This window comes from Furipterus horrens, unplaced genomic scaffold (assembly GCF_987537825.1).
Source record: "Furipterus horrens unplaced genomic scaffold, mFurHor1.1.pri manual_scaffold_2, whole genome shotgun sequence".
In the NCBI taxonomy this organism is placed as follows: Eukaryota; Metazoa; Chordata; class Mammalia; order Chiroptera; family Furipteridae; genus Furipterus; species Furipterus horrens.
Window position 1 is genome coordinate 66,944,163 of NW_028327172.1, and position 72,089 is coordinate 67,016,251.

Sequence of the window (72,089 nt, forward strand, 5' to 3'; positions counted from 1 at the left end):
TTGTTCCAATCATCTCCAGAGGTTGCTCCATTATTTGCCACTTACCATGGTACTGACTGAGGTAGGTCATTTTACTCTGTTTCTGTATAATTTTAGAATTGCTTACCCTGGCTGGTTTGGCTCAGTGGATTGAGCGTCGGCCTGCGAGCTAAGTGTCACTGGTTCGATCTTCCAGTCAGGGCACATCAGAGAAGGAAAACTCTGACACCAAAAAACCTCCGCTGCCTTGCGGCATACCTCTTCAGGGGAAAGGCTAAGGGAGTAAACCCCGACAGAAAATCCGGAGCCGGAGTCCCTAAGGCGGTTTGACGTTGTAGTCAACACTGGCAACTCCTGCGGCGCACTTGAAGCCAAGCTGTATTGACTCAGTCTTTCCCTTGGACCCTTCAGCTGCGAAGAGAGGGGGGGTCTGCTGCATGGGCAACAGCAGACCCTCCATATCACCCTGCCCAGGCTCTGTAGCTTCAGCTTCACTGGAGAGGACACTCCAGCGTCATCGCAAGATGTCGATTCAACACGGGAGGAGACAGATACCGTGTCACTCCCGAGTCGGACTGCACAACCATTCTCGGCGGTGCAGATAGATTCTTAAGAAGCTACACCATCGTCTCTCGAGACGGACGGCTGCCGACGACTCTAAATAATAGAAAACTAGGAAGAAATGGCTTAAAGCAATTAATTTTAATTTTTCTTTCATAAATAAGAATTTTAGAGCGTATCAGCCCAGAGATGCTATGATAGCACCCTGATGTATCAGGAAGCTGATTTCATTGTTGTTCTCTATCATTTGCAAAAGGTAATATAACTCTCTGTGTTTAAAATTGGGTTTCAGGAGTTCCAACCATAATCCAGAGGGCCAAGGGACAAGTGTCCCTGTAAGTTTTCTTTAAAAGTCCACCTGTAAGCATCATCCAGTGATTTCTGCATTTATCTCACTGGAAGAACTGTATCATTTGACTATCTTCTGGTGGAAAGGAGGTGAAGAAATATCATTCTTTAAATGTACTGCTCTAAAATAAATTAAGATTGTTATTAAGGAGGAAATAGTAACTGAGCATTGAGTATGCAAATTATAGAGAATGCCATAGAGTCTCTAAAATATTCAATAATATGCTCTATTGCTTATAAATTGCAAAAAAGCTTTTAAATATTCCTATGTATAATTTCCAAGACATTTCTGTAATCACATCCACTAATTATCTTTCAGTGATTAATGAACATTTAAACAAATATTAACTAACTCCCGGTGGATGCCAATTGTTAAGGCCAGAGACCCCATGTTGCCTGCCCCATAACTTACCACCTGTAGCCAGGGGCCACTGTGTCCTTAGAAACTATGGCATGCAGTCACACAGGACCTGAGCCACAACCAGTGCTGAAATAAAGAGGGTCTGTGTCACTGGCCATGCACCCGATTATAAGGTTCCCCATAAAGAAAGGTGACTAAGGCATGGCCACCACTTCCTGCTGAGAGCTAATTACACCCCCATTGCCTCTTCCCCTCTCTCTTAATCATTTACCATAAGTCTCCTGACAGCCATCCCTAATCAGGGGACATTGTTCTTTCACAAACACTCATACTCTGGACTCTGGAACTGACCAGCAGGCTGACCCATCCCTCTGAGAGTTTGCTCCAACCCTTAGAAATCTCTCTATTCTTTCCCTTGGGGCTGCGGTTCACTCGGACTCAGCCACCTGCTTGAACATCCCTCAATAAAGACTTTGAACTAGTCTGCTCAACTCCTCCCTTCTTCCAGGCACAAACCTAACACCAATTAGCAGACTAATCCAAATGGGCTTTCTCCATTAAAGGTCCTCTTCCCTGTATCCAGTGTATCAGCCATAAAATTTTCCCTAAATTTACAACTCTTTCATTCCAATGTATAAATCTGGTAAACAAATCTGCTCCCTAGTATACTGATAATTAAAATCTTACTACTGTTGTAGGAAACCAGTTCAAATTCTACCTCGTATAATCAATCCTTCTATAATCTGTCAAAATTCATTCTTCATCCTTCTGTGCTCTCTAGAATAAACTATTCAATCTTTCTTCTTTTAAAATTTTGTTTTGTCTTAAAATTAGTTGTTTTTGTGTCTTGTCTCCCTTACTGTATTTTGAACTCCTTGGCTCAAATTCAATATCTTACTAATCTTTGTATCTTTCCCAATGTGTCAGAGTAAATTCTCCATAAATATTTGTCAATAGTTTATTTTTGAAATTCATAGTTACCTTCTGTCATCACTAGATGGCAAGTCTGCACTTTTGGTGTGTGAGACTAATTGAATTTACTTCCCTGGGTCTTAGGAGATAATTGCTATAGATGATGATTAGTAGTTCAATATAACAAAGAGAGAATATATGTCACATTTGACTGCCAGTGATGTCCTACTTAGGTATAGTGCAAAAATTGGAAACAGCTACAGACATGACTGGATGATGGAACTGAGGTATTATGATACTTCCACAATATTTATGGTCATTGCATATGCATTAAAAAGCACAACCAAGCATTTCACGTGCTTAAAACATTTTCTCACGTCTTGCTTTGTCCACCTGTGCCACCTGGGTCTAAGACAGAACCTGGCATGCAATGAGAATTTAATAAGGATCACTAAATATTAAGTAAAATTTTTTAAAGAGAAAATTTTTAACAATTAATGGAATTTCTTTCTTGATTCAAGGCCAGACCTCATTAAACTATTAAGAAATTTTAAATCACTAGCAACAAAAGTACTTATTGAGGTAAAATTGGCACTTTATGTTTCCCTTTACTTATTAATATGATATATTTACCAGTTAAAATTATTTATGACTTTTGCATTGAATTTAGAAGTTTAATGAAGTCTTCACTTTAAAATTTATATTTCAGATTTTGATTCCCTTGACTTGTCTTAGAGCATTATACTACAGATACGGTATTAGAGCTTTCAAACATATGTGTTATCTGTCCTACTTGAGTCTGATGTAATGTATAATAAACATGTGACTCTAGCAAAAATATATATATATATTTATGATAGAAAATACATCTAAGTTGAATCTTAGCTCTTCAGTAAATATGCACTTTTTAAAACTCAAAATATCACTAAAGTAAAATATTCTCACAAGCATTATCCAATGTAATCTTGAAAATATTGTGTTATTATTTTTACATATATGTGGGATAAGTGAGGCCTGAAAAGTCACATAACATTTCCATTTTTTTCCATTTCAGTGAGCATATAGGCAGTAATCTTGTATGATAGAGTTTATAATTTCCACTAATATTACCTCTACGTTTACCCAAGTTAAATTAGTTATGAGACCAAATTTTGTAAAGTGATATTTAGTTTTTACAGTTTCAATAATCAATATGTCTATAATTCATTGACAGTTTAAATAACCCAAAGAAGTTCCTTTAATATAAGGTGATTGTCCAAATGCATATATTCTTTGATATAATTCTTTAAAAAAACATAATTACATATGCATAATATACTGTCTCAAGAGATTTATTTAATAACATTTTGAATAGTTCTATAGGAGAGTTGTGTTATTTATTCAGCTTTTATAATTTAATTTGGTTTATTTTTAAATTATATAATCATATTCTTAGCAAATAATTTTATCTTAAAATTAAAGGCTAGATTTTTTTTCTCATACTTCCCAATGGATGTATAAGATCATAATTGTGTAACTATAGAAAGATTCTCTTTATGGTACCTGAAGTTAACTCATTTTAGAATTTTAATGATGTTTTTAATACTGTTGTTACCTTTGATATACATAAAAGATTAATAATCAGCCAAATATTTAAGAAAAAATTTTATGAAAATTAATTAACCCTGAAAAATAAGGCTATTTTCCAAAATAGAAATAATAAGAAATGACAATTTAAAAATATAAAACAGAGGGAAGCAAAACAAGTACAATCATATGAGAAAGGAGACCAGGGAAGTCCTTAGGTGAAGACCCTGAGGGAAAGAACTGTGGGTACCCAGAACATTTGAGGCAAGTGAAGCACACGTTCAAAGACTTTGACGTCAGTTTGTGCTGACCTACACAAACTAACTTACCAAGTTTAGAACACCATAGGTGAACGGATTTGGGAGTGAAATATCAAGGACTTTTGAACATGTTAGATTTAAGATGCCGAGGAAGGATTCTAAGTGGAGAGATCAGGAAGGCACTTAAGTGGGCACTTAATTTTATGCCCACTTTTTCTGTCTTTATAGTTCAATTATTTGTCTAATCACTATCTAGATATACATCTCTATTTGATCAAAAGGAGTGAAATCAGAAGAGAGGACTTCCAGCCAAGATGGAGGCATAGATAGAAACACTGCATCTCCATCACAACTAAGAAGGTATATACAACAATTTCAAAATTAAAAAAAAAAAAGACAGAAAGTCAAAACTACAGGGAAGTTTAGCAAAGAAACAAAGAAGAAATATTCAGCCAGAAAGGTAGGAGGTGCAGAGCTGGGATTGAGAAAATGAGGTGCAGAGCAGCAGCTATGGGGGCAGTGCTTAGCAGGGGCAGTGCTTGGCAGTGGCAGTAGGTAACACAACTGGCAGTGTGGTTAGGAGCATGGCTAGTGGCACAGTGACTGAAGCTGTGACACAAAGCACAGTCATACATCTTAAATCAGAGAAGCTAACCCAGAGCCGAACCAGACTGCTCAGCACACAGTTCCAGTGCTGGGGAAAATAAGGCCACATTGCTTCTGACTGTGAAAGCCAGTGGGGGTTGGGGTGGAGGAAGAAACTGCCGGTCTCTCAATGGAGGCAGCTTGTTTAGTACAGGAAGGAGGAGGAGTGCCTGGAAAAGGGATGAGCAAGAGGCCTTGTTCCCTCTCAGACCCCACCTCCGCATACAGTGCCACAGCATGTGAAACGGGTCACCAGCACTGACGAATACCTAAGGCTCTGCCCCTTTACAACACAGAAGTAAACACAGAAAGCTGTTAACATGAGGAGACAGAAGTATGGCCCAAAACCGGAGGCAGATCAAGGTTCCAGTGGCAGAACTAAGCGATGAGGAGATAGTGAACCTAACAGACCAAGAGATAACCAACCTAACAGATGCAGAGTTCAAAGTTCTGGTGATAAAGATGCTCACTGATTTGACAGAAAGAAATTAATCATGATAGGGAAGATGTGAAGGCTAAACTAAGTAAATTAAGGAAAATCCACATGGAACTAGAGATAAAAGAAAGGAAACCAGAGTTCAGATCAATGAGCTGGAACATAAGGAAGAAATAAACAGTCAAACAGTACAAAATGAGGAAACAGGAATTTTTTAAAATGAGGAGAAGCTTAGAAGCCTCTGGGATAGCTTTAAATGTGCCAACATCCAAATCTTTGGAGTGCCAGAAGAAGAGGAGTAGCATGAAATTGAAAGCTTATGTGAAAAAATAATGAAGGAAAATGTCCCTAATTTGGGGAAGGAAATGGAAATTTGGGTCCAGGAAGCACAGAGTCCCAAACAAACTAGACCCAGGAAGAACCACACTAATACACATCATAATCAAAATGCCAAAGGTTAAAGATAAAGAGAGAATCTTAAAAGCAGCAAGAGAAAAGAAGGACATTACCTACAAAAGTGTACCTATAAGACTGTCAGCTGATTTCTCAAAAGAAACTTTGCAGGCAAGAAGAGACTGGCAGGAAATATTCAAAGTGATGAGAGGAAAAGACCTACAACCAAGATTACTCTATCCAGCAAAGCTATCATTTAGAATGGAAGGGCAGATGAAGTGCTTCCCAGACAAGGTAAAGGTGAAGGAGTTCATTTTCACTAAGCCATTATTATATGAAATGTTAAAGGGACTTACTAGAGATAAAGAAGATCAAAACTATGAACATTAAAATGATAACAAAATCAAAACTATCAACAACAGAAGCTAAAAAATAAAAACAAAAACAAACTAAGTAGACAACCAGAGTGGGAACAGAATCATAGGTAGGGAGAGCATATGGAGAAGTGTCATCTGGGAGGGGAAAGAGGGGAGAAGGAGAAAAACGGTGCAGGAATTAAGAAGCATAGTAGGATAGTGCAGAATAGACAGGGGGATGTAGGGAAGAGCTTATACGTACCACCCATGGACATGGACTGAGGAGGGTGGGACCGCTAGAGGGAGGGGGGTTCTGGGTGGAGGGAAGCAAAGGGAAAATAAATTGGGACAACTGTAACAGCATAATCAATAAAACATTAAAAGAAGGAGTGGAATCATTAATTAGGATATTAGTTATATATAACATTAAATACATAGAAAACTTTCCCTAAATTCTCTCTATATAGTTGATTACCACTCCCTCATGTACCTGCTATGCACCATAAAACCCTTGTTTTGGACTTCTGGCCAGGATGGAGGTGTAGACAGACATGCTGCATCTCCCTCCAAAACTAGGAAAGTATACAACTACCTCAAGGCTAGAAAAAACCAGAAGTTCCAGAGAGTCAAAATACATGGAGGTCCAGCAAACAAAGATATAGAGGAGAGATACTCATCCAGACGGGTAGCAGGGCTGGAGCTGGGGTGGAGAGGATGCGGTGTGGTGGCGGCAGCAGTGGTGGCAGCGGCGGCAGCAGTGTTGGCAGCAGTGGCAGCAGTGGCAGGCCAGCAGAAAGTGCAGTCACAGGTTTTAGAAGGTTGGGAAGACACCTGGGGAGCATTCCCAGCTCCTCACCAAACCGCACGGCTCAGGGTCCAAGCACCAGGGAAAGCCAAGCCTCATTGCTTCTGATTGTGCAGACCGGTGGGGTTTGGGGTGGAGGCAGAACCTGCCGGTCTCATCAGAGTCCGCTTGTTTAAAGGGCTCCTACAGTCCTAGAACATCTGCAGACCCACCCACTCTGGGAATGACAGCCAAGGCAGCTGCTAAAGGGGCACTGGTCTGGTGCAGAGGTGGGAGAAGTGCCTCAAAAAGGAGAGAGTGCAGGGCAGATGGCATTGTTCCCTCTCAAACCCCTCCCCCACATATGGCACACAACATTGTGAAACAGGTCACCCTGTACTGACAAATCACTTACAATGTAACAGGAGCGACAGCTCTACCCAGAACGTGGAAGCAAACAAACACAGGAGCCTGTCAAGATGAGGAGACAGAGAAGTGTGGCCCAAAAGGGGAAAGGAATCAAGGTTCCAGTAGGAGAACTACACAACGAGGAGATAGCAAATCTAACAGATGAGGAGATAGACAACCTAACAGATACAGAATTCAAAACACTGGTGATAAAGATGCTCACAGGCTTGACAGATATGCTTGACTATGGCAAATGCATGAAAGAGAAAGTGAAGGCTATGCTAAGTGAAATGAAGGAAAGTCCACACAAAACCAATCGTGAAGGGAAGGAAACCAGGGTTCAAATCAATGATTTGGAACATAAAGAAAAAAATAACAAACAGTGCAGAATGAGGAAGCAGGAATTGAAAAAAATGAGGAAAACTTCCCAAATTTTGCGAAAGAGACGGACATACAGGTCCAGAATGCACAGAGGGTCCTAGGCAAGCTGGACCCAGAGGGGACCACACCAGGACGCATCATGACTGAGATGCCAAAGGTAAAAGATAAAGACAGAGTCCTGGGGGCAGCAAGAGAGAGGTGGAGAGTTGCCTACAGGGGGTTGCCTATAGGACTAACAGCTGATTTCTCAAAAGAACTTTGCAGGCAGGAATGGACTGGCAAGCAGTATTCAATGTGAAGAACAGCAACCTACAACCAGAATTACTCTGTCCAGCAAGGCTATCATTTGGAATGGAAGGGCAGATGAAGGGCTTCCCAGACAAGGTGAGCTAAAGGAGCTCATCATCACCAAGCCATTATTATATGAAATGTCAAAGGGACTTACTTAAGAAGAAGAGGATCAAAACTATGAAAACTAAAATGACAACAAACTGACAACTATCAACAACTGAACCTAAAAAATAAAAACAAAATCCGACTAAGCAAACCAGAATAGGAACAGAATCATAGGTATGGGGATCATTTGGAGAGTTATCACCTGGGAGGGGGGAGGGTAAGAATGGGGAAATGGTGCAGGGACTAAGAAGCATAGTCGCTTGGTATTGAATAGATAGGGGGCTGTTAAGAATAATATGGGAAAGGGTGAAGCCAAAAAACTTATATGCACAACCCATGGTCATGAACTGAGGGGAGTGGGATTGCTGGAAGGAAATGGGGTACTGGGCAGAGGGGAGCAAAGGGAGAAAAATTGGAACTACTGTAACAACATAATCAATAAAATATACTTTAAAAAAAAAACCCTTTGCTTTGGCTCACATACACACATGTGCACAACTGAAGTCTGTCCTAAAAGTGCCTACTTATGTAATATGAAAAGCAGAGACATTTATTGAAGAAGATAGAAGATACAAGAAACATTGTACACAGGAAAATAACACCTCATTTCCCTTCAGAGTAGGCACCTTGGGACTTCACAGTTCTCCCAGTCACCAGCAGCTGCCTCATTGTATTTTCCAGAATCTCTCTGATGGTCTGAAATCTCTTCCCTTTGAAGGTGATTTCAGTTTGGGGAAAAGCCAGAAGTCACAGAGCACCAAATCTGGTCTGCAGGGGGCTGAGTCATCTGGGTAATTTGATGTTTTGCCAAAAAACTCTACATGATATGTGATGCAAGAGCAGGCGCACTGTGACGATAAAACTGTCAATCACAAGTTGCTCATAGCTGCAGCCTTCTGCATCATCTAAAGTTTCCATGGGAAAATGTTCAAGCTTAACACAAAATTGATGCAAATTTGTTGCTCTACTCACTTGGTCATTTTCAATGCAAGGGCCACACAGTACACATGCTCACTCAACAGCATCAACCGCCCCCACTGACTAGTACAGAGATGTCATCATTGTTTATGTATGCACATTCCAGTCCACTCTCCTTGGCTGCCAGGTGACATTGATGTCTTGCATATCATTCTTGTTATGTTAACAATGGCTGGACATTTTCTAAACAGAACCCACTTAAGGACACTTTTTTTTTCATTGCTTTTTAAAGTGAAGGGGAGAGAGAGAGAGAGAGAGAGAGACATGGATGTGAGAAATAGCAGTCAGTTGCTTCCTGTATGCTCTCCGACTGGGAATTAAACTGCAACCAGGGTATGTGCCCTGAATGGGAATAAAACTCAAACTGTTCAGGTCACAGGACAGCACTCCACACTGTCCAGGGCAATTAGCAAATAGTTCTGAACATATATTTTGTGTCAGCCATCATTCTAGGTGTTGAAATGCAGATGAAATAACACAAAGTTCCTGATTTAAAGCATGTATTCATTAGTGAATTTTTAAGTATCTAGGCAAAAACTAGAATATATTTTTATCTTACACTATATGTAGTATATTACAAATGAAATATATAATAAAAACTAATACAGGAGCTGAACATGAAAATATATTAGGCAACTAATTCTGAGTTGGAAAACCTAATTATAAAAGCAGAGAAAGACACCATTATTCAAAAAAAGTATTTGGTTTAAAGCATAAAAATTGACACCATTTTTACATTTGAAATAACTTGTAAAGGACAGATTATAAAAGGCAAATTACTGCAATGTCTTCTGAAATACTTCTTCAGTTTCTATGGTATAGACTAAGAGTCTGTGAATAATAATTGCTGTTAAAATATTAAATATAGAAAACTTAAAAAGAAAAGATGTGGGTGCAAGTTTGTTATTATGATTATATTTATCTGCAATTAAATAGAAAAAGAAAATATGCTTATTTACAAAAGCAAAGCTAGAATCAATTGAATGTTAAAACTTAGCTCTTTGATTCCCTGATATTAATATTCTCACTTTTTAAATCATTACTATGTCTTTAGATCAAAGAGACTTAACCTAAGGTTTGTCTTGTAGATGTTGCACTGAAACTGAAATTTAGTTCATTCATAAAATTGTATTTTACAGTTTGGTCTCAGTTATTACAGTGATCATCATCAAATACTCCATATTATAATTTAAAATAATGTTTTTGTCATTTCACCCTTAAAATGTATTTTTCTTCTTCTTATGAATAGTCATTTCTGCACAGAAAGATACAATTTACTCCTTTAAAATATTCAAAATATATTTACGACTAAAAATGGCACAGCATTATTTATTTTGCTCACTCAAAATATAAAAGTACTTTTATTATTAAGACATATTAAAGATAAAAGAATGCTGATAAGGATTAAACTGTCTAATATCCACACACATACCTGTAAGAGTATAAATTAGTCTTCTAAAAATTATTTTCTCAACTTTCTCTCTCTCCTTTCACACACATACATACACAAATGGCATGGAAAACCTACCTTCCTGGAGTATTGAAAAGAAGAGACCTTGAAATTACAATTATTTAAAAAGACTTGAAGATTACATATATATATGGGGGGTGGCTAAAACACCAATCCAGGGATACAATCTGGAATTGCCATTATTGATAAAATCAATTTATTTGATAAAATTTGAAAAGCAATGTCTTCTGCTCCTCAAAAAATATTTTTACCTTTGAACTCATCTGTGTTTATAAGGGAAAACACCCTTTTAATACCTATTACACATACTTTAATTTTTTCTACTATTTATTTCTCACCAGAGATAATTTAATTCACAGAAACTTTAGTGCCTCACTAAGTACCTTTCAAAATACAATTTTTGATCATCTTTCAATGTCTATATGAAATAGGCTGAATACAATGGTTCGTCTATGTGCCCAGGATTGGCCTAGGAATATGGGACAAAGAACACTCCCTGCCCACAGGAAACTGGTATCTAATATTTTAAATTTAAGGAGAAAGGATTTTTATCTTTAATCAGAATTGAATGTAATTATTTATTTTTACAACAGCATTTTTAAGTTAATCAACCATGAGAATTTATTACTACTTCCTGACATTTCCTTCACTATATAATGCCACAGTTTTTCACAATAAGGATGTGATGAAAACAATCTTCAAAAATCTAATCCATTTATTTTCTTCAAACAGACCCTTTTAAGGCAAAAGCAGAGTAAGCCACAATTACTTTATATTAATTGATAAATTAATTAGTAAATCTTGAGTTACTTTTCTTTGTTGGGGGAAAGGAGATACAGTTGTCAGCATTTGTGATCTATTTTATTTCTATGTAAATTTTCAACAAAGATCGATAAGTCTGAGCTGGCCCTCTATAAGACTGACATACCAAATAAGGAAAATATATCATTTCAAGTGAGCCATGAACCTAGCTCAACAATTACAAAGAACATAAAAATTAAAGTCATTTGTAATTTAAAATAATACTTTGTATACAGCCTTTGTTGCACCTTCCTATAAACTACCTCCAAAATATCACCAGAGGAAGGTAACTATTATTAATAAACTATTTTATATTAAGGTTACATTTAAACATGGTTGTTCATAATTACTACATGTATCTGTGAGTCATTATTATAACTTATTCTACTTGGTACTGGTAATAATTTACCATTCAGTATAGAAAATGAAACCTTTTTTTTCTGAACATAGTTTGATAAAAAATTTACTTTAATAAAACGTTTAAGTTTTGTGGCCAGTTCTAGAAATGTATGATCATTTAAACAAGATTTAACTATAGATATGACCAGTTTGAGATTTAAAAAATTTAAAGAATACACTTGCAATTATAACCAAATATAACAAGAATAAGGGGTCATAATTAGCACACCAGCACTCTCCGCCCCCCACCCCCAGGTGCCTTTTCTTTCTTCCTTTTTTGCTTCTCTCTTTCACCTAAGCTCTAAGGGCCCTTCTTTCTTCTGTAACTTGTTTCCTGAGCTCATTTATTATTGGCTCACTCATTCTACCTCTATGACTTTTTAAATAAACTTTCTCTTATAGTTCGAGTTTTGGCTTTGAATTTCTTTCTCAGTCAGAACTCAAATACCAGGTCTCACTCCACCAGTCTAACATTTGATGCCATTTTGCTACCAACAATATGGCAATTTGCTTAATTGATGTTGTATTTGATTTGCAGATACAACTTTTGGGGATTATGTGTAATCTTTGAATTTAGTGTAATTTAAATAAAAATATGAACAGAGTCCATATATTTTTAAGACACAATGTATCTTCATTCATCTTCATAGCATTCTGTAAGTGGATAACATTATATTACTGTGTATTCTTACTTTACATAATTTCAATATAACTCACTTTTGCTTTTCCTGAGTTCCTTAAGATACTTTTCTAATCTTCCTTTCAAGTGGGAAATACAGGTTAAATATACAAGTATTTCCCAACTAATATAAATCAAAGTATCTCTTTGACTTTAACAACTAGGGTTAATTAGCTTGATTGATTAATTCAGGGTGCTGATGTGTTGATATTTATATGCACATATATCCATTAAGTTTATATATAAGATAAAATGATTCTGAGTGGCTAAACTTCTCATATATTTAATGAAAGAATAAAAGAGGAGAGTATTACTTAAATCTATCATTACCGCTAAAAAAATGAATCAAAATATTATAATTGTTTTTGAAAGTTTTCATGTATATTATTTCATTTTTTTTCAATATTTTGATCTTTATAATACCTCTTATTCAAGGCAATTCAGTATTGCTCTCCCTCTGGGTTGAAGAAACTGAAATAGAGACTTTAAGTAATTTGTTCAAGGTCACATTATTTGAGGAGTGAACACTTACTCTATGGTCTATAAAGTCCCCATCATCACCATCATTTTTAGAAGTGGCCATCATAGTTGTTGCTTAAGCTCTTAGTCTTTTATCTAACAAAAAAAGAGCTTAAGACCTAATTTTGGAAGATAAATAGAGTAAAAGAAAATAGTCCAAATACTTACAACTATTGTTGATGTATTTCAGAATAACAAGAAAACTGCCAAGAGGAAATAGGCATTTAATTTTAATTTTAATAAAATTAAACTTAAGTTTTGAGAAAAAGGAATTGCTTTCACACTTAAAATGAAAATAACCCAATAACTATTTTAATCTATCTATTGCACAAAATGAATAATGGAAAAATATTTAGTTAAATAAATATTGTAGTCTTAAAATTCTTCTGTTAAAACACTTTTCATTTACAAAATATAATCAAGAATCTTCTCCATTGAGATCAGTGACATGTTACAAAGCTCACATAATTTAAATGTCTGACATTTTTTTATTGAGATATAATGTGTTATCAAAGTATCCTTCCTGTGAAGTAACAATAGTTGACACTCCCAATTAAAAATGTGTCCTTTCTATTAATTTGTCACCTGATTTTATGAGTTTCCTAGCATGAGGTAAAATTAGCCAGAATATCACTCTAATAATGTAATCTTAATATTTCAGGTATTAAATACAGTTTTGGTTACAATTATTTAAATTGTTCTTACCAGTTTTCTACCATGCTGTGGACAATGTATGATAATAAAGTGAATTTCTAACCAGAATTAAACAATGGAAAACTTGCAAAACAATCATCACTTACCTTGTAGCTGTGTCATCAGATGCATTTGTGTTGCTATGCCTATATATCACCTCATTTTCAAATGCCCTTTCTTGCTTTTTGCCCTTTAGGTAGTTTTTTATTTGTTATTTATTTATTTATTTATTTTTTTGCAACCAAAAACACTTTGGAAGATTCTTCCTACTTGCTGTGTATTGTTTTGGAAATCAGTATGCATAATGGAAGTGACAATGCATTAGAAGTATCTATTGCAGGGTAAAGAACTGGGAGGTTTATTCTGTAAAAGCTAGACAGATAAATACATATATCAACCACACTTGACTTTTCCCCATATTCTTGCCTTCTCAATGTTTGTTTCTTTTTTCTTTTCTTTTGTCTGTAACCCAGAATCTAAATGATCATCTGTTGGCTGCTATCAACAAAACAAAATTAATGACAAAGAAGCAAGTTTCATTATTTACAAGTCAAGATCTGTTCTTTAAAAACAGGGAAAAAATCAATCACTATACTCCAACCCGAGGCTTAGTCAAATATAATACCCATGTAAAATATCTCATGTTTTCCAGTTATTTAATTGATCTATGACTCTATGAAATTCATGTTGTGTTGTTTTTAATATTTAAGTTAATCTAAGTAGTTAACAGAGAGAATTAGCTAAGACGTTATCACCACTATCACAAGTTTCCCTTTGAGTCAAATAGCAAGTTTGTGGTTAAAAACTAAAGTATTTAATGACTCTCATATTTTATAACCTTTATTTAACCTTCTCATAATAATTGCATGCAGCAAAAGATAATCTAATAATATTCAGTTGCTTTGGGGATAAGTGTTCTACAAACTGTTAGTTTATATACACTATTATTCTATTTTCAATGAAAGAAAATTATTTACTAAAAAATGTGTATCTTCCAAGATTCCAATCTTCTAAGATGGATACTTCTATAAATTATCTACTACTGTGCACAGAGATTGCTAATATCTTCTCTCTCTCTCTCTCTCTCCCTCTCTCTCTCTCTCATCTCTCTTCTTTCCTCCCTCCCTCCTTCTCCCCCCTCCTCTCTCCTATTTCTCTCTTCTCACTCTCCCATTTTCATTGCTCAGCCTTTACATTTTGGTATATTTTTAAATCTGTTCTGGAATTCACTCTCTTCTCTAATGGCATAGTTATTCTGCATGCTTATGATCTCCAAATCTTTATCTCAAGCCTTGAATTTATTTAAACTCTAGATACATATATCTAAGTGCTGGACACCATCACTTCTATATCTAATAAACATTTAAAATCCTAAAGTTACTCATTTAAAAAGATACTCTTAAACTCCCTAACTCTTTCTACCTCTAATATTGCTCTTGTAAGCAACCAGTGTTTTAATCCACAAAGTTGGTCCAAATAAAAGCCTAGAGATAATGAATCATTCACTCCCATTTAACATAATTTCCAAGTGCTAATACATCAAAATTTCCAAATAGAAATTTTTAAATCATCACTCGGGGATATATTTATTGATTATTTTTTTTCTGAGAGCGATGAAGGGGGAGAGGAAAAGAGAGGAGAGGAGAGGAGAGAAGAAGAGAGGAGAGGAGAGAGGAGGAGAGAAGAGAGAATTGATCAGGTGCCTCCCATATGGACCCAGACCAAGGATTAAGCCCTCAAACTTCTGGTGTACAGGATGATGATCCATCCAATTTAGCCACCTGGCCAGGTCAAAAAATAGAAATTTTCATTGGTTTACCTCAAACATCAATTTATTTAAGCCACTTATCTTTAAATAAAAGAAAATTCAATAATATAAATTAAAAATCAAAGATACAAAACATTAAACATACTTGTATTTGGAAAGAATTAAGTATTTTTTAATTGAAGAAGTCTCAACATAATGCCTTTTAACCCAACAAATGCTTTATTTTTCAACTATATTTTATTAATTATGTTGTTACAGTAGTCCCAATTTCTTCCCCTTTGCTCCCCTCTTCCCAGTATATCCCTTCCCTCCAGTAATCCCAACCCCCTTAGTTCAGGTCCATGAGTTGTGCATATAAGTTCTTTGGCTTCACACTTTCCTATATTATTCTTAACATCACCCTGTCTATTTTGTACCGACCAATTATGCTTTTTAATCCCTGCACCATTTCCCCCCCTCCCCCCTCCCAGGTGATAACCCTCCAAATGATCCCCATACCTATGATTTTGTTCCTATTCTGGTTTGCTTAGTTGGATTTCGTTTTTATTTTTTAGGTTCAGTTGTTGATAGTGGTGAGTTTGTTGTCACTTTAGTTTTCATAGTTTTGATCCTCTTCTTCTTAAGTAAGTCCCTTTGACATTTCATATAATAATGGCTTGGTGATGATGAGCTCCTTTAGCTTCACCTTGTCTGAGAAGTGCTTCATCTTGTCTGGGAAGCCCTTCATCTGCCTTTCCATTCCAAATGATAGCTTTGCTGAATATAGTAAACTTGGTTGTAGGTTGCTTTTCTTCACATTGAATATTGCTTGCCAGTCCATTCCTGCCTGCAAAGTTTCTTTTGAGAAATCAGCTGACAATCCTATAGGCAACCCCCTGTAGGCAATTCTCTGCCTCTCTCTTGCTGCCCCCAGGACTCTGTCTTTATCTTTCACCTTTGGCATCTCAGTCATGATGCGTCCTGGTGTGGTCCCCTCTGGGTCCAGCTTGCCTGGGACCCTCTGTGCATTCCGGACCTGTATGTCCATCTCTTTAGGAAAATTTGGGAAATTTTCCTCATTTTTTTCAATTCTTGCTTCCTCATTCTGCACTGGTTGACTGTATTTTTCTTCCTTATGTTCCAAATCATTGATTTGAACCCCAGTTTCCTTCACTTCAGCATCGGTTTTGTGTGGATTTTCCTTCATTTCACTGAGCATAGCCTTCACTTCTTCTCTTATGTGTTTGCCATACTCAAGCATATCTGTCAAGCCTGTGAGCATCTTTACCACAGTGTTTTGAATTCTGTGTCTGTTAGGTTGGCTATCTCCTCATCTGTTAGGTTGGCTATCTCCTCGTCACTTAGTTCTCCCTCTGGGACCTTGATCCATCTCCCCTTTTGGGCCATATTTCTCTGTCTCCTCATTGTGACAGGCTCCTGCGTTTGTTTGTCTCTGCATCCCAGGTAGAGCTGTCGCTCCTGTTACATTGTAAGGGGCAGAGCCTTAGGGATTCGTTAGTAGAGGGTGACCTGTTTCACCGCGTTGTGGTGCTGTATGTGGTGGAGGGGTCCGAGAGAGAACAATGCCGCCTGCTCAGCACTCGCCCTGCCTCCAGGTGCCTCTCCGACTTCTGCAGTGGATCGGTGCCCCTATAGCTACTACCCTGGCTGTTTTTCCCAGAGTGGGTGGGTCCCCAGACATTCTCGGACAGTGGAGGCCCTGCAAACAAGTGGACTCTGCTGAGACCAGCAGTTTCTGCCTTCACCCAACTTCCACTGGTCTGCACAGTCAGAAGCAATGAGGCTTGATTTTCCCTGGTGCTGGGACTATGAGCTGCAAGGTCCGGTGAGGATCTAGGAACGCTCCCCAGGTGTCCCTCCTGACTTTTTAAAATGTACGACTGTACTTTCTGCTGGCCCACTGCTGCTGCCACCATCACACCGCGTCCTCTCTGCCCTGGCTCCACACCTCCTACCTGTCTAGATAAGTATTTCTTCTTTGTATCTTTGTTTGCTGGACTTCCATGTAGTTTGATTTTCTGGAACTTCTGGTTGTTTCTAATTTTGAGGTAGTTGTACTCCTTCTTAGTTGTGGAGGGAGATGCAGCATGTCTGTCTACGCCTCCATCCTGGCCGGAAGTCTCTTAACTCAATAAATTCTTTTTAAATGCTCATTAATTGTGTATGAAATTAGCTGCCTGGATCTCTAATAAGACATGACTAGTTATATTTTAGTAAAATATACATATAAAATATTACTTTCTTTTTAACTACTATTTTGTAATCAGAGTGTTCCATATTCTAAACAATCTTTTTATACTAAATTTATCAGTGCTTCTTGATTTCTCTGTAGAACTATTCTTCTATTCACAACTAGTTATTGCTACTGTTTCTGCAAAAGCTGTAACTATACAGAAACTTCATTTCTTTAATGTGACCTTTTCTCTTTTCTTTGCTTTTGGTTAAAACTGGCCTCATCCAGCACCCTGACTCACCTGCTTCCTTCTCCCTTGCATGTCCACTCCCTTAATCATTAAGCCTTTAGGACAATGAGGTTCGGCTTTGTAGGAACAAAGCTTCGGATATGTTAACCACAGAGACAGCATTTCAGTAAAATAAGAGATAACATCTAGTTTCAGCTCCAAAATGACCCATGGACCACATCCTTGCAAAACCATAGCTGACTTCAGGACTAGCTGCATTAATCAGTTATACTTACCTTAGCACTGACCAGTCAACCAATCAGTAGAGACTACAACCTTACCATATCACAAATTCTTTTAACCTTTATATAACCCATCCCCTAGAAGCCATTGGGGAGATTATGCTACCTGTGACTCCAAACCTTGTACCACTTCCTCACCTAATAAACCTTTACTTTCTTTGCTGCAAGCTCCTTTTTCTGTCTCACTGAGTTTTTGTACATGCAAACAGACTCTTTTAGTCCTGTAACAAGTCAAACAAATTCCTTAGCAAAGTAACTGCAATTTTATTTGCTTCCTTCTCGATTACCCCATCTGTCATTGTTCAGAACAGAAAACAGAACTTTATAGAGGTAAAATATTGGACTTAAGGTGAGCTTCATATATGTTTTGTGAGGACTAATTTTAATTTCAATGTATTCAAGCTGATCAAATCAACAAATAGATGCTTTGTTTTATGTTTCAGTGCAGGCTTTCTTATGTTATTTAAGAGTTTGGAGGATTAATTATTTTAATCAAAAGTAAGAGGTAATAAAAGAGAAAGTTGCTTTGAACAAGGTTGTGAATCTCATTGCACAAAAGTTTTATTTGTAATGCATAATCAATTAATTGTAGATAAAGCCAATAACTGAAGCAACCATTGCTTTAAATATCCTATAGTGCTTGCCAACATAGTTTGAAGATAAAGAATACGATTACTTTGGTTTAAGGCCTATAAGTAATTGAATAAAATTTTTTAATGTATCTGGCTTTATACTTAGCACTTTTAAAAAATACTCATTCTCATTTAATATAACTGCTAGGTGCTAGTACATCAAAGCTACCAAATAGGAATTTTTAGTATTTTACCTCTGCTTAACATTTCATCCGTCTTCCTAATAGGCTTAGAGAGACTCATACCTGGAATAGAGCATGATGAGAAAAGGGGAAAAAAAGCTAGCCCTGTTAAAGGAAAAAACTGCTAATAATATATACAAACACCTAAAACCTATCATGCTGAATTGTGGTATGTGCCTGTGTATTGATTAAAATATTTTATGAGCTATATTGAGATAATAGAAAGGGAAAGGTTGTACTTATATGATATACAATATAATATTAAATTACCCTACATAAATGAGTTACATTTCAAAAGAAGGCTGTTCAAAACTATTGTGAGCACAAGTGGGAATAAATTTTAATTTGAACAAAATCTGGTTTTATATTACAGATAGAAAACTGGTACATAGACTATTCTCATTTCTCTTTCAATGCCCAGAGAATGTCCATAACCTGAGAGGCTCAGTGTCAAAGAAGTATGGAAAACAGAAAACAGTCTTTTCCTCTGCTTTCATAGTCTCCATCTCTAACATATTTATGTATAATCGTGAATTTCCTGGGAAAAATAAGAAAGAACACAGATTAAAATAGTGTCCTAAATATGGCACCCCTGGAGAACCTCAAGCTTTTAAATGTCAGGTAAGGGTATCTTAGGCAAAACTATTTCTAGAAGTGATAGGTGGTAACTTAGCAGTGTTATAATGTATTATATTTCCTTACAACAAAAAATACTTATGTCTTTAGATAATTTAAAAAGTAGATTAGGCAAAAAATATTGAAGTTAACTGAATGAAAAATAACCCTTTAGAATATTTTTCTTGTCTCTTCATAGCTTTGTTCTTTTACTCTGCCTTAATTAAAAATATTCTCTACATAAATCTTTCCTACGTGATAAGGAAGCTACTTCATACAATGTGTTAATGAGGGAGAAAAAGAGAGAGAGAGCAATTGAGAAAAAAATCATTCTGTATGTTGGCTTATGCATAATTAATAGTTTAGAACAGTTATAAAAGACATGAAGACTTTTTCTATTTCTAAAGATATATAGATCATCCCTGCTCTAGGTGGTGGTATGTTTAAACAAGCCAGCTTTTAATTGTTTAAATTTAAAACATTAGAATTCACAACTGAGATATTTAATGATTAGTGTATCTGCACGTATTCAATATGTATGAAGTTGACACACATAATATATGCATAGCCTTGCTAAGGATCATTTCCACATATCTTAATAAATAAAGTAGTATGTCAAGTCAATTTATGGCAACAGAAAGCTTTTGTATAATGACTATATTACATAATCATGCTTATTCTTAACATTACCATGAGTATAAGTCATTTGCATTCTTCATCACTAGATCTATTGCTCGTTTAACACATTAACAATTTTTTAATATTTTTCAGTGTCTTAACATGTTTCATGAATAATATTGAAGACTCATTTCATACTGAAGTCTAATTTGTTTTCATATTGAAGTCTAATTTTACTCATAATAAAACTGAATTAATATTACATTTTATATGTTACATAATTTTGGTATCTGTCAAAAGCCATTAATAAAGGGATGAAATACAGATATCTACAGTCCATAACAATCCAATTTCCTTTAATGCCTTCTTTCTTCCTTACACTTGTATAGCTTATCACAATTACAACTATATTATATATTGCCATTTCCTCTCCCTATATCTCAATTATTTGAGAGCTAATAACCTTTAGCCTCAGAATAAAAATAAAGGTATAAATAGAAGAGATATGTAAAATACATATTTCACACCTAAAATTATGCTTATCTTTGTAAAAGAATGGAATGTGTGTGTATGTCAGGTAGGGTTCATCAATGAGCAATGAGTAAGTGGGATGGCACAGCAAAAAAAAATAAGATCATAGAGGAGAAGATAAAAACATATTAAAAGTGCTGCCATGATTTTGAATTGAGGGATTTGATTAATAGAATCAGTTCTATTGATAGAAATGCCAATTCAAGGACAAAATAAATAGATTTCCAGTAGTTCAAGAGCAGTTGAGGCAGCATCCATGTAGAGATATTTGAGGCATAGATATACACTGGCTATGTTTATGTTGATTTGTTTATGCTTGAAATACAATTTGGGATGCATGCCTCTACATCACAGGGGATCTTGGAAGTACATGAGATTTGCAAGTGAGAGAGCCTAGAGAGGGACACAATGGCACTGTAGAAGAAAGAGGCCTAAAAAGAATGGCCAGATTAAAACATAGCCAGAATAACACAGGACCTTGGAATAAAGGGAAGGGTTAATGGAGGTTCAGAGCAAGCACTTAAATTTGTTCAAATGAAGCTGTCTGAATTATTATAGATTCTATAATCTATTAAAAATCATGACTATATTCATGAATAACATACATATTTACTGTGTTTATTATATGAAATACACACTGACATAATTGGGAATACGTTGATAAGAACTAATGTTCCAGTAAAATAAATGGGTCAATAAATATATAAGTAATTTTAAACACTGATCTTTGAACTTATTTAATATAAATATATAGCATAACATAGTTATTTCTAACAATGTATTTTAGCAGAAAAAAACGTAATGTCAACAATAAATGCAGTTACCTTTATGGAGCAGTAGTAGTATGAAAAGCTTTATGATTAAAAAATAATTAGGCCAGATTGCCCTTAAAGGGCTTTCCATTGTACCTAGAATCCACAACCCTTACCATGATCTTCCCCTTTCTACCTTTGTACGCTTCCTCAACCACATTTTAGTCACCTGGATTTTCTTTCTACTTTTGGAGCATATTATGTTTATATTCACCTGAACTTCTTTGAACTTGATGATTTTTCTCTGCCTGAAAAGACCTTTTCTAGTCCTTTACATAGTTGATTTCTCTAGGTTATCAGTTGTCACCTATCATACTTCCTCATGGGTTGTTATGCCCTTCTACTGCCTACTTATTTCCTGCATAGCACATATTACAATTATTAATTATTTATTCATATATTTATTTGACTTTATAATTCTAATGTATTTACTTGCTTGCCTACTTATATTCTAAGTTCTAGTAGAATGGAGAAATGATGTACCTTGTCTGTCTTATTAATGCTGGTCAATCAATATTTGGTGACTGAATGAATTAATAAATGAGTGAATAAGAAGTTTTGTATTTATAAATTAGCAGAGCATTGAGGGGCTTACATTTTAAGTTCTTATCCTAAATATCATGATGTTGTCTGTGCATCATTCCACAGTATAGAATGTTCAGCTATATTTAACCATTCAGTAGTGTTTGAAAATTGATATGTTTTTCATTTTCTGATAAAACTAATGGCATCTTGGCACATAGTAATTTGTCTAAAGCTTAAAATTCTTATAACAAAGCTCTAAAAGTATACTTACTGAATTAAAGGTTTTGACGAAGTATATTCTCTAGATCCATAGTGTCAAATTATATCTGAAAAATTAAAACAACCTGCACTTATATCAGTGAAATATGAAAATGACCACTTTACTACGGGTACCAATATCAGAAATGTTCTCATTTACAATATTTCCTAATTGCAAATAATATCTCAAAAATAATCTGTTATTTTATATTTGTTCTTTTAATGTTAGTGAGGTGAGATTGATTATTTAAGTCATTAGCAACCATTTTTATTTCATAATATTTATTTACTAGTTTATTATTAATTCAAACTTTTTATTTAAAAAATAGCATCTCTGAATAGTAGAGAGCCCTGAAGAAACTTTGTCTTAAAAAAATAAGCTGGAACTTCCGGCCAAGATGGTGGCTTAGACAGACACACGCGATCTCCCTCTACAACTAGAAAGGAATATAACTACCTCAAAACAAAAGATAACTAGAAATTCCAGAAAATAAAACTACACGAAAGCCCAACGTACGAAGTTATAAACCAGCGCGCTCATAGGGCAGGTAAGAGCGAAAGTGGGCGGTGCTGTTTGTGGTGGCACCAGGGACAGCGGCAGGGCGAGCAGTCCCGGCTGTAGTCGAGCCCCAGTAGCTCCCAACCCCAATGCTGGGAAAAGCGGCCCCTGCATTGCCTCGGACGGTGAGGCCCAGAGGGCGGGAGGACGGATCCTGGTCTCCCAGCAGAGGATAATGGCAGGAATCCATCTTGAACCCCTGACCCCACACAAAGCACCACAGCGCCGCAAAATAGGTTTCGGATCGCTGCCGGTTGCTGGGTTGTGAAGATTACACAGGCACTGCCCCCTATAGCCGGCCCAAGAAAACAAAACGCAAATCTGTCAAAATGAGGCAGACAACTATAGAAATCCCGGTGGCACAGCTCACCAGGGAACAGATGAAGAATCTGACAGATGAACAAATAAGAAACCTGTCAGAGGCTCAGTTCAGGGCCATTGTTATTAGGTGGCTTACAGAATTAACAAAAGATTTTGAAAAAGATGAGAAAGGATTGAAAACCACTCATACTGAAAAAAACAAAAACATATATGAGAGAAATGGTGAGGAAATAAAATCCAGACTTCAAATCAACAAACTGGAACATAGAGAAGGAACAAATAGTCAACCAGTATGGAGAGAGGAAACAGGATGCAAGAAAAGTGAGAAGAGGATCAGAAACCTCTGGGACAGCTATAAGTGATCGAATATAAGGATTATAGGATTGCCAGAGGGTGAAAAAGAAGAACTAGAAATTGAAAAATTAAGTGAAAATGTAATAAAGCAAAATTTCCCAAACTTGGGGAAGGAAATAGACTTACAGGTCCAGGAAGCACAGAGAGTTCCAGAAAAACTAGACCCAGGGAGAATCACTCCAAGACACATTATAATCAAAATGTCAAAAATTAAAGATAAAGAGAGAACCTTAAAAGCAGCAAGAGAGAAGAAAAGAATCATGTACAAAGGGGTCCCAATTAGACTATCAGCTGACTTCTCAAGGGAGACCCTGCAGGCAAGAAGGGACTGGCAAGAAATATTCAAAGTAATGAAAAGCAAAAACCTACAACCACAAATACTTTATCCAGTGAAATTGTCATTCAGAATAGAAGGGCAGAGAAAGTGCTTCCAGGACAAAATAAAACTGAAAGAGTTCATTAGATCCAAACCACTATTATATGAGATGTTAAAGGGACTGGTTTAGGAGAAGGAGGATCAAAACTGTGAAATCTAAAATGAAAACTGCATCACAAGAACCAACAATAGAAGCTAGGGAATTGAAACAAAGGCAAACTAAGTAGGCTACGAGAGTGGAAAAAGAACTATGGGTATGAGGAACATATTGGGGGGAGGTCAGCAGGGAGGGGTAAGAGGGTAAGAGAGGGAGATCGTACAGGAATTAAGAAGCATAGTAGGAGGGAGTGGAGTAGTCAGGAAGAGGCTGAGAAGAACTAATGCACAACCAATGGACATGGACTAAAAGGAGGGGACAACTGGAGGGAGGGGGACCACTGGGTGGAGGGGAGCAGAAGGAAGGGAAATTGGGACAACTGTAACAGTATAATCAATAAAACATTTAAAAAAATAAGCTGGATAAATAGCAATTAAATTAGTAAATCGTATTCCACTTCACATATTTGTCACAATGTAATAAAAACATCTGTGAGAGATTCCAATGGACAAAACACCCCACCCTGCCCTTAAAGTGAAGGTATATTCTGTGCAGAGAATGACATATAGTAGAGATCCTGAAGAAAACTTAACAGAGCAAGGAAATGGGTGAATGGTAGAGCACTGTTTCAGGTCAAGAATGTTTTAAGGGAAAAGATCTGAAGCATAGAACCAGGAATCTGACATGGACAGAGTTGACCAGGGCTGGAATGCAGGACAGCAGCCACAGAGGAATTTTAGAGGGTGTGTAAACTGAGATCTTGAATGGTACTGTATGCTATGCAATGGTGTTTGCACTTGATCTTAACGGCAGTTTGGGAACTACAGAAGAGGCTTAGGGAGAGCAGTGGGCTCACTCTGGCTAACAAAAGGACAAGAATACAAGCAGAATAAATGTCTTAAGTGGCCTGAGGAAGATATTAGAGTAATAGTTGTAGTTGAAATGTTTGTAAGAGGTAACAAATGACATCCAGATTTCTGCCTTAATCTTCCCTTTGGGTAAATACCTATGCTATAAAAGGCAGAGTGCAGAGAATGATGAAGCAAATTCTGCATTTCATTGATGGGGATGTAGGTGAGGAAGAGGCATGAATGAATAGGAAAAGGAGGAGCATATGGCTATGATGGGTCCTATACTTGGCACTTCTGTTTGATTTATATTGAGGGTCACCATATCAAAATACACAGCAGACTATAAGCCATGGAGTTCTAAAGTTAAATATATAATTTGAATTGGAAGTTAAAAAATGTGAGCCAGCAATATATAGATAGTAATGGCAGCCATCAAGGAAATGGCATGACCCACAGATTCTGCCACTCCATACCAGGAGTCACAGATTCAAATATCCCCTGGGCTTTGATGTTTTGTAAAATACATCACAGAAAAGAGAGCAGATCATACAACTCAGGGAATATAAAAGTTTAAGTTATTCCTGAAGGAAGACGACTCAGCAAATAGAACCTAAAAGAATTATAAGCCAAGTAGAAGGAAAACAATGAAAATGTCTTTTCAAAAATGCCACAGAAAGATTACCTTTTGTAAAAGAGTGAATGGTAGTGTGTCATGTGCTTCAGATAAGTCAAATAAGGAAAATACTTATGTACATCCATTGACATTTAATTGCAATAAGAAGCACATCTTCACTGGAGAAGTGAAAGAAGAAGCCAAAGTGCATTTTATTAATGATTTAATGAAAAAATGAGAAAAATAATAGGGACTACAGTAGAGCCAATTAAACTACATATCAATTAGAGTAAGAATGCTGGATTTGGAAAGGTTAAAGTGACAATAACTGACAGGAATAAAGAATTTAAATACATTTTGAGAGGAAGATCATCTGTACTTTTTATAGTGTATGCACACTGTCACTATAGTGTACCTTAATATTTAGTAGCACCCTAAATTGAGGTAGGTCTTTTTACTCAAAAGTTCACTCCATTTTAATTTTTTAAATTTTTAATAAAAATTGTTTATATCTTTACATTTATAACACAATGTTTTCATACACAATACAGATGATTGCAACAGTCAATTAGCACATCTTTTCACATAGTTATGTTGTTTGCATGACAAGTGTACGTGATTTATACTCAATCATCACATTTCAAGAGTTCAACATAGTATTATTATATATAGTTATCATGTCCGTAGAGTTCTATATTTATTTGTCTTATATAACTGGAAAGTGAAAATTCATACCTTTTGACAAACATCTCCTCATATTCACTGCCCCCAGCTTTGTGTAACCCTGGTTTTACTCTCTGCTTCTATGAGTTCAACTTTTTATTTCCTTTTTTTTTTTTTTTTAGATTCCAAGTATAAATGAGATCATAAAGAATTTGTCTTTTTTCTCTGACTTAGTTTACTTAGTATAATGTCCTTCAAGTTCATTATGTGTGTCCAAATGGCAGGACTTCCTTCTTTCTCCTGACTAAATGCTATTACATTGTCTACATAAACCACATCTTCTTTATCCACTCATCTTTTGACAGATACTTAGGTTGTTTCAATATCTTTGCTATTGTGAATAATGCTGCAATGAATACAACAATGCAGGTATCTCTTCAAGATACTAATTTCATTTCCTTTGAATATATATCCATAAGTGTGATTCTCAGATCATAAGGTAGTTCTATTTTTAATCTATGAAGGCACTCCATACTATTTTCTTTAAGGACCTATTTATTTTACCGCTAACAGTGTACAAGGGTTGCTTTGTCTCCACATTCTCATCAACATTTATTTTCTTTGTTTTTTGATAATAGCCATTGTAACAGGTTTCAGCTATTATCTCATTGTGGTTCTGACTTGCATTACCTGTTAGCCATTTGTATGTCTTCTTTTGAGAATTTTCTTTTCAGGTGCTTTGTCAAATTTTTAATTGGGTTATTTTTGCTTTTCTTTTTCTTTCTTGTTTTTTGTTTGTTTGTTTGTTTGTTTTTGCTGTTCAGTTCAGTTGTTTGAATTCCATTTATATTTTGGATATTAACCCCTTATCAGATGAATGGTTTGCAAATATTTTCTCCCATTCCATATGTTGTCTCTTTATTCAGCTGATTATTTCCTTTGCTGTGCATAAGCTTTTAGTTTGATGCAATCCCATTTCTCTATTTTTGCTTTTGTTGCCTAAGCTTTGAGGGTCATATCTAAAATTCATTGTGCAGAGTAACATCAAGAAGTGTATCCCTTATGTTTTCTTCTAATAGAAGAAATGGATAACTTCCTAGAAACATAAAACTTACCAAGACTAAATCATAAAGAAATGGAAAATTTGAACAGACCAATAATGACTAGGGATATTAAAGCAATAATCAAAAACTTCCAACAAATAAAAGTCCAGAACTTGATGTCTTCACTGGTGAATATTACCAAACATTCAAGATATATGAATACTGACAGTCCTCAAATTCTACCAAAAACATTGATGAGGAGTGAATACTTCCAAACTATTTCATGAGGGTACATTACCCTTATACCAAAGCTAGACAATGACACTACAAGAAAAGAAAATTACGGGGCAGTATCTCTAATTAACACAGCTGCAAAATTTCTCAACAAAATAGTAGCAAACTGATTCAACAGAACATTAAAAATATACACCATTCTTTTAATTATTTCTTAGCTGCCGGTACTTGATTAAAAATCCATCAATGAATGCTTAGGACACAAAAACAGAACCACAAAAAACAGATCTTACACAGACCACTTTTTATGCCCAGTAGAAGGCTGGAAATACTGCTTAACAAATTTCCTTCAGGATCTCTTGCCTGCCTCTCAAGTCACACTGCTCATTAAACACTGAAAATATGCCACAGAGGAAATTACTAATTTCAAGAGTAGCTTGAAGTCAGCAGAGATCTGAGAATAAAACCTGCTCTGTTAATATTAACATCACAGTTTTGATTTTACTGTCCTGTCTAACACACCATGAACACTAAGAATACCTAAAAGACACAAATGTGACAAATTAGAAGACCACTTAGGTCACCCAACTGTTTTGAAATGTTTCTACTGAATCTTTTAATGCTATTGCCTATTAAAATATCTGTAGTAAAAATAGATAGTTAATACCTCCAAAAATTTATTTTCCCACAAAACGATTGTCTTGATTAAATTACAAGTATATGTGCAGGTCACATCCAATTGAAAGGAGGCATTCAGATTTCAAGGTTGTTGACCAAGTTAGCAACATAAGAAACATCTGAGATTCTCTCCTCGTAGACACACCAGATGCATAGTGACCCAGGGATTAATTCTGTCTGAAAGAGATGCCAAATATCCTCACATTGGGAGAATGAGAAAATACCCACATTGAAATGAGTAGGAAAGTCTAAGACAATATTCCCATTAACCCCACTTCTAACACGGTGGAATACAATTGAGATGGAGCTTCCAGCTTCTCCCTGAGGAAAGAAGGGTTTGGACCTTAAATTCATCGCCCCTATTTAAAGACTCCACCCAAGGTACAGGCCCACAACACACCAAGCTCTAAAAGCCAATGGGGCTTACCATCCATTGGACCCATAAGATGTTAGCAAACCCAGAAAATTTTATTAGCGGTCTGAGCACTCACCACCATTACTCCAGGGTTTAATGCAAATGGAGCAGACAAAAATGTCCATCTCCCATCTTTCCCTGAAATTAGCTTATCTGTATACTTTAAAAGAAGCTGCCCAAGGGTCAGGACTCCAAAGCAGCACACATCAAAGGGCTGGCAGCAATTCTTTCTGAGACCTGGGAAGCCAGAGAACACCATCCCCACTTTTTCCCCCGATCCTACTCCAGGTTGCCCATATCTATTCGAAAAGAGCTTATACACACAAATGTTCTCTGGCTTTTCTGGCTGCCACATGAGGAACAAGTCACTGATCACCTGGCTCTAATAGCCAATGGAACTTTCACTCACAAGGCCCACAAGACTGTGGCCAAAAAAGCAGTTCATAACAAGTTCTTTCCCCAGATATCAGTTCAAAAGTGTCTGGCAAAAATGCCCATCTTCAAGTCTTTCCCAGAAAGCAATCTTCATATCTCAGAATCTCTAGCCTGAGGGATCAAGGCTTCTAACTTTATCACGTATCTAAGGGCTCTCCAGTATCCTCCCTAGAGATGGAGGAAGCAGGCAGACACTTACCTGGTCTTCTCCTTCCATCCCACTGTAGCCATATAACCAAATCACCAATGATTACATAGAAGGAGTTTGTACTACAGAAGTTTGCTTCTCTGACAGTTGTCCAAAAGACAATCCTGGATTACCTGGCTCTGAGAACCATCAGGGCTCTCAGCCAAGGGTTCCACGGGAATGTAGCAAACAGAGAAGTGATATTTAATGGGTTCAGGATCATTCCCCTATAATATGTAACTATACACCTGTATCCAGAAGGCAAAAATGCCCATTTCCAAGTTTCTCTCTGAAATGTTTTTTTAAATCTTTACCTGAGGATATGCTTATTGATTTTAGAGAGAGAAAGGGGGAGAGAGAGAGAGGGGGAGAGAAAGGGAGAGATATGGATGGGCAGAAAGCTTATTCAGAAAAATAACAGATGAAAACTTTCTTAACCTGGGAAAGAAAACAGACATCAGTATCCAGGAAGCCCAAAAAACAGAGATAAGAATGCAAAAAAATACCCATATTAAGACACATTACAATTAAATTGTCAAAAATTAATGACAAGGAGAGATTATTAAAAGTAGTAATGAACAAAACAAATTTTTATAAACAAATGAATCCCCATAAAATCACCATTAGATTTTTCAGCAAAACTTTTGCAAGTCGGAAGGGAGTGGCATGATATATTCACAATGGTGAAAGATCATTATGTTATCAAGTAGACTACAAGACAAAGCTGTCCTTCAGAACTGGAGGAGAGATGAAAAGTTTTCCAAACAAATAAAAGATAAAGGTGTGTACATCACCACTAGATCAGCTTTAAAAATGGATACATCTCTTAAGGCAAGAGAAATAAAGGAAAAAATAAACAAATGGGACTACATCAAACTAAAGACTTTCTGCTCAGCAAAAGAAAACATCAGCAAGATGAAAAGGAAACCAACCATATGGGAAAACATATTTGCCAATGATATCACAGATAGGGGACTGATCTCCAAAATATATAAAGAGCTTATACGACTCAACATCAAGAAAACAAACAACCCAATTAAAAAAATGGGCAAAGGACCTGAACAAACACTTCTCTGAAGAGGACATACAGAAGGTTCATAGGCACATGAAAAAATGCTCAACATCATTGGCCATCAGAGAGATGCAAATAAAAATCACAATGAGATAACAGTTTACACCAGTCATAATGGCCATCATCAACAAATCAACAAACAACAAATGTTGGTGAGGATGTGGAGAAATGGGAACCCTACTGCACTGTTGGTGGGAATGCAGACTGGTGCAGCCACTATGGAAAACAGTATGGAATTACCTCAAAAAAACAAAAATGGAACTGCCTTTTGAACCAGCAATTCCACTGCTAAGATTATACCCAAAAAATTATAAAACCCTAATGCAAAAAAAGTTATGCACCCCTATGTTCATAGCAGCCCTGTTTACAATAGCTAAGTACTGGAAACAGCCTAAGTGCCCATCTGTAGATGAGTGTATCAAAAAAATGTACATTCACACAATGGAATACTATGTAGCAGAGAGAAAGAAGGAACTCCTGCCATTTGCCACAACATGTATGGAACTAGAGAGAATTATGCTTAGTGAAATAAGTCAGGCAAAGAAAGCAAAATGCCATATGATATCACCTAATACAGGAAACTAAAGAACAACACAAACAAACGAACTAAATAAGACAAAGAGTAGAATAGTAGTCAGTAGGGGGGAGGGGGGAGGGAGAGAAGGGAGATAAGTAAGGGAAGGGTCTAGTCAAGGAATGTGTATAAATGACTCATGGACATGGACAACGGGGAGGGATATGATTGCGGGAGAAGGGGTGGGCTGAGTGGGGGGGAGCAATGGGGGAAAAATGGGACAACTGTAATTAAAAAACCAAAAAATAAAAGAAAAAAAAAATATATATATATATAAATACTAAAAAAAATAATAATAAAAAACAATGTTGAAGGGAGTTATTTAAGCTGAAATAAAAGGATGTCCACCAGTAATAGAAAATATGAAAGTATGAAAATCACTGTTACAAAGTATATATACACTTAAATTCAGAATACTCTAAATGTTGTAATTGTGATATGTAAGTCACTTATAACTCTAGTTTAGAGATTAAAAGAAAGAGGTATTAAAATCACTTCAACTAAATAAGTTTTTAATAAATACAATGTAAAATATGAAACATATGATATCAAAATACATAAGGTGTGTGAGGAGAATGTAAAACTGTAGAGCTTTCATTTATGCTTGAAGGTAAGTTGTTAGCAGATTAAAATAAACTTATAAATGTAAGATGCCTTAGGTAAGCATCATGTTAACTGTAAACGAAAACCCTGCAGTAGATACGGAAAAGTTCAAGACAAAGAACCAAGCATGCTTCCATAAAAAATAAACAAATTACAAAGAAAGAAAGGAAGGAAGAAAGAAAAGAACAAAGGAATTATAAAATAAGAAGAAAATAATGAACAGGTCATAGTAAGCCTAAACCTGTCAATAATTACTCTAAATATAAATGGAATACATTTCAAATGAAAAGACAAACAGTGGCTTAAAGAAAACATCAAATATATTACAACTATGTTTGCTATCTACAAGTGATTCACTGAGAATTTAAGGATATACATACTGAAAACAAAGGGATAAAAAGCATTCCATTCAAATGCAAACCAAAAAAAGCAGTACAATAAAAGGCTATAACATTTGTAAAGATGTATCTACCCCAACACACATATTTTAGGGGCAACAAATATATAAAGGATGAGAAAGAAAGAAATCCTGCCATTTGGGACAGCATGTATGAATGAATGAATGAAACCAGAGGTATCATGCTGAGTGTAATAAGCCAAGCAAAAAGAAATACTGCACGGTATCACTTACTTATATGTGAAATTAAAAAAAAAATACTAATGAAAATAGTAAATAGTATTAGAAATAGTGGAAGATAAAAGAAAACCAGAATTTGGAGGTGGTGGTGAAAATAGGGAAATATTAATAGTAGGGTACAAACTTTTAGTTATAAGATAAAAACATCCTGAGAATCTAATGTATAACATGGAAATTATTGTTAGTAACACTGTATTATATAATTAAAATTTGTAAAGAATAGAACTTAAGTGTTCTCATCCAAAGAAATAATTATGTAAGGTGATGAATGTTTTAATTAAATTGATGTGGGAAATCCTTTTACAGTGTATAGGCATATCAACTATCACATTGTATATTTTAAATATCTTATGCTTCTATTTGTTGATTTTACCTCAATAAAGCTGAAAAACAGAGGCATTCAAAATTCTTTTCCATTTTTTATCCTTATAGAAAGGGAATAAATTCTGATGCCAATCCAACTTTTGAACATGTAAATGAAATTAGACTACACAGGCTTGAAATAAGGAGTCCACTCAAACAGAATTTTTTCAATAAATACTTGTATTAATTTTGATGTGTGACTGGGAAAATGTGGATGCAGATGGTCTGCATGCTTTCATTGATACCAATTTACATAGAGAACTTGATATTCTCAAGATTTTGGTATCTGCAGGGAGCCCTAGTAACAATTCTCCATGGATACTGAGGGACAACTTAAATGAGGGCAAGTCAAAAGTTGTATATGTCATTTCAACTGTGTGGAGAAAGGAAGGTTAGGTGTCCCTAACCCCCACATTGTTCAAGAGCCAACTGTATATAGATTTGAGCCTGGGCTTTATTATACAATCTGCAGGTGAATGTATTATATGATAATTTTAATATTTCATTGTTCCTTGAATCGTTTGAACTTGTAATGTAAATATTAAAAATAAGGTGTTCAAGGAAATATATATATGTGTGTGTGTATATATGTGTGTGTGTGGGTGTGTATATATATTAGATTTGACACAGATTATTGGAAGTGATGAGAAGTGTATTTTAAATGCGAGTGATAAAATTTTTATTTTAATCACTGGCTAATGATAATAGTTTTGTAGTATTTCCAAATTGAAATTGATACCCTTTATATGATGTAGTAGAGCAAATTCAACCTTAAAAAACCATATTAAACTTGAGTGTACTAGAGTTTCCCTCATGACTGAAGTTAGTATTTGCATAGATGTTGACCTAAAAATGGTTCCATAGATATCTAATTCTCTATTCAAATATTTTTAAACTTATCTAAAAAGTGATAATTTTTAATAATTTTTTTTGCCTTTTATTCTCTTTATGGAAAACAGTTTTATGTGTCCTGGTATTTTCTAAATCTCCAAAAACATTTTTTCTTTGTCATTGAAAAAATGGTACTCATAACCTGTGACAACTTCTTCTAAAGCAAGGTACAACAAAGCTCTGCATGGTCCTTTCCAGAATATAAATTAGGTCTATATCTAGAAGAAAAATGAACATAAAAGAGGCAAAAATTCTTGTTGGAAAGTCATTCTTCCTTTAAAAAATACTTTCTGAGTGCGATTTTTTGTTGTTTGTTTAATCTGCCTATGAATAAATAGAGGAATCTGATCCTTGGTGCCTCAAAGGATAAGGTATAAAACCTATGACTGAATGTTAACACTGAGACTAATCTAAATAGCGTAGGGTTAGGAGTGGATAACAACTCTGGGGGTCACTATTAGCCCCAGAGTGAGTAATAAAGTGGATCAGGACACATTTTATCTTTGAAAACGTTTTTAAATTACCCTACAGATTTTGCAGTGAGTTGTGGGCAAACCCATTTGACAAGCTCTCCCAGTGAGTTATGTCACCCTAGGGGGCTGAGAGACCTTAGACAACACAGCAGTCCCCATTCTGGTGGCAGAGACCAGAATCTGTGTATGCAAGTAGCAGAATGTTTCTAAATATTGTTTCACATACAGAATGAAAGAACAGTAAAAACCTTTGAAATTTATAAGTAACTTCTATAGCAATTAAGGGGGAAAAGTAAATCAAGTTTTTAATAGGTCTATTTGAAGCTGAGTCTAATGTTTCATTGAGTAGGTTTGCTGGTTAGTAAAGTTATTTTTGGCTGAAACATTTCAATTAACAGTCTATATTTCAGAGAATATATACACATCTCTGATAAAGTATGTACAATGTGTGGTGCTGATAAATTTATTAATAAACCTGATGCTCTATCCTTCAAAATCTGGAGAAAATTGTTAAACCAAATTTTGTGTGTCTGTATCTCTAACTAGAATTTTGTGACAAAGAGAAATGCACAATAAACCACTCTGATTCTTGCAGATTACATTTTATTAAACCTTATATAATATTTAAAGTTATCGTAATATAAAACTCTATCAGAGATATCAGAACATAAATATTCAATGGGGATATTATATTTCATTTTTACTATGAAATGAATATCATTTCAAGCCAATTGCATGTAAAATCATCAAACATGGATCACTTTCCAAACAAGGATCAAGGTTCCAGAGGTCCTCCTTTCCTACACCTTTTTTTTTTTTTTTTTTTTGAATACAGTCATACTAAGGATCTGCGCATATGGTTAATCCCATTTACCACATGATTGATTGCAGAGATGATATTTAGTTGGTAATAAAACTGTTAAAAATGGACTTAATGGACATAAAACATAATACAGTCATTATAAGATTTTAAACAAGTTTAAGTAATTTAAAAATATTCTTATTAATATATAAAGTGATAATTTATACATTAATTCAACACAAATCTTTCTATAATACTTTTCAATACTTTATTTTCCTAAATATGTCATATTTAACCAAATCAACCATTGGTATCTAATGAAGAAAGTAATTCATGTGCTGTCGGTATTAATGAACAAACTTGCTTTAAAAATGCAACAATAATTCTGTGCATTTGCAAAAGGCATCAGTATCATGCTGTGATACTTCAATGATATCAGTTTTTTTTATTACTATCACACTGCTTCTCTAGAGTAGAAAGGGTCTGATGAAAAAACAGTAAATCAAATTAAACAGAAATCTTCCATATAAGGTGATACTAAAATAAGTCAGCAGTGAACTAGTAGCTGGTAAGACAAAGGGTAAAGAAAAGTTTGGTCAAAACAGTAGTTATGAAAGTGCTCTATACATTTTAATTCAGTAACAATGCAAAAGGCCAATTTGTATGACCTTGTGAACATGTAAACAATAGATAAGATTAGTTCCTACTTTTGTGGCTTATAAAATACAAATGTAACAAATTGCATAAATAATTTAATAATTTAATGCAAGTTATGAGAAGAATTCTCAAATGTAGTATGGGGCTTAGGAACATTGGGATAAATTAAATTAAAAAACTAAACATTAATTTTCTTAAATTTTTGTTATAAGATGATACTTAGTTTTAGAAAAACATAGGGAAAAATTCTTTATGTAATAAGATATTTATTGAAAGCTTCTTTTTACAAAGAAGTGGTATAGCAGACCATATTTGTGCCGATGCCATACTCTTTAGCTCACCTATGATTATGGTGTATTGTGAAAAAGTAACTTAGATGATATTTTAATTAATACATAATTTTCCCTGAATGTGAGCATAACCACTAATATGGCTGCCTGCTACATCTCTATTGAGGCAAATTTGAGATTTGGTTTCAGCATTGGCATTTACAAAAGGCATATGAATGATATTTGTAAATCTCATATCATTGTAAAGTCTAGTGCAATGCACTTTATATTCCAAGGGGTAAGAATGAAAAATCAGTAACAAATAGATGCACTGCCAGCAGAACTTTCTTGTTTCTGGCTTAGAAACCAATGTTAGACAAACATTTTGGTGATTATCTGCTGAACACTGGTAAGGCACTTTAGAATTAAAAATAAAATAAGCTAGCACAAGTCAGTGCTGTAGCTTCAATATTGCTTTTACAATATGAAATTAGCTTTGGGTTGAGATCCTTGAAGGGCACTTAAATATAATTTGGTTAACTATCTCTCTCAAAATTTAATATTATTCATAGATTTTAAGGCTTTCAGGCATGTGGCAAATGCATTATCTCTATAAATATCTTAGTCAATAATAACACCAACAAAAGAAAACTGTGCAGTCAGAATCTAGCCTTCCTGGTTAGTATTTTTATAATTGTTATTTAAATAATTTTTATTTTTATAAACTCAAGTTTTGACATTTTCAATTAGAATTGTGACTTGTGATATTAATATCTTGCTACTTCTACCTATTGAAATTGATTCATTTGCTATAAAAATTTCATAATGTTATATAAACTTTTTGAGGTCATTAATTTCTTATTTATTTTTCTGTTAAAATATATAATGTTTCCACCAGAGATTATGTGAATAATGGATATTTAATAAATATTTGCTTATAATAAGATAATTAATAGACTGTAATGTCCTGAAGAAAGAGCAAAAAATTCAGTGTGATGTGTAAATATTTGCTGTAATATCTTTTCTATTTTGTTCAACATTAGTTGTAGGACCAGCATAGTGCAGTTTTTATTAAAATATTTTACATTTTGTTATATTGTACTTTTCATGTAGAATATTAATATACAGTATTAGGAAAAATAATTATTTTCTTGTGGGAAAAGATTAAATTAAGGGATATCCTTGTAAGAAATATAAGGAGCATGCAAAGTAATATGCTCAGTAAACTGAACAACTGAATTTTTTTGCAATAAAATTTTTTGAACATGATTGTTGAGTGGAGACATAGGGTTATGCTAGTTCAAGTGCTGTTGGCAGCAGGAGTAAAAGTCTTATCAGGACACACAAGGATTCAAAAAATTTTCATAAAATATAATTAAAACAAATTATAGTATTCAAGAGCTGAGCAGGCTACTGCACTTATGCTACTTTATCTAAAATCACATATATTTTACCAGCTCTAATAAAAAATATTAAATATACAAAATAATTATAATCAGATAGTTTAAAAGAGGCCAAGGTTCAAAAAGTAGGTTTCTGATATCAGAAGAAGCTCTTCACAGCATTATTGAATTTTAGATCACTGCTATGTACCCAAGTAACTTTTCCTAACTTTCTATATTCCTTAAGAAAATGCCATATCATCTCAACAGAAAATAATTGTAGCCAATAATATCACCACTTATGTTGTGCGAAATTGAGAGAACATCCTTCAAATGTTCTCTCTTTTAAAAGAAAGTGAAATCAAGACAAGAGTCATCCTTTCCTAAGTTTTTTGGGACCTTTGCAATTGCACAGAGACATATGTGAAAGACCTCAGGCTTTAAAAAAATTCTGTTAGCAATTCTTGAAATTCTAAACAATATTTTAATAAGGGACCTCTTGTTTTTCATTTTGAACTGAGTCTTAAATGTAATGTAGCTGGTTCTGGATAAACACAATTTCCTTAATTTTATTGATACTACCTATGAAAATCTTGACAAACTAGACTATTTCTTGACAACACTCATATTAGTGAAGATGAGCTAAATCATGCTATACTTACAAACTAAAACCTCAGTATCTTTAAAAGAAAACAAAGATTCATTTCTTGGTCATGCTATTTGTCCCTCGCAGATCACATGGGAACTCTGTTTTATGTCATCCTATTATTCCTGATTTCTATGTCTAAAATATTTCTAAACATTTAAAAGTAGAATCTAGAAAACAGAGAGATTAAAGGTTATAGTAATCAAAATCAATTGCCAGTAGGATGAGAAACTTCACTAATGAAAATTACTGTGTTCCCATTATCAAAGCTCTTTTACTTATTCGCTGCTAATAAGTAAATAAAGGACAAGAAGAGGTCTTTTCTCTTATAAAATTTTTGCTGTTGAACACAGTCTCAAAGCTAAATTACAGACTATTTTTGAATCATTATAATCAAATACTAACAAATGTACTACAGCATTGTGTGGTTCTTACATGCATTTGCACCTCAAGGCCAACATTGCTTTCAATATTTCCGGTAAGAATCGTTACTTAATGTCATACAGCAAGCTTTGAAAAAGTGCTCTTTTAACACTGAATCAGCAATGACCTGGCTTCTCAGGACTGCTCTTTAGCACTCCCAAGTCCATAAACCAGCCACTTAGCAGTGTTTTCAAATCAAAATTATGTGCTTTTTGTTTTCATACATGCTGATCCCTCTGTCTAATACTGGAGTATTTATTTCCTTTCTTCTTGAAAACCCCATTCATGTTGCATTCATTAGGATACTGAATTATTTAGGTTCCAGCAAAAAATTTACTTCCTTGAGAAAGAAAGACAGACCACTCTAGGTGAGGTGCCTCTCCTCAGGATTCCCATCCCATCTGTGCTATCTCTCCACAGCATACATTTGCTGATCCATTCAAGTATTTGTTTACTTGCTTGTCTTTACTAGGTTATGACTTCTGAGAGGACAAGGGCCTGATTATTTTTCATAATTAAATATCTAGCACTCATAAAATAAATATTATTTGGATTGATTTAAATAAATTAGTCTATGACAGAGCCTATGAATAGAATAGGATGTTCATTTATAATTTGAGAAGAGTATTCATTACACTGGGGAACACAGTTTTTGTTGAGTTAGACCTGACATTGTTTTTGACTAATGGCAACTGAATCCAAAAATGACCCCAGTTTTTCTCTATCACATCAAATTTTTAAGGTGCAGGATACCCACCCTTTGTCCTAAAAATCATGCAAAATGTACATACAAAGGAAAATAAAGAAAAAATTACCTGACTAGACTGTTTATTTAGAGTTAAAAGGCTATATATTGTTACTGTAAGTCAAATTGTGTACTAATAGTAAAATTCTGCTACCAAACATACATATTAAGGTATTTTATCTTTTCAAACTACAGGCTAGGAAATGTCAAAATGAGATACTTGAAACAGTCTCCTTCAGTTGGCAAAGCTTTCACAGATTGCTTCATGAGACCCAGTTTTATGTGCAGAGGTGAGAATATAATGTTCTTTCTGTCAAAAAGTGGCTCATAGAGAATGTTTGGATCACCAGGTTGGAGGTCAGATCCTGGAAGCCAATTTGATTCCACCCAATGCTTTTCATGAGTTCTGCTGTCCCACATACGCAGAAAACAGGGATACTTGGTGTGTCTGCATTGCTGACCAAGAAGGAGGCAGACCATTTGAAGGTCAACACAGATGATCCAATTGTGTTTGTGATGTTGCAACAAATCAATGACTCTCTTTATGTCTTCATATTTGTCATGAAAACAAACTGAATAGCCAATTGGGACTGCACCAAATAAATTGCCATTGTGGAGGAAAACACACCTCAAGCTCTGTTTTGAGCTATCAATGAACAGTTGCCATTCAGTTGCATTATAGATTGGAATTCCCAATCCCTCTATTAAACCATGTATGTTATGGCAATACACAAAGCCACCGTTACTTCGAAAGTACTGCAGAAATGAACTTTCAACATTTATATAACAGAACAAAACAGGGCTGTTTATGCACTTACAATGAGAAATAGCAGAGGCAGACATGATCTGAAGGAAAGGAAATAAGTACATATGTAAATAAAAAATAAATTCTGCTAACTCCTTGTAATCAGACAACTCGGACTACACTTCAGAAAACGATTCACTATATAGAGCGGCACACAACCTCTCACCACACTGTCTCATGAGTAACTAAATAGCCTAGACAAGTATGAACCTGTCGCTGGTCTCCAAGGTCATCCCCCACCCATCCCCACTCGAGGGAGATTTGCTCTCAGCCAATAGGAGAGCACTAGCACTTCCCTCAATCCAGGCTCAATCCAGGCTCGACCCAGCCTAGAGTGGTCACATTAAGATAAGCTGTACAGAAAAATCTTTATGTGATAGAAGACAACTAACTGCAGTTTTGAAACCCTGATGCTCATTTAAGTCTAAAACAGCTGAAAAATTGAACTCAACAGGAATTATGTTAAAAATTGTTCTCCTGTGTTATTTAATGTAATTCTATGTGTTCCCATTTATATGAAAGTTTTACTATAACTGAAAGAAAAGGGAATTGTTTATGGCCACTTTATTTCCAAAACATGTTAGCAGTGCAGACTGTTTTCTTTTAAACCATTATACGCAAGGAAGCAATATCCAGCAGCAGCTTGGAAGTAAACTGATAATTCAAATGTTGATGGTTCTATTACCTCTCCTTCTAACATAATCTATAATTATGTGTAATCACTTGGTATTCTTCAAATACATTTTGCTTATTTTAAAAACAAGAGTGATGAAATGGAATACATGGGGATAATGACATATCTGGTGGAAAGAAGCAACTAAAATTTTTGAATGTGTCTTTGAGCATGACCTTGGAAAGTCCTTTTAATTTTAGTTTCTTTTTCTGTAAAGTTAGTAAAATAATATTGATCCCATAGGGATATTGTAAGCAGTACATGGCAAATATGCATGGACATATTGTGTAAACCTCACAGAGTTATATACAAATGAGAAAATCAATAAATAAAATAAATTTGCATAAAGTAAAATAACTTACAAAAATTACATAATTTATGCATATATATTATAATCTGTGTTTATAAGAGTATAAAATATATTACTCTGGATTAATATATGTGGAAAGATATACACACATGCATAAACATTATATGTACATAAATATGAAGTATTTATTGAAAGATAAATTTCAAATAATGCTTATATACATATATACATATACATACTTATGGTTATAATTTGTAGTTAAATAGTTAATGAATGCTTTAGATATTGGTTGCCATAACTCTGGAGATAATTTCACTGCAATCAAAAAGATGTATACTTTTGAGGTATTTAGAAAACTATAACAGTAAAGATATTTAGTAAGTTAATTTCCTTATCACAATTCCATTTTCTATCAACTCAACACAAAATTTGAATTTTTTGTATTTTTTTCTTTTCAATATAAACATCAAAAATAAAAAAAAGTAAACTCAAGGATTCAATTGAAAATATTACTTAAATAGAGCCATTCTTTTAATTCCATGAAAAATTAAAACAAGTGCAAAAAACTGTCATTTATATACTACTTATTTTATACTAGATAATTTTAGATATTTTGTTTATTCTATTAGGAGGCATTTGATTGTAAAGGAACATGCACACCATGGTCTATAAAGTTTTTTAAAAAGGAAAATACTATTTACCATATTTATAGAAACTCCTCCAGAATCTCTCACTTATGTTATAGATTTTCTAAGGTTCAACCTTAAAATATTTGTCTTTCCTCCTAAGTACCTGAATCCACTCCAATTGTACACCTTCCTATGGCTGTGTTTGATAAAATTACTGACCAGCATATTGTTGGGTCAGCATTGTATATTTTTTCCAGGGCCAGTGTTTTTAATATCTGAATCAGACCTTATACCAACTCAGAATTTCAAAGTATGACTTTAGCATTATAGCATTTTTAGAGGCAGTTTGCTTTTTCACGAAAGTTAAAGTTTTATAACAACCTTTTTCACAGACAACAGTATAGTGATGACCTGAGGAAGAGGGAGATGGGGGCAGGTAGAAGAGGGTAAAAGGGGGAATAAGTGGTGATGGAAGGAGAGTAGACTTTGGTTGGTAAACACACAATACACTATAGAATCCTATATAATTTTATTAACCAATGTTACCCCAATAATTTCAATTAAAAATTTTTAAATAAAACCATTTTATTTTAATTTCCTTTGCACCCATTTTTCCAAATAATCTCCTACAAGCCACAACAACTGAAGAATTATCTTTATAATTTTAAATGATAAGAAAATTAAGTTTATTTAAAAGAATTAAAAATAACAGAAAACAAAGCACGCTTCAATCTGTAAAATGTACCCAAACTCCTTCTTCTCCAGATAAAAATCATGACCTGAAATATTTCTACTGTGTAGCCTTTAAGCTAGTCATAGTTACTAATGTTTCTTAGTTAGTATAATATATCCCTTGGAAACCCCAAAACTAAGATCCTTAAAGCTTTTAAGATATGGAGAAATAACTAGGCATAATTATTTATTAACTACAAAAGACTGAATTAAAACAAAAATGGAATATAGAATCTTAAAAGGTAACTCCAAGGACGTAGGAGTATACACATATATGAGTATTTTCTAGTGAAAAAATAAAATGTCTTCAAAAAAGTAGTTGAAGAAAACATTCAACAATTAATTTTAATATTTTGTCTAAATATGCTAATATTATAGATACATTTTGATAAAGCCACTTAATATATATACCAATCTCTGTTCCACTAAACAAGGTTGTAACAGACAGGGTGGGGCAAAAGTAGTCTTACCATTGTTCATGTAAGAATAATACAATAATTAATAATGATACAAGAATAAACTGTCTTGTGTACTCACAATTGTAAATTTACTTTTGCCCCACCCTATATTTCTCTTTTATTATTTTTCAATATGTTAGGAGTATCATTTTCTAGTATTTCTAGCATAGCACCTATAATGAAAAATCTATACAGTTTTATGAGTTATAAGATGGACATGAATAATGAAAATGGGAAGTATTTATAGCTATCACTTATTTGATAACAGATAAGATTTTAGTAGATAACTTCCAAGGTGACACTTTTAATTTTTTATTGCTTTTTTAGAGAGAGAGAAGGGAGAGAGAGACATACACAGAAACATCTACTTCCTGTTCCTCTTATTCATGCATTCATTGGTTGCTTCTTGTATGTGCCCTATTCTGAAATGGAACCCACAGCCTTGGTGTATGGGTATGACACTGTAACCAAATGAGCGACCCAGCCACCCAGCTAGGGCTAAGGTGACAATTTTGTTTTCCAGTTGAATTTTATGTATTTTTGTTTCTTTTCTTTTTGTTTGTAACTTTTGATATTGTAAGATAAATCTTGCATTGTTAATGTTCTTAAAAAATACATATAATACTATGCTTATTTTTCTTCATTAAAAATATATTTACCTTATTTTTTAGTGAACATTTGCAAAACACTTTAGAGAAAATATCTTGTTATGATCGCATTGCTAGTCTTCACTTTATTTGCAGTTATAAAAAAGTGCACCATAACCAATTTCTCTGGTAATACTGATATTTGGTGCTTTCAACAATTCCAAGAATTAACAAACAAATAACTTAAGATGGAAATATTATAGTCATAAGTTACTATTTATTATATGTTAATTTTTTGAGATTACTTAAAAATGTGATATATGTGTTTGTGCATCTATTATGTGAGACTAATCTTTAATATACTATATAAATGACATTCAACTATACTGTAGTAATCCAAACTTCCCTCAAGAAAATAATTGTCTCACATTGTATCTAATATTTAAAAATAAGTTTATATATGTATATGTTTGTTATTATAATATTGAATAAATTGGTTTAAATATTTATACTTTTTTTTAACATACTGCACACACCTAATGGCCAAACCATTAACATATCTTCTGGTTCAATAAGAATTGAAATAAAAAGAAATTATTCTGACTCCTCAATAGAACTGATTTTTTTCCTACTCATATGCATGAAAAGTTGGAAAGACTTAGCATACCCCATGTTAACATGATTCTAAGGCTATTCTCTGCTTATTGTTTTGTCTCATGGAATCCCAGTGTTTCCCTATTAATTTTAGCAGATTTTTTCTTCTAATTTTTCTGAATCAGCTTCTGAATTACAATTCCAAGTCTCTAAATTAAACTCCCATTGCCTCCCACTCCTGCTATCGCCCTGAAGGAGGAGCCTTGCTTTCCATTTACTGCAGCCATTTCAGCAGAAAAATTATGCTGTTATCACTGTCAGGTTTGGAGTATGAAAGTGGAGTTGAAAAATACCTTACAATAACTCATAAGGACAGATAAGAGACCACTTAAGAGTTGGGTTTATTTCGGGGTTCTATAGTGTCTTCCATTGATCAAACCAGTGACCTTTGGCTTTGCAGAATGATGCCCAACCATCTGAGCCACACTGGTTAGGGAAACACTGCTAGTTTACTACTCAATACTTAGCTGTTTATTCTTGCTAACAGAACTCCATTTCTGTTCAGCAGCAATAGGTCCAGATAAAATAACCCTCTCATCCAGCCTCTTTTGTAGCCAGTAGTAGCCATATGCCATATTATATCGAATCATATGTTGCATTTATTTGTGTGTGTAAGCATAGTTGATGATCAGCAATTTAATGTGATTGAACCTAATATTTTTGGCCAAGAAGATGTAAATGCAAATCACTAGCTTTTGTGAAGGCTATTTTAAAAGAACTATATTTTGCTGGCTGGATTGTTCAATCTTCTGTTCTTTCCCCTTTTCCATCATTTCTCCTCCTGTTGTCTTTGACCCAATGACTGGCATTACATTGGACTAAAAAATTGAAAGCTGCATCTTAAAGAGGGCAGGGTGGAAGAATAGAAACCATTCTTGAGAATTCTAAACAACTGCACCAATCCTAGAGTGCATGAGTAGGTGCTACTAAATACCCTTAGGGATCATGTCGTGGGGCTGGGTCTGAATTCAAGATTCTCTGATATTTATTTAGTTGACATAAAACACAATGATATAAATCACATTTTGGTATAACACCGTTTAGTCCACTTAGTATGTCCAGGACACCATACTCTTCACAAAAGCAATTTCTTAAATTTTAATAAAGCTTCGATTGCTAGAGAAAGATAGTCCCTCATATCATCTCTTGTTTTTTATGCTTATGGCTACCATTGAGCCCTTTTCAAACACTCTTACTATACACTTTACAAGAATTATCTCAAACATTTACAGAAATTTAATGAGGTAAGTGTACCCATTAACCCATTTAAAAACAAGAAAGCTGAGAGCTTAATGTATACCTAAGGATATATAGTAAGCAAGTGCAGGACCAGAATTCAAACTCAGATCTGTCTGCCTCCAGAGCAGAATACTTAACCTCTCCTCGTAGTAATGAGAATACTAATGAGAAGGATAAAGTGATCAAACAATCTTGTGCTATATTTGTGCAACAGCTCTTAACAGAGGGCAGCTTTGCTCTCCATGTGCCCAGGGAATATTTAGGAATGGCATTGGTCCTGTCTTCATTCAAAATGTTGGTATTTTATAATTAATTTTTGTATTAATTTATATTGTTTTAAATATTGCATTAAGTATTGTTTGTCTTGATTGCTCAGCTTTGGTGCCCCCCTTAAATGTTCATGGTAAGTGCCTCATTAACCCCACCAAAGTCCTGGTCCTCTGAAGATGTTTGTGGTCCACATCACTTGGGGGATAAGGGGACGCTATTGCTTTCTAGTAGGTAGGGACCAAAGTTAATGCTAAACATCCTAAAATGCACAGGACAGCTCCCTATAATAGAATTACCCAGACCAAAATGTTAACAGTGCCTCAGTTAAGAAACGCAGGATTAGTGGGCTTTTTATGAATTAAAAATAATTTTGAAAATAACTCATTTATTTGATTCAACCACTAAGTCAGACAGTATTTAAGAAAACTTTTAAATTTAAGTATATTTGGTACACGATATTATATTAGCTATATTATCTTCAGTATACAATTAAGTGATTCGACAACCTACTAATTCTAGTAATCATCTGTCATTATGCAATCATATCATGATACTATGGACTGTATTGCCCTTCTTTCTTTTCATACATCCCCCTACCCTCTAGTAACCATCTGTTTGGTCTCTATTTCTATGACTGTATTTTTGTTTGTTTATTTGTTTTATTGTTTTAGATCCCACAGAAATGTGAAACTAATGGTATTTGTCTTTTTAATCTTGTTTATATTTCCACTGTTCTTCCCTCCATATTTGCTGTGATGTTTATTTTTAATATTTTTTTTCTGTGCATATAGAAATAAAACAAATCACCACAAATTTAAAGGCTTAAAACAATAGAACTATATTTTCTCACAGTTCTGGAGTCCAAAAGATGAAAATCAAGGTGGCATCAGAACCATAGTCTTTCTAGAAGTTCTACAGGAGAATTCTTCTTTGCCTCTTATAGCTTTTAGTAGCTCCAGGCATTCCTTAGCATAGAGCTGTGTGATCCAATTAATTTCTGGCTCCATATTCACATGGCCTCTCTTTTTTGTGTGTATTCTCTTTTTGTAAAGATCATACCATTGGATTTTGGGCCTACTCAGTTAATTCAGGATGATCTAATCTGAGATCTTTCATCTAATTACAACTACAAAGATTATTTTTTTCACATAAGGTCACATTCACAGGTTAAGGGGTTAAGATGCAAATACAATGTTGGAATGGAACAATCCAACTTACTAGATCAAGAAATTAGGATTAGTCCAAAATTCCTTCATTTTTCTATTGGTTCTGGATGTAAAACTCAATCTAAATGGAGATAATAAAATTAATTTTGTTAATGGACACATGGGGTATTCTGAAAGGATGTGAAATTATGCTAAGAAACATTTTGAAGGATTGAAATAGTCAAAATATTCTGAATTGAAGGAGAGGATGTAAAGAGTAAAATGACAGGCAATAGCATGGAACAAGGTGAAAAGAGAATAAATATTTATTGAATAATCACTACCAGTTAGGTGTTATGCTATTATGCACATATATTATGTTATCTATTCCTATAGAGCAGTAGTAATGAAGTTTCACCGTCAACAATGCAAAAGCTTATCATAATAATTTTCATTTATTTTTGTAAAAGTCCTATAAGAAGTACATTTCAGAGTATTCTTGAATGATTCAGTTTATGCTAAAGCTAGTTCTACATTTCCGGATCTCTAAGTACATTTTACTTAGTTCAATATTTAGTTTACATTTTAGGTATCTGTGTAATATATTTATAAGTAATTGAGATTGGTTTCATTTTTTCCCATTTTTCCCCCTAAGTTTTAGTTGAACTAATATTTACAGTGATTTAACAAAATATTGGGGAGAAATAACCTTTGTTCAACACATATTACTTTTTTCACTCATCTAGTTTAGATTGGAACCAAGAAGATGGATTTTATTTTCTCCTTTATTTGCTTTTCTCACGAAAACCATATTAAAGCAAGATAACAAATAACTAATAACAAGTAATAAATGTCTCCTAAAATATATCCAATTTTTACATCTATGATCTCATTATTTTTAATTAAATAAAACAATGTGCGATGTAGGTAGCAGAGAAAAGAAAGCCAAAAACAAAATACTAGCATCAACAGTTTTCATAAACCCCTGGCTCAAAATAAATTGACATTTAATCTTTATGTTAGATCTAAAAGTTCAGAAACATTGTTTTGACACGGTCCATTTCCTTCTCTACCTTGGCCTCCCCTATCACTTAGGGATACACTTTACATTCTTTCTTACCTATAGCTTTCCTTGGAAGCAGGCTGAAGTGGACAAAAAGGCAAATGAAGAGGATTTCAAACCAAATATAGAAAAATATCTAGTTTAAGGGCATATTATTTCCTCTCTTTAAACAATCTTTAAACATGTTTGCAGGTCCTACACAGACCAGAAAAAATACTTTATTACTCTTGTCATTAATTTATAAAATTTTGTCTGAAAATATTAAATTTAATTTGATTCTTTTAACACAATTATATACTTTCTCATAAAAAATTTTAAATTGTGATTTACTCTCCCAACATAACAAAATAAATGGCATTTAATGATGAAATAATGGACTCCAACCTCAACGTGACCTGTCCAGACTTGTTATTTATTTTTCCTTCAGGAATATATAGTGTAAGTTCAGGTGATATGTAACAAAACAGATCAACCTACTTAAAGCACAAAAATAATAAGAGCATACAGCATAGGGAATATAGTCAATAACATTGTAATAACTACATACAGGGGTTGGCAAAAGTAGGTTTACAGTGTATGTGAAAGCTTATTCTTATATTTATATTTATTTATTAATTATTGTATCATTACTTATTATTATTATTAACCTGCTTTGGCCCACCATGTATGGTGTATAGACTTATTGGCATGATCACTTTGTAAGTTATATAAATATCTAATCACAGGGTTATACACTTGAATTTAATATAATATTGTAAGTCAAATGGAATTTAAAAATAAAAAAAATAAAAACAGCATCAAAAACTGCTAATGCACATTGTTCACTTATTAATCGTCAGGTTGTTTCTAATATATATATATCCTTCATAGGAAAACAACAAACACTGTGGGAATCAAGAGATTAAATAACTTTTGCAAGATAGCACAGCTAAGTGGTGGATCTGGGCACTGAATAAGAGACTAGGTTGCATATATGTAACCATTGTACTAATAATAAGTGTCTCTGTAAATTGTTCTGTGTGTGTCTGTGTACCCTGGTGGGGAGAGAAGATATGACTCTATGATGTAATAAAATATTCTTTTGTAAAAGTATCTTTAAATTATTTATGTTCATAAAAGTCAGTTCTTTAGTGCTAAACTACAGAAAATACTTAGCACTTAGGCATTTTTCATTTGGAATAAAAATAATTATGATTTTCATGCTGAAAATTATAAAGAATAGTCAAGGTCCATAAATTTGTAGACCTTGAAATACTTTCAGTAGAATGTAGTTTTATAGTGATACCTTTAAGACAGATTATTCCTACATTTTTTTACCTGTATTGGAGATAGTGGATTTTTTGTAAAGAATAATTTCACTAGGTAAATGGCTTATTGTGAACAACTTTTGATATTATATATCTGTTAAATTTCTTGATTTTTCTATGTGACACTACAATTCTTATACACCATTCAAATTCACAGCTGGTGAATGCAAAATAAGCCATTTTGCAGTCCATCTGTTCTAAGATATTTGTAACAGTACACAGCTCAGGCCAGTACTGCATTATCACTAGAATTGCACTTTCTATATATATTTCAAAAACAATGATGTTCAGTTTCCACTTTTAGAAACAAGTGAGATAACACCTGTCTAGACAGATGGTCTCTGGACTGTGAAACTAAAGACAGAAGAGAAGCAGAAAAAATCAAGTTGGTGACTAGTGTGAAACCATTAGCAACTCTTGCAGAAAACTGGTAGTCCCTGAAAAGCACTTTCTATTAAAGACATACAGAAATTTAAGCAATCTATGGATATGAGGTATGGAATAAAGTAAATGAAAAATATAAGTGCCTCAAAGATTAAAGGAAATTGACCCATAGTTATATTTAGACAGAAATCATGGATGAGACAATGTTTCCCATTAAGCAGTTCAGGACTACAGCTTTCCTCTCTCAGAGAACAGCAATTACTAGCAATTATTTTGCCACAAAGTCAGAACAAGAAAATGTCATAGCACAGAGCTGATTTTATTTCCTTTTTAAGCAGCTAGCTCCTGTGGTGTAGGAGAGCCTATCATAAAGTCTTTAGCTCTTTCGGCCTCTAGTGTTTCAGTCCACGTAACGTGGAAATTAGTTCTGGTTACCTCAAGGAAATAAAGCAGACATCAGACTTACGCTGTTCTGATTACACTGTCTTACATGGCCTAATTTGTCAACTGTGTCATTCTCCAAGGTTAATACCTGCTTCTTCAGGGATAATTCCATATGCATGATGGAAAATCATATGTTCCAAGCTAGTAAATATTTTTATGATTGGAAAAAACCTAACTCTTGATATCACTGAAGCCATGAATGGTAAATGTGTACATCTGTTCTCATTCATATATGCTTCTTAAGTATTTATATAGAGAAGGAACCCTTCATTTCCTTCACAGGAGCCTACAAGGGTTAATGAAGTACGGAGAATTACTCATTTTCTAACAAAACCCAGGTACATCAAATATATTGTATTTTAAAACGAAGATTGTTTCCACTAACAAAATATGTAATACATGTAATTCTTCAGAAATTACCTTTCGATTTAATGTTATATTGATTTCTGTAAAATTTTATTTCCTTTTCCTGTTTTGTTTTATGAAATCATTTTTTATTGTTATTCTCTTATGGTTGTCTTCCCCCTTTGCCCTCCTCTGTCCATCCCAACGTCCACTCACACTGTTGTCCATGTCCATGGGTCATTAATACATGTTTGTTATCTAGTCCCTTCCTCTTCTTTCCACCATTATCCCCCCATCCCTCTCAGAGATCAAACCCTTGTACAAGTTATCACTGGCAAATATGTTGTTTCATACAATCGGTTCTCTTTTAATTTAGATGATGGTTTCTTTAGCCGTGCAGAAGCATTTTAATCTGATGTAGCTCCATTTGTTTATATTTTCCTTGCCCTAGGAGATAATATCAGCAAATATATTGCTACGTGGGATATCTGAAATTTTCCAGCCTGTGTTTTCCTCTAGGACTTATGGTGTCAAGATTATATGGATGTCTAATCATTTTGTGTTTATTCTGGTGTATGGTGTAAGTTAGTGGTCTAGTTTCACTTTTTCGCATGTCCCTGTCCAGTTCTCCCAGCACCATTTATTGAAGAGGCTATCTTTACTCAATTTTATGCTCCTGCCCGCTTTGTCAAATATTAACTTGATTGTACATACTTGGGTATATTTCAGGATTCTATGGGCTCTTCCATTGACCTGTGTGTCTGTCCTTATGCCAGTACCAAACTGTTTTGATTATAGCAGCCTTGTACCATAGTTTGATATCAGGCAGTGTGACACCCCCCCCCCCCCCGCCCCACTACATTGTTTTTCTTTCTCAAGATTGCTGAGGCTATTCAGGGTCTTTTTGGTTCCATATAAATTTTTGAAATATTTGTTCTAGATCTGTGAAATATGCCATTGGTATTTTAATAGGAATTGTGTTGAATCTATAGATTGCTTTGAGTAGTATGGTCATTTTAATGATATTCATTCTTCCAGTTTATGAACACGGTATGTGCTTCCATTTATTTGTAGCTTCCTTAATTACTTTCTTCAGTATTTGTAGTTTTCCAAATACAGATCTTTTACCTCCTTGGTTAAGTTTATTCCTAGGTACTTTATTTTTCTTTTTGCTATAGGAAATGGGATTTGTTTTTCTAGTTTCTCTTTCTGGTAGTTCATTGTTGGTGTACAAAAATACCATTGGTATATGAATATTGACTTTGCATCTTGTATTTTGCCAAATTCACTTATTAGATCAAGTAGTTTTTTGGTAGAGATAATAAGGTTTACTATGTACACTATCATGTCATCTTTAAATAATGACAGTTTTACTTCCTCCTTTCTAATTTGAATTCCTTTTATTTTTTCTTGTCTGATCATTGTGGCTAGAACTTCCAGTACTATGTGAATAAGAGTGGTGAAAGTGGACACCCTGTCTTGTTCTTGATCTTAAGGGAAAATCTTTTAGATTTGCTTGTTGAGTATAATATTGGCTGTAAGTTTCTTGTATATGGCCTTTATTATGTTGAGGTATGTTCCCTCTATTCCTATTTTGCTGAGTGTTTTTATCATAACTGGGTGCTGAATTTTATCAAAAGCTTTTTCAGCATTTATTGATGCAATCATGGAATTCCTGTCTTTTATATTGTTTATTTGGAGTATTAAATTTATTGATTTGTGAATATTGTACCATCCTGGTATTGCTGGGATGAACCACACTTGATCAGTGAATGATTTTTTTAATGTATTGCTTAATCTAGATTACCAATATTTTGTTGAGGACTTTAACATCTGGGTTCATCAGAGATATTGGCATGTAGTCTTCTTTCATTGCTGTGTCTTTACCTGGATTTGGAATCAGGATGATATTGGCCTTGTAAAAAGAGTTTGGGAGTACTCTCTTCTTAAAAATTTTTGTAACAGTTTGCAAAGGCTAGGAGTTAGTTTTTCCTTAAATCTTTGCTAAAATTCACATGTGAAGCCATCTGGCCCAGGGATTTTGTGTGTCAGGAGTTTTTTAATTACTGCTTCAATTTCACTAGTTGTTATCAGTCTATTCAGGCTTTCTGATTTCTTGACTCAATTTTGAAACATTGTGTATTTCTAGAAAATTTGTCCATTTTTTCCCAGGTTGTCAAAGTTTTTGGCATATAGTTGTTCATAATAATTTCTTCCAATCCATTGTATTTCTGTGGTATCAATTATAAATTCTCCTCTTTCATTTCTGATTGTATTTATTTGAGTCCTTTCTCTTTTTTTTTTCTTAATGAGTCTGTCTAAAGGTTTGTTGATTTTTTTCTATCTTTTCAAAGAACTAGTTCTTGAATTTATTAATATTTGAAATGTTCTTTTAATCTGTGATTTAATCATGCCCTGATCTTGATTATTTCCTTCTCCTTACTCACTCTGGGCTTTTGTTGTCATTGTTCCTCTAGCTTTTTCAGATGTAGGGTTAGGTTGTTTAATTGAAATTTTTAAGTCTTTTTTAGGTAGGCTTGTATTGCTATGAACTTCCCTCTCATTACTTCCTTTGTTGTGTCCCATAGGTTCTGGGTTATTGTGTGTACACTTTCATTTGTTTCCAGATAGTTTCTTATTTTTTCCTTGATCTCATTGTTGACCCATTCATTAGTTAATAACGTGTTATTCACTCTTCGTGTATTTGAATGTTTTTGAGTTTTTTCCTTGATGTTCGTTTCTTGTTTCAATCCATTGTGATTTCAGCACACACCTGATATAATTTCAATTTTCTTGAATTTGTTGAGACTTGTTTTGTATCCTACCATGTGGTCTATTTTTTAAAATGTCCCATGTACTTTTGAAAAGGATGTATATTTCACTTCTTTGAGGTGAAAGGTTCTGTTTTTAGAGCTTTGTTGAGTGCCACAATATCCCTGTTGATCCTGTTGGTAGATGTATCCATTGTTGATAGCAGGTTGTTAAAATCACCTACTATGAGTGTGTTGTTATCAATATCTTTCTTGCAGTCCTCCAAGATTTTCTTTATATATTTAGGTGCTCCTATGTTGGGTGCATATATGTTAATAAGAGTTATATCTTCCGACTTCTGGCCTAGACTGACATGCTCCATCTCCCTCCACAACTAAGAAGGACTATAACTACCACAAAACCAGAAATAACCAGAAGTTCCAGAAGATAAAGCTACATGGAAGTCTAAATGTATGAAGTTATAAACAAGTGGTGCTTGTCTGGACAGGTAGGAGGGGCAAAGCCAGGGCGGAGAGATCAAGCTGTGCCAGTGGTGGCAGCTGCAGCAACAGGTGGCAGGACTGTGGTAAGCATAGACACCCGTATTTAAGGGGAGGTGAGAAGCACCTGGGAGCACCCCTAGCTGCAGACCAAACACATCAGCTCGTGATTCCAACGCTGGGGAAGGCAGACCCCCATTGCCTTGGACTGTGAGGCCCAGAGGGTGTGGGAATGAAGGAGGAGGCTCCCAGTCTCTCAGTGGAGAGAGAATGGCAGGAATCCATATTGGACCCCCGCCCCCATGCAAAGGGCCACAGTGTGCTGAGAAGGGTCCCCCAGTAGTGATGAGTGCATGGGGCTCCACCCTATATAGCATAAGAGGTGTGACAGCCCCACCCAGGAAGCAAAAAAATGCCAGGATGGCAGGGTTAATGATAGAGATCCCAATCACGCAGCTGACCAGAAATCAAATACATGAATTAATGGACAAACAGATAATCTTTCTGAGGCTCAGTTCAGAGCTATAGTTATAAGACATCTTACAGAAATAACAGTGGGACTTAGTCAAGATGGGGAAGGAATGAAGGCTAGTACTGCTGAAATGAATGGAAATACATATGAAACAAGTGGTGAGGGAATAAAAACCAGGGATCAAATCAACAAATCAGAACATAGGGAAGGAACAGTCAACCAGTGCAGAAAGAGGAAACAAAAAGTGAGGAAAATGAGGAGAAACTCAGAAACCTCTGGGACAACTATAAAAGAGTGAATATCTGAAAGTGAATATCTGAAGGTGAAGAAGAAGAACTGGAAATTGAAAAATTATGTGAAAAAATAATGAAGCAGAACTTCCCTAACTCAGGGGAGGAAATAGACTTACAGGTCTAGGAAGCACAGAGAGTTCCAAATAAACTGGACTGAGGGAGAACCACACCAAGACAAATTATAATCAAAATGTCAAAAATTAAAGAGAATCTTAAAAGCAGCAAGAGATAAGAAGAGAATTATATACAAAAGGGTCCCAATTAGACTATCAGCTGATATCTCAAAGGAGACTCTGCAGGCAAGAAGGGACTGGCAAGAAATATTCAAAGTAATGAAAAGCAAAAACCTACAGCCATGAATACTCTATCAGCGAAGCTGTCATTCAGAATAGAAGGGCAGAGAAAGTGCTTCCAGGACAAAGTAAAACCTAAGGAGTTCATTAGATCCAAACCACTGTTACATGAGGTGTTCAAGGGACTTGTTTAGAAGAAGAAAGATCAAAACTATGAACATTAAGATGAAAACTGTATCACAACAACCAACAACAGAAGCTAGGGAATCGAAACAAAGACAAACTAAGACAACGAGAGTGGAAAAAGAATTATAGGTAGAGGGAACATATTGAGGCGAGATAAGCAGGGAGGGGGAAAGGGAGGGAGATGATGCAGGAATTGGGAAGCATAGTAGGAGGGAGTGGAGTAGACAGGAAGATGTTGAGAAGAACTATATGCACAACCAATGGGCATGGACTAAGGGGGGGATATCTTGAGGGAGGAGGTCACTGGGTGGAGGGGAGCAGAGGGAAAAGAAATTTGGACAACTGTAACAGCATAATCAATAAGATATAATCATTATATTGATATCAATGTAAGTTTTCAAAAATAGATTTAATCAGCAGTTGTGGTTTTAAATATTCTATTATTGATTCACTAAGAGTACAAGAATTTTTAGCAACTTCAACTATTAAGAAATTAATTATCTCTATGTAGATACACTGACATTACAAAATGGTATTATTTATGGTATGCTATTCTTAATTTGATTTTAAAACTATGCAACTATCCTAGAAAAACATGTCCCTATGATCTTGGGCACAATTTAACCCATGGAATAGTATATAGGTAAATAAAATATATTCTATCTTAAAAATTTTTAGATATTAAATTATTTAGTGAGATTGCCATGACTTTACAATCATTTTTGTTTTATTCTTTTTTTTTCTGGTGAAACATAAAATCTTCAAGTCTATCTCATTTTGTTCCCACATTCTTGTATGGTGAATAACTTCCCCAAGACAAAAAAATAATTGTTGAGGTGTATGTAGTAGAGGCACTGGATTTAAAAAAAAAAGCAGAAAGCAGCATTTGGATGTATTAATGTGCTGATGGTTTCCTCTACACATTCCTCCATATCAGTTATCTGTGTTATCAGAAAATCAAAGTTAATACAGGTTGTTTGAAGGTATTTTTAAATACAGACATTCTACTTGCAAATGAGCACAGGATATCTAATGAAATACAGCATTTCCCATGCATATAAAACAAATATAATTGTAACTTTATAATTTTTATAGTATCCACAGGTCATTTTTCCCAATGAAATGTCTAAATCGAGATCTGCAGTGCTTTCGAAAGAGAATTAAAATCATTACTTGAAAAGTATTTCAGCAAGGAAAGGAAAAGTCTGCCATATAAGAATATTAGGTCTAAATATAGTCTATCCAAGCATTATGACAGTGAGAAATATCTGACATACCTTTCATATTTACTTACTTGATCAACTTCTTGTAAGCCTTGACCCCCTCCCCCCAAAAAACCTTGATATATTTGTGCCAAAAAAAAAAAAAAAAAAAGTCTAGTAATAGCCTACTCCAAGTAAAGAAAATACAGAGAAGAAAAACACAATGGCATCCTAATTCCAGACCTGAAATCTAGGGCAAATTATTAAAATAACAATACATTTCACCACTTGCTGTTCCTATCTTAAGGAATTACTGTGGGGATCAAGTGAGGTAGAGTTTATAAACTCACCTCAAAAAATATACAATACTAGACAACCCAGTAGTGTTACTATATTCTACATGTTTCTAGTGAAAAGAAAACAGATATTTGAATATTCTTCTAATCTTAGATGCTTATTTTAAATTACTAATCCATTAAATTTATGAATCTTATTCATTTGGTTTCCCCTAAAACAGGACAGGCATTATTACTGTCCCCAAAATCATATTGTTTTCATCAGCAATATATTCTATTATAACCAAAGCAATGGCATAGAAATGAACAAATTTTATTCTAAATTAGGCATTTCACTAATTCTAACAGCTTTTATCTGAAACCAATTATTTTTCAAAACCCATGGACTTTTGTGTATATTAAGATACTTCTTTCAAATTATTTTCACAGTTGAATTCATTTATTTAACCAGTAGATATTTTTCAAAGGAACAAAAGCATTTCCACTAAATTTATTGTAAGTTGTTAATTCAACTATAATACCCCTGTTTAACCATTCATGTAAATTAAAGACAATTTAAATATTGATGTTATTTGAGTAAAATTGAAGAAATATCACTGTCTCTTATTTTAAAGCATTGCACTTAAACAGAATAGATGAAAAATATGATACCCATTTATATGTTGATGGATTGTTGTATACTTACTATTTTCAAAAAAGCATATCATATCTCTCAATAAAAGTCACCTTATTTTTGTCACTCATCTGAATAAAAATTTTCACGGCTACTAACTGCTTTAATAATATAGTCCAAAATCCTTAGCCTGTCATATAAATCCTTTCCCAAACTACAGGCCTAACTTCGTCAATTCACTTCCTTTCCACTGTTGTGCAATCTGACCATCATGCATCTCAGCTTCCACCACTACACATAAATCTCTTAGTTTCCTGCATTCCACTGAACTATTCTGATGCTAATATACTTTTATGTCTCATGTCCCACATTTATCTTCAAGGCAGCTCGCTACTCTTACTCTTTCTTGATTGACATTCCACTTTCTCACTCAAGGTACATAACAAATGCAAGTGTTACTAAAAACCCCAGATTAAATTAATAACTTCGATATAAACATATAATCTTAATAATGATTAATCTCTTACAATTATTGCTAGTTGGATATATATCTTTATTAACATATTTTTAAATTTTATTTTTCAATTACAGTTCACATTCAATATGTTTATATTAGTTTGAGATGTACAGTATAGTGATTAGACAATCATATAATTTATGTGTTTTCCCCAATATTTCCATAGCCATTTGTCACCACCATACATAATTATTACAATATTATTGATTATACTCCCTTTTGCTGTACTTCGTACTCCTGTGACTATTTTGTGACGATCAATTTGTACTTTTTAATCCCCTCATCTTTTTCACCCAGTCTCCCAACCAAGCTTCCCCCTCCAACTATCAGTCTGTTCTCTGTGCTTATGAGTCTTGTTCAATTGTTTGTTCCTTTTATTGTGTTCCTTAATCTTGTTTTTTAGATTCCACATATAAGTGAAATCATATGATATTTGTCTTTCTCTAACTTATTTCACTTAGCATTAATACCCTCTGGTCCATTCATGCTGTCACAAATGGTGAGATTTCATTCTTTTTATGGCCAAATAATATTCCATTGTATATATGTAACACACCTTTTTATCCACTCATCTATTGATGGGCACCTGGGATGCTTCCATACCTTGGCTATTGTAAATAATGCTGCAATAAATGTAAGTGTGCATATATTCTTGCAAATTAGCATTCTAGGTTTGTTCAGATATATACCCAGAATTGGAATCACTGAGTCAGTCATAAGGCAGTTTTATTTTATTTTTTTTAATTTTTGAGAACTTCCATACTGTTTTCCATAGTAGCTGCACCAATATGCATTCCCACAAAAGTGCACAAGAATTCCTTTTTCTCCTCATTTTCATCAACGCTTGTTAATTGATTTATTGATGATAACCATTCAGACAGGAGTGAGGTGATATTTCATTGTTTTCAATTTGCATTTCTCTGATGATTAGTGAGGTTAAGCCTCTTTTCATATGTGTATCGGCCATCTGTAGGTCCCCTCTGGAGACCTGTCTATTCAGATCCTTTGCCCATTTTTAATTGGATTATTTGGTTTTTGGTGTTGAATTGAAAGAGTTCTTTACAAATTTTGGATATTAACCCATTATGAGATAAATCACCAGTGAATATGTTACTCCATTCAGTGGATTGACTTTTCATTGTGTTGATAAGCTTCCTTTGCTATGCAGAAACATTTTAGTTTGATGTAGTCCCATTTATTTATTTTTTCTTTTGTTTTCTTTGAGGAGATATATCAGAAAAAAATAGTCATTTCTGCTCTTCGCTATGAACATGATCAGTGCAGACCCCCATTAGAGATCCACTAGCCCCGCCGTCCTTACTGGAGTAGACACGCCCTGCTGACCCTGCGGTCCTGACAATGTCTGTCCAGAATCAGAATTACAACCCGCAAGGCCAACCTGACCTCTACACATGGGCCCAGGCAGCTGACTCCTTTGTAGGGGGTGAGGTGGCCAAAGTGGGAGGATAAGAAGTTGAGAGGGTGCAGCTATTACATTCTCCTAGGCTGATGCCATGTGAAGGAGAGTGCTCCCCCCAAGAAAGTCTGTGTCTGTGGGAAGTGTGGGAGAAAGACTTACCACAGGTCCCTGGCAGTTGTCCCTTCAGCTCTCTTCCCAGAGCTACACAACCCAGTGTCTCTTCACACTGCTCTAGTCTTAGTCCTCTCTGATCTTCCCTCCCTCTGTTGGAGCCCAGGGGGAGTGGCTTCTAATGAGATCTTTTGTGCTTTCCTTTAAGGTGGTACCTGGTTTTCTAGTAGACTCTTGTATCAACCTATAATTTAGTTATAATCCAACTTGGTCTTGGGAGAAGGTGAGTGGAACTTCTAACTAGTCCACTGCAATCCTGGATCTCCCACCATTTCATATTCTTGAGGAAAGTGTATATACACTCTTTTCTGTAGGTATAAGAAGAATTGAATAGATTACTGTACAGCAGAACAGGTAAGCATTATACATTAGGTGAAACATTTTCTAGAGTACAATTAGGTTAATTATGTGCTTGGTAGTAGAGACGACTGGGACACGAGGTAGAAAATATACTAAAATTACATATTTGTACTTGTCAAGAACTTTCAAACAATGAACGTTGTGAGAATCCCTTATACTCACAATGACAGTTGCTATATCACACACAACTTTAATACACTAATATTGGGAGACTTTAGTATTCATGGAAGGGGAAGCTGGTAACAACTTTTGTAACTGTCCACCCACCCGTGACTATGTACTTTGCTAGCAGAAATATGCCTATTCTCTATAAGCATCTGCACATCTCTTTGCTATTAATAATGCTATCACTATTTTTCTTCTTGTGTCAATTTTTTAAAATTGTTTTCTCGTCATGGCTCTTTTCTGTCATGTTTGCCATGTACTTGAGTGGTCTTATCTTTTAAAGATATTACAAGACATTTCTATCTTTCTCAAAAGTGCAGTGCTTTTATCATTAGAATCTTCTTTCTTTTTGCTTCAAACAATATTTTATTATTTTTCATGTTTCTGTGTTTTGGCTGAGGGTTCTTCAGTTTTATGTGGAACATTTTATTTACTAGGATTTTTTATATGTGTACTTTATTTTGAAATTTTAAAATATCTTTATTGTTGACATTATCACAGTTTCCCCCTTTTGCCTCCTTCCACCCAGCCCCCCCCAACCCTTGACATTTACTACATTATTGTCTCTGTATATGGGCTATGCATATCTATATAAACATATATATGTATATATTCTAATCTCTTCTAGTCCCCCCAAAACCCCTCCCCTCTGAGATCTGTCAGTCTGTTCTATGTATCTATGCTTCTGATTTTATTTGTTGGTGTTTTTTTATTATTATTAAATTAAAATACCATACAAGTGAGATCATATGGTATTTGTATTTGTCTTTCTTTCACTTGATTATTTTGCTTAGTAAAATACTCTCCAAGTCCATCCATGCTGTTGCAAATACTAAGAGTTCCTTCTTTTTTACAGCCAAGTAGTATTTCATTATGCAAATGTACCAAGATTTTTTATCCACTCATCTACTGATGGGCACTTGGACTGTTTCCAGATTTTGGCTATTGTAAATAGTGCTGCTATGAACATAGGTGTGCATATATTCTTTCTGACTGGTGTTTCCAGATTCTTAAGATATATTCACCAAATTGGATCACTGGGTCAAACAGCAGTTTCATTTTTATTTTTTGAAGAAACTAACTCCATACTGTTTTCCACAGTGGCTGTACCAATCTGCATTCCCGCCTACAGTGCACAAGTGTTCCCTTTTCTCCACATCCTTTCCAGCACTTGTTATTTGTTGATTAATTTATAAATTGCATTACTATTTTTAAGTGGTTAGTTGTTTATAAACAGCTTCTCTGATATAGGGATTGGTCATTTCATCCATTCTTTCATTCATTCATATTTAGATTCTCAGTATTTCTACATATTTTTCAGTAGTCTAGGCTCTGTGTGTTGATTTCTTAGTGCCTGCAATTAGGATTCTAAGTTTTTTCAATGTACAAATCTTTTACATACACATTAATTTCAATTATACATGGATAGTACTACTAACAATTATGACATATTAATGAGATTAATCAATAATGCACTTTATTGGCAACAACATTGCGATTATTATTGCTACTCTTATGATAGTTACAGATATGAATGAACAGAAATTACTAAGCATTGTAAGATATTTCATAGATCACGACAAAAGATACAGACTATTAATGTGGGAGGGCACAGCTGAAGCTGTATTTTTTAAAGATAAATAAGTGCACCGACAGTATCCAATTGGGTATAAATCATTAATGTCAGAAATAAGTCCATTAAATTTTATTAATTCTCTCATATTTTCTATTTCAATATGTTATTTCAAAATGACTTACAATGTGTTAAATACTTACATGAAGTGATCAAATATGAGCCTCTAGAATGAAAATCATGAGGTACAGTAGAAAGGGCCCTGATTTGAAATCAGCTATTTAAATAAATTATTACATTTTCTGAGTCTCATATTTCTCATAAAAGTAATTTTACTTGTCCTAACTTGCATTTCGTTAACTTGACTTACCGTGATATAGAATGAAAATATAATGACACATTACACTGGCCAACATTTAAAGTGCTATAAAATCAGTGTTTGTTATTGTAAACTGTCCCTATTTTTGTTACTGTTAATTTCACAAAAGCACTGTAATATTGCCTTTATACTCTCACAATGTCAATATTATGATATCAGTTTATTTTTCTGACCCCTTGCATGATAAATTTAGCTCTCACTTAACTTTCCGAAGGCTGTTACATTAATGGGAAAGAAGACAACTGTTGGTACATATTAAGTAAATATGTATCGATAAAATAAAAAAGAATCAAAAATGAACCAAAAGCAATAGCAATATATTTTCAACTTCTACTGCACCATCCAGGATACATCAGAGACTGCCCCATTTCTGTTTTTCTTTCATTCCTTCAGACCACTGCCTAGTGCCTTGCAACAAGGACCATGGAGGAATTTCTTTAAGATTCAAAGCTTAATTGATTTATTTACTTAATTCATCTTGCTATTGCCTATTAAAACTAAGTCTAAAAATAGCCATGCCTTAGGATAATTATTCTGATTTTGCTTTTTTGTCTAGAGTAACTAAGTTTAAATTTAAATTATTTCTATTCATCCATAAGTCTGGCATTAATATATAAAGTTTCTAGCTTTTCAACTGTATTTGTGTTCTCATTCAAATAATTGCTATTTATTATGTGACTTAGAATATTAATTATATACAACTCATTTACTTTAAAAATGGACACATAAAAATAAAGAAAAAATCAAGATTACAGGACCCATTTTTCAAAGTAAAAGAAATCTTTTCTTTATAAAAACACAGTCATTGTAAAACAAAATTGTACAAACTTTTTCAAAATACCAGAAAGTATGGAAACATAAAGATGAAGTAAAAATAGCTTATAATAATACCTCCCAAAGAGTAGCCACTATTATCAATTGATTTTATATAACATAATATAAATGGCACCATGCTCTTTTGTAATTTATTTTACTCAATAATATATCATATACAACTTTCCATATTTGTTGATAAATATTTTAATGATTTTATGGTATTTCATACTTAAACCATATTGAAATGTATTTAACCAGTGTTAAAATTGATGGGAATTAGGATTAATTTCATTTTTTTATATATCACAAGCTTTGATTCCATTGACTTACCTGCACATACATTCTTTCAAATTGGCCAGTTATTTTAGGTACTTTCCTGTAAGTGAAACTGATAAAAACAAATTTCGAAATCTTTAATTTGTAATATGAAAACTATTTTAATTTTATAACATTTATTCATAAATTTGAGAAACTGAAGTTTTCTTCATACAAAAAGATGTACTACCTTCAATTTTCATATAAATTCAGATATTTGGATGATGTACAGAATACTTTGGTACTAAATCTTCTCATTTATTTCAAATTCCATTGCATATCCAGACTACTTATTAGATAGTCATCGAATCTTTGTATTCTGATTTAAGTTGTCTACCTATTAATTTTTCTCAGATAAACTCTTATAAAATAAGTGATATTACTTTTTAAAAATGCACCTTAAATGTTGAAGAAGGCATACAAGGTTTATGCCTTTTTTAATGTAATTTATTGATTATGCTGTTACAGTTGTCTCAATTGCCCCACTTTGACCCCCTCTGCCTGGTACCCCAATTCCCTCCAGCAATCCCCCCTTAGTTCATGTCCATGGGTCATGCATATACATTCTTTGGCTACTCCATTACCTATATTATTCTTAACATCCCCCTGTCTATTTTGTAGCTACCAGTTTGTACTTCTTAATCCCTGCACCTTTTCCCCTATTCTCCCCCCTCCCCAGCTGATAACTGTCCAAATGATCTCCATATCTATAATTCTGTTCCTGTTCTGCTTTTTTGCTTAGTTTGTTTTTTAGATTCAATTGTTGATAGTTGTGAATTTGTTGCTATTTTAATGCTCAGAGTTTTGATTTCTTTTTTTTTTTTTTTTTTTTTTTTTTTTGTAAAAAAGTCCCTTTAACATCTCATGTAATAAGGGCTTGGTGATGATGAATTCCTTTAGCTTTACCTTGTCTAGGAAGCACTTTATCTGCCCTTCCATTTTAAATGATAGCTTTGTTGGACAGAGTAATCTTGGCAGTAGGTCCTTGCTTTTCATCACTTTGAATATTTCTTGCCAGTCCCTTCTAACTGGCAAAGTTTATTTTGAGAAATCAGCTGACAGTCTTATGGTAACTTCTTTGTAGGAAATGATCTGTTTTTCTTTTGCTACATTTAAGCTTTTTTTATTAAGAATTTCTTTGTAAAAAACAAAAAAAAAAAAACCCCAAACCTTTTTCTTATGCATTTGCTCCAGTTTGAGGTAATAAAATTAGAGAAGAAAAAATACTATCAATATACCATTTAATATGTTCCAGGATCATTATACTTTATAAATGTTATTCAATTTAATCTTAATGAAGTATTAGGATTTTGATAACATTACCTCAATATTAAAGAAGAAATTGAGATTTAGATGTTTAAACTGCTTCATCAATATCATCAAGTTGGTTGTGTCAGTCATTTGCCTTTTTCCTCTTATATCCATCTGTGTCCTTCCCCTGTTCTGGTTTATATCACACAGGGCTGATCTGCAAATCACCCTACTCAAATTCTGTTTCCAACCAGCCTTTAGCCCATGAGATGCCTGGCAGGTAATTAGAGGATGCAGAAATGATAAGCCATGGTAAGTTCCCTTCCTCTGCTCTGAACAGTGTCTTCAGAAGGTGATGTGTTTCTTCCATGATTTGAACTTCTCACTTAGTGGATAGGGCTACCACAACGCAGCCCTCACTATGGTCCCAGCTCCCACCATGTGGCTTCTATCCTTACTCTCCTCTCTTAGGATGGTAAAGCTAAAGCTTGTGCTCTATGAATTTCTGGGTTTGTTTTGAATGCATTTCCCTACCAAGTTTTTCAACAATAGCCTCATTGGTTCCCATTATTAAAATGGCACTACAGAATTATTTGATATGGATTTTGTTTTCCTGACTAGAACCAATAGTGAAGCAAGTAATGAAATTCTGGTCTAGCTGAACCCAAAATGAGCAGTCCTTCTAATATTTTATCTACAAATTCCTATGTAGAGGCACTTGCTAGTTAGAGTAAAGGGGAAATTGACCAAGGTAATAACAACAGGACCACAGTGGGAGGGATTCTTGGCTCAGTCTATGGATTTTTCAGCATGGAAAGGCAGATACTTGCAGACTACACGGATTTCAAATCCTTATCTTTACTTTACTTTACTTTAGGCCTTTACTTTAGGCCTTCTCAATTTTATTTCCTGAATTTTCCTGTAGGGTCAGGAATCTTCCAAGGACACAGAGCTCTTATCTGGTCAGCAAAAATATGTTAGAAATAACCTTTGTAATAGTAACAACGAGTTTGTTTATTCTTTAGTATATTTTTTAGGCTAAACAGTTCTCTGTTTCCTATGGCTAAAATCTTTTACACAGATAAGTTACAATATACATGCAAGAGAATTAAGGGGTATGGGGGGGTTTTGTTTGTTTGATTGGTTCACTATGTCTATCACCTGTTTTTCCCACCTGGAAAAACATCTGATATGCAAAGCATTTTGGGACTTCATAAGTTCTTTTACCGGACATGAATTAGTAATTAATAAGTTATGTATGTTACTTATAGTTATAGCTATGTGCAGAATTAGTGTTGAGACTGTTATAAAACCTAATAAATCATTTGCATTTCCAGTTTCTACTTCCATGGCTCTTCCCACCCTTCCTTTTTATAAACCCCAATGGGCACACACTAACTCCACGAGGCTGCTGATCTAGCTTTACTGTGTAATAAACTACTGCATATAAACAGAATATTTATTTGCATTTTAAAAAGAAGGTGGTTTTTAATGTAAATGAACATCCCTACTGTCTCTTTTTATATAACATTCAATAGTAGTGACATATGGATGTGAGCCATAAATTTGTAACTTGTGTTATCATCATTAGTAACATACTGGTAATTTTAGAATGAAGTATCTCAGTTTAAATTAAAATTCAGATAAAGGATAAGTCTATAAATCACACAAGTGTACATATGCATACTAAAAGATATTAACTTTACTTTTTTATTAAATATTTAAATTTTAAATCTGAGTTTTTGCATCTGAGCTGAAACTAACTTGAAAAGTCATAAGTGATCTGGGTCAGCTTTGACATTTGGCACAATATGCATTTCCTTACAATGTACACTACCTAGGTGCTTGTTAACCATAATGATTAAATGTCAGTTTTTAAATGAAGTTTCCCTACTTATCCATTCTCTGAATGGTGAACATTGACTACTATAAATGTGGAATATGCCTCTTGTATGACTTTTTTGAAGATCTTGTTCATTTACAAATGACAGTTTAATTCTTCAGGATATAACAGTTTTCACCCCAATATCCTGTAAGCACATCTGTCAATCACTGACACTACCAGTGTATGATGAGAGCACATATAAACAGTTATGTAAAGTCAGTGGTGAAATATATGTATGGAAGGACATGGTGGGTAATGTTTCTGAAAGAAGTGAAGTAGCTGCCCCTGAACAGAGCATTCAATATTCCCTTACCATCTTCTCTCAGGACCTCTCCTCCAAAAATTCTACTCATGTCATCTACATGGTTTTAGGCGAAAAGGAAATGAAATGTCAGGAGCAGGACTCGGGACATAGTTAATGGAGCCTGGTGCAAAACAAAAATGTGGGACTACTAGAACAGAAATTATTAAGAATTTAAAGACAATGACATCATTAAGCCAAGACTTAAGCCCTTCTGAGCCCAGGTCATGCATCCATGAAGCCAGCCAATTCATTCTTGAGAAAGAATGAATCTCAGTAAAAATAAGATTGCTCTTTTCCATTTTCTATAACAAAATTCCTTGTTATTTTGCAGCCATAGGTAATAGACATAACTGTAATGCCTTTTAAAACTTACAGCTTGCACTGAATTGAATTCACATCCACTAATATTTATGAAGCAGTTACTTTGTATAGGAGACTGCATTTATTATTGGGAAAGAAAAAGGCACACTCTGAGCTCTAAAGGAGATCAAAGAGTACTAGGGGAAGAATTGTATACAGCCATCTGGAATAAACATTAGACTGAGGGAAATGCCTTGATAGAGCTGTGAATATTAGGGGTCACTTTCACTTGCTCTTTCCACATCGCAATCGCTTGTTTCCTTAACTGTCACCCACTAGGCCTCACGGTTTTCACACTAATTTCAGCGTCTAATATCGTATCTGTTGTACAAGAAAGTTTCAAGATTTTTAATATATGAGTAAATATGTGGTCCAGAAAAGAATCATATAATAGTATTTTTAAAATTTATGTCTGGAAAAGCATAGACTTTTGAAATAACTCCTTGTTAACTGAATTCTACCTCTGACTCCTACTGATTTTATGGCCCAGACAAGTCAGATATTTGCACTATTCTTTAATAGCCAAAAGGTTCATTAATATGAGGTCTGCTATGAAAATTAGAAACAAGGTATAAACAGTGCTTAGCATCTCCTCAATTCAAAGTTCCCTACAGAATTAAATTTCTGGTCTTCTGTTCTTGTTTTGTTTGTTTTTTTAGTGTAGAGAGGAAGAACAGAAACTCTAGCCAGGCGTACTAGGCTCGAAACCAAAATTTACCACATACTGTTATCCTGAACATATTACTCTATGAGCCTCTGTTTTCCTTCTTCTTTTTTTTAAATTATTTTCTCTGGTTTAATTTATTTATTATTTTTACCTTTATTGTATTTTTCCCATTACCATTTAATCCCCCTATACTCCCCAGCAATCACCACACTGTTGCTCTAGTCCATGAGTCCTTTTTCCTTTTTGCTCAATCCCTCCACCCCCTAACCTTCCCCCACGTAGCTGTCATCCTGCTCTCTGAGTCTGTCCCTATTTTCCGTGCTAGTATAGTTTGTTCATTAGATTCCACATATGAGTGAAATCATATGGTATTTATCTTTCTCTGACTGGCTTATTTCACTTAGCATAATGTTCTCCAGGTTCACCCAGGCTGTTGCAGAGGGTAAAATTTTCTTCTCCTTTATTATGGCTGAGTAGTATTTCATTGTGTAATATGAAATAGGCATGTAAAACCATTGCCATGATGTAGTTGAAAAGCTTATGTGAATTTATATATGTAAAAACACTTGGAAACTATATTTGCCAATAGTTAGCATTTTGTAGTCTCTGTAAGTATCATTACTGTTATAACCCTATTATGTAATTGGACCAGGATCAAAACCTCAAATATTATTAAATTCCACCTTTATCTTTGTTTCCATCAAAGTAGCTCTCACATATATTCCTTCCATTCCACACCAATGACTTCAGTCTAGTTCATACATGTCATATTCCTGGATGAAATAGTAAATTATTCCTCCTCACATATTAATGCTTTAATTGCTTCTCTCAGTAATCACAGACTAATTTGTTTTTTTTTTAATTCTAAATCAACTTTATTCTTTCTGATTTCCAAGAGCTCTTATAGCTATACTTTAGATTTGAATTTAATATTTAGTATTTTATTTGTTAATTAATTTAAGTTTTAACCTATATGGATATTGTTAAAGCATTATATTTTTATTTTAATATATACTCCTTTACATTTACTTATTTTAATATATCAATAGTAAGCTAATAAGTTTAAATTATTTATTATATAATATACAGGATGTAGAAAAAGATAGGTTTATAGTTGTTCCTGTGGAAAATGATACAATAATAAATAATAATACAAGAGTAAACTCTGTATTCTGCATACTCACAACTGCAAACCTACCTTTGCCTAACTTTGTAGATATGAATGAAACCAATAAAACTGTGAAGCAATTAACAAACCTTTTTATAATACATAGTGCATATTATCAGCAAAAACCAACTATTTGAAAGTAATTAGGACAAGGGGTCAATGGGAAGTAACTGGGACAAGACTTTGGACCTTGATTTTATTTCTGCCCATTTATACATTGGGCAGAGTTCCTAAAATTTCTGACCTTAATTTTCTTCTGTCTATAATAGGGGGAAAAATACTTGCCTTAATTAATTTTCAGGGATTAAAATACAATTTATAGATATTATAAATACTAAATTTTAAATAGAAATGCATATATTAAATATATTTGAGTATTGAAATAAATATTAAGCATAGGCTTATAAATATAATTACTCATCACAATAATATTTCAAAAGAACAAAACTATTTTAACTCCACTAAACATATTTTATTTTGCTGGGTAAGCTAAAACATCTTTGGTTATTATTAGAAAAGCTATTAAAAGGCATTAGAACAAAAATATGAATGAATTTTATGTATAATGATGATTCTAAAATTTACAGTTGAAAAGAAACTCAGAATATTGAACTACAATCTAATTTTTAGCCTTAAGTTTTTATTTAATGACATTCACATACAAAATAATTTTTTTTATTTTCATGACCCTGAGTATATAACTTAGCAATAAATATTTCCCCATCTGACATATAATGAAAATGAAAAGTAAATTTTGCCACAATTACATAGGATTGTAATTCCTATTTGATTCATTACTAAATAAATTTATATTAACCTGAGAAACCCATCTTAGAAAGAAAATGCGGTGACTTGTTGTCATCAGAACCTGGAGACTAAATTGTTGAGGGAAAGTTTTGAAATGTGGCTAAGCAATGGAATATAAAGGAAGAAAAAGGAAGAACTTACAGAGTTCTGAAGTTCTTTAATGCAATGCTACCTAAAAATGAGAGACTTTATTTTTCTATTATTTAAATCTTATAGTAACATTTAGGACAATATAATCAGAATGTTTTGGAGTTAAAGAAAAGTAAATTCATTTATGTGGTAAAGGAAAATCTAGAAGGAGAAGGTAATAAAATAGGAATATGTAAAAAATACAGGGGTAAATTAAATAGAAAATAAAATACCTCAAGCATCTGAAAAATATATTACATAAAGGTAAATTCATTTAACAAAAGTTAACAGTAGAATGGAAAACAGAAATATTATCATTAGTATATATTTGTGGATTTACTCAATGCATTTTGATTGAGCCCCTGCTACAATCAAGCCAATGATCTATGTTCTGGAAAGCATTAAAAATAATCATTCAGAGACTCACCCTTAAATAGCCTAGAGAAAAATAGAATTCCTAATATACCAACATAAATAACCATAAAACATAACAGAAAGGAAAGTGACAGCAAACATACAGACACAATTAGAAGAATCAAAGATTGCTGCATGTGGAAGGCAGTTCTAGAGCTAAGGAGATCGTTTTGCAGATAGAGCAGGAATGCAGAATACAGGATGATAGAAAATGACACAAGTTTCTATTTGCATTTCTCTAATGATTAGTGATGTTCAGCATTTTTTCATATGTCTATGGACTCTGTATGTCCTCCTTGGAAAAGTGCCTATAAATAAATGTTTAAGAAAACTTGAGTTACTAAAATGCGATCATTTGAAAGCAAGTGGTAATATTACAGGACAAGAACATCAATCCAGTACCTAACAGTGGCTTATCTGAATTTGCTGGTGTTAAAAGGATCGAAAAATAGGCATGATATCACCTTGAGATCATTGTTTAGTTCTGATGACTAAAACTTCTGAGAAATGCACCTGTGGGTATATTTTTTCTTTTAAGTTACAGATTAATTGAAAGGAGAAAAATGAACTAGGCAACATATCCTGAGCAAATGTAGAAAGCATTATTATAGCTTGTGTGTTTGAATGAATTGAATCTGAGAAATGTTTTCTATACACCTTTCTATGTTCTATGTTTATTAAAGTAAGAATATCTCTTTGTTAAAATAATGAGCTTGCAGCTTCACAGTGAATTCTAAAGAGCTACACTCTATAAAAAGCACTAAATATATTGAAGAGACTGTAAAAAGGGGGATTTATTTATTGGATTCATCAACTTTAACATTATATTATACAGAAATAAAGAACACATGTTAGTTATTGAAAACACAAAATGCAATGGAATGTTTTGTTTGCAATTTTTAAAAACTACTGCATTAATTTGTACTTATAATTCAGGGCATTGCATATACATCTGAAAAGTAAAATTTCCATTTTCACCATATTCTTCATAGCTTCAAGACAATAACACAGGGAGGCAAAAATAGGTTTACAGCTATGAGTGTGCAAAACAGTGTATTCTTGTATTATTATTTATTAATTATATTAGCTTTCATACATACAACTGTAAACCTACTTTTTCTCACCCTTCCATGTATGTATGTATGTATTTTTTTCTGAAAAAGAGGTATTATTCCTGAATAGGTAAGAAAAATTTGAACCACATCTTCAAAATAGCTATTGCAGCTGTCTCCAAAGAAAATCCTCTGCCTCGATAGAAGTTATGCACATTATCTAAAACTTTAAAGGGCTTCTTATTTTCTATATCATTGTCTACCTTCCTCCCTAAACTGTTCTCATTACACTTATACAAACCTATTTTCCACTTTTCTCAGTACATGTTTCAGGAACTGCCGGTTGCCTCTTCAATAGCTGTTCTCTTTCTTTGCTTCTTAGCAGTGTACTGGCCCCTCCCAGTGTGACAGGGAGAAATCATACATATTAGTCAATTATGTTAATTAAATTCCCAATTCGATAAAGGCTATGACTTAGTTCTGCCAATTGAGGTAATTTTGCTGAAAATATTTGACAAAATATTTTCTCACACTAATAAAAAAACAAATGGGAGAATCCATCCCTTCTTTGCTGGGCAGAGTTGTATCTGGGTATGATGCTTCAAAATATGGTAGAAATCTTATCCTCTTAAAAGAGTCATCCTGAAGACCAAGTCCACATTTTAATAGCATAATGTCAAAAAGATACACTGAATGTTGGAACTTGTTTACCACTCTTTTATGCCCTCTTTCCACTCCACTTCATGATTATTATGAAGGTTACTATTAAATGAGGTAATATGTTTCCCTTTATATTTATAACATTCTGAGTTTCATTTTCTATTATTTGCTGGCAGGAACATCAAAAAAGATGAAATTTGTAATATCGTGTTCATATTCCTGCCATTATCACTTTAGTTTCTTTGCTTTGAATACCCTGCTTTTTTTAACCTTTACAAATTCTTAATGCTATCAGAAAACAACATGAAACCCACCTTCTCTACAATCTTATACTTAATGTAATTACCTTCACCTTTCTCCTCTTTCTTTGAATTTTTACAGCACTTATGGTCAGTAATACACACTTTGGCATAAAAAATAATATTTCAATGTGTAGCATTTATTTTATAATGAAATTAAGCACTATGCATTTGCTGAGTGTCTCTAAGTTGTCATGACGAGCGCTATACACATGTGATAAAGCACAATCGTACTCTGTTCTTGTCTACAAGCAGTTCAAATCTGGAAGAAAAATAAAATACAAATAAGAGCAAACTCTTCACTTATTTCTGCAAAGGCTGGAATACAGGTGTGTACAAAGCGCTGTGGTAGCAGAAAAAAGACAATTGTCTGATCTAACTGGGGGCAGTCAGAATGTTACATAAATTAACACGTGTTTTCTGTTTTCAAAGGACATAAGCCTATGATCGCATTACCTGAGTGATTATCTGTACGCATAAGCCTCACTTAATCCTCTCTGCAGCGCTGCCTCCTGAGACTCAACGGTTTGGCTGAACTAAATGGCTGGGTTGGGGAAGAATGGGGTGGTCTGTGGGCTTCACTTTAAAACGGGTTTCTATTTTCAATCCTAATGGCTTGGACAGAAAAGGCCCAGAGGTCTGAGAGGGGGAAAACCTAAACTATTTACCTCAGCCCAAACTAAGTATAATGGGCAAAAGGGTTTTGGACGGGTGAGATGTGCCTAGCACACCTTCTTACAAAGAAGCCTTTTTTTTTTTTTTTTCTTTTCCCTAATATGGAACATTGAAAAATTAATCCCTGCCTTTTGTCATCTAGTAGTTATGGATTGAATGATGTCTTTTAACCCTTTTCGCCAAATCTGTTGCCCCCAGAACACAACAAGGACACCAGCCTGTTAAACCAAGCACGCCGTTGACTGGAGACAGCCAACTGACCTGGAGTCTGCACGATCCTTCCCCATGTGGGAAGGCCACCCTCCCCTCCACACCCCCACTCTTATTAGGGTTTTCTGGACCCAAGCGTAGGTAGGACGACGACCATGTCCAGCTTGAAGCAGCTAGAGGAGCTTGAGACCTTCGCCCATTGTCCTTTACAAGATTACAAAGGGTCCTAATATTTGAGAGGGGGGGGATAGTTAATTTTTACGAACCAGGGGTATGGACTTGGGGGGGATTGCTGGGGGAGGGGGGTGCTGGGTGGAGGGGAGCAAGGGGGAGAAAATTGGAACTGTTGTAACAATACAATCAATAAAAAACATTAAAAAAAAAAAAAAGAAATTCTGAGCTGTCTTAAAGAAGGAGTTGGAGTTCACCAGGTTGAGGTGATTAAGGGCTTTATAGTTAGAAAAGATAGGATGTACAAAGACAAGGAAGTGTGAAACAATATGACAC